Source organism: Xiphophorus hellerii, chromosome 10 (assembly GCF_003331165.1).
Source record: "Xiphophorus hellerii strain 12219 chromosome 10, Xiphophorus_hellerii-4.1, whole genome shotgun sequence".
NCBI classification, from domain to species: Eukaryota; Metazoa; Chordata; class Actinopteri; order Cyprinodontiformes; family Poeciliidae; genus Xiphophorus; species Xiphophorus hellerii.
In genome coordinates this window covers 23,968,139-24,038,937 of record NC_045681.1, presented here as the reverse complement: position 1 = coordinate 24,038,937, position 70,799 = coordinate 23,968,139, and the positions used below count along the sequence as shown (strand labels likewise).

The 70,799-nt window shown below is 40.4% G+C and overlaps 4 protein-coding genes across 9 annotated transcripts; 2 read left to right on the top strand and 2 right to left on the bottom strand.

Moving 5' to 3' along the window:
- Positions 1 to 10,167: 10,167 nt before the first annotated feature.
- kat7b (K(lysine) acetyltransferase 7b) lies at positions 10,168 to 19,261 on the bottom strand. The gene is made up of 14 exons (XM_032574848.1): positions 19,078 to 19,261; positions 17,355 to 17,505; positions 17,020 to 17,268; positions 16,141 to 16,223; positions 15,939 to 16,022; positions 15,745 to 15,843; positions 15,523 to 15,633; positions 14,594 to 14,785; positions 14,344 to 14,433; positions 13,396 to 13,536; positions 13,200 to 13,293; positions 12,910 to 13,056; positions 11,257 to 11,363; positions 10,168 to 11,143 (listed from the first exon to the last, which is right to left on the bottom strand). Exons 1-14 carry the CDS (start codon positions 19,093 to 19,095, stop codon positions 11,042 to 11,044), a joined length of 1,668 nt encoding a protein of 555 aa, XP_032430739.1. The 5' UTR covers positions 19,096 to 19,261; the 3' UTR covers positions 10,168 to 11,041.
- Positions 19,262 to 21,098: 1,837 nt separating this feature from the next.
- ptges3l (prostaglandin E synthase 3 like) lies at positions 21,099 to 23,371 on the top strand. Its single transcript, XM_032573384.1, has 7 exons — positions 21,099 to 21,284; positions 21,413 to 21,526; positions 21,601 to 21,667; positions 21,764 to 21,862; positions 21,966 to 22,055; positions 23,063 to 23,125; positions 23,228 to 23,371. Exons 1-7 carry the CDS (start codon positions 21,250 to 21,252, stop codon positions 23,234 to 23,236), a joined length of 477 nt encoding a protein of 158 aa, XP_032429275.1. The 5' UTR covers positions 21,099 to 21,249; the 3' UTR covers positions 23,237 to 23,371.
- Positions 23,372 to 24,795: 1,424 nt separating this feature from the next.
- aarsd1 (alanyl-tRNA synthetase domain containing 1) lies at positions 24,796 to 30,645 on the top strand. The gene is made up of 12 exons (XM_032573383.1): positions 24,796 to 24,939; positions 25,222 to 25,350; positions 25,435 to 25,594; positions 26,318 to 26,375; positions 26,459 to 26,615; positions 27,312 to 27,428; positions 27,511 to 27,641; positions 27,726 to 27,792; positions 27,866 to 27,957; positions 28,876 to 28,930; positions 29,000 to 29,094; positions 29,174 to 30,645. The coding sequence occupies exons 1-12, from the start codon at positions 24,901 to 24,903 to the stop codon at positions 29,310 to 29,312; spliced, it is 1,239 nt and encodes a 412-aa protein (XP_032429274.1). The 5' UTR covers positions 24,796 to 24,900; the 3' UTR covers positions 29,313 to 30,645.
- A 299-nt stretch (positions 30,646 to 30,944) lies between these two features.
- Positions 30,945 to 70,315, bottom strand: LOC116726603 (myoferlin). Of its 6 annotated transcripts, none has more exons than XM_032573376.1 (54): positions 70,091 to 70,315; positions 69,483 to 69,538; positions 69,244 to 69,335; positions 61,954 to 62,062; positions 61,775 to 61,868; positions 61,509 to 61,675; positions 58,858 to 58,986; positions 58,689 to 58,751; positions 58,567 to 58,617; positions 58,444 to 58,474; positions 56,051 to 56,166; positions 55,830 to 55,956; positions 55,649 to 55,752; positions 55,000 to 55,068; positions 54,877 to 54,920; positions 54,263 to 54,345; positions 54,109 to 54,147; positions 52,577 to 52,728; positions 52,382 to 52,495; positions 50,610 to 50,787; positions 50,171 to 50,295; positions 49,381 to 49,490; positions 48,075 to 48,267; positions 47,796 to 47,951; positions 47,547 to 47,678; positions 46,955 to 47,118; positions 45,557 to 45,671; positions 45,246 to 45,348; positions 44,360 to 44,502; positions 44,069 to 44,239; positions 43,750 to 43,843; positions 43,585 to 43,662; positions 42,638 to 42,819; positions 42,060 to 42,218; positions 40,797 to 40,898; positions 40,558 to 40,719; positions 39,682 to 39,847; positions 39,531 to 39,607; positions 37,960 to 37,971; positions 37,777 to 37,875; positions 37,530 to 37,658; positions 35,532 to 35,687; positions 35,357 to 35,448; positions 35,110 to 35,280; positions 34,857 to 35,005; positions 34,642 to 34,781; positions 34,371 to 34,459; positions 34,191 to 34,286; positions 32,993 to 33,134; positions 32,812 to 32,911; positions 32,531 to 32,724; positions 32,202 to 32,311; positions 31,972 to 32,119; positions 30,945 to 31,423 (listed from the first exon to the last, which is right to left on the bottom strand). In XM_032573376.1, exons 1-54 carry the CDS (start codon positions 70,176 to 70,178, stop codon positions 31,385 to 31,387), a joined length of 6,204 nt encoding a protein of 2,067 aa, XP_032429267.1. In that variant the 5' UTR covers positions 70,179 to 70,315; the 3' UTR covers positions 30,945 to 31,384. The 6 variants fall into 6 exon arrangements, with proteins under 6 accessions (XP_032429267.1, XP_032429269.1, XP_032429268.1 ...); XM_032573378.1 differs by having other exon boundaries at positions 52,577 to 52,701; XM_032573377.1 differs by having other exon boundaries at positions 61,509 to 61,672.
- Between the last annotated feature and the right edge of the window lie 484 nt (positions 70,316 to 70,799).

Sequence of the window (70,799 nt, the reverse complement as noted above, 5' to 3'; positions counted from 1 at the left end):
TTGTATATATTTTTTTTGTCTGCAGGGATGACCTCACCGCTGTCAGCCAAGGTATGGAACCAATTTAAAGGAGCTCCCAAGAATCACTGGTGTGTTCAGATTTGTCAAACCCAACTACATCTGGGCCAACTTCCACTTCAGCTGCACACATACTGTACTGTTACGGAGACTGGGGGGCAGAGGGGTTGTGACAAAAAGCGTATTCCGCCAACGGAAACTGCTCTTATAGGTCTGTCTTACTCACACCCAAGCGCTATGTGGGAGAGCCCATAAATGAGTCAACCCTAGCTGTTTCTATACAGTCTTGGAAGCTGCAAGGGGAGTTGGGAAGGTGGTGGTGGTTGGGGGTGGTGAACGGGGGGGCCGGAGGGGTTATATATGTTCACACAAATCCACACACACATATACGTTTGCTGTGGCTAACTCAACCTCTCTGGTCAGGAGAGGAAGCCAAGAGCAAGCAGAGCAGTGGAACACAGGGAGTCTTGTGCCTGATTTTGGAGCCTCTGGCTCTCTCCCGACCTCGCTTCAAAATACACTGCGGCTTCGAGGAACAGCACTCTCAGCAGTGGGGAGGCCAGGCATGGAAAATTCAAACACAACAAGAAAGAAGGGAAAGATGGGGGTGGGGGCGGATGGGGAGGGAGGCGAAATTTATGTGCTCATTCAGTTTCGTGGCGGTGAGCATTTTCCTAATGCTTTTAACACACTTTCTGTTCAAAGTGGGGCTTGCAGAGACAGTTTCCAAATCTGAAAGTGAAAGAGTTTAGAAAATGCAGTGTAATTGCAGTTTGTGACTATGGGAGTGATCCAGAAGTTAAAGCTGCAGGACGTAATTTTTGTAATATTTGTTCAAACTGTGAAACCTGTGAAAAACCAAACTCCTCTGCGTCATCTATGTGTTCCTGCAGAAACAGCCAATCAGGAGCCAGGGGGCGGGTCTTAGCGCTGTCAATCAATGTCAATCATCTTACTGTTTATTCACCGTCATTGGTCGCCATGCTAACTAGCCTTAGCATTCACTCCAGACTCTGCTGTGAGGAAGGATCTGTAGTGTAGCAGAGAGCAAAGGGCAGCGCATACCCTAGCATGACTGACAGCGCTAAGACTGTCCTCCTGGCTCTGATTTCCTGGGAATTTCTAACAAATATGTAAAAAACGTTTTTTTTAAAATACTGTACATGCTACCTTGTGCGATTTTAAAAGATTGGGATGTCTAACAATGGTTTTTAATAAATGACAATTAATATCAAAGAATAAACAAAGAAATCCTCCAAACTGTCCATTCAGAAAAGTTTATCCTGCTCTGCTCTGTGAATGTATTTGAGCTCATGACTTGTTGCTGCTTATCCAGTAATTAGAAGCATGACAGGTTGGTTTCTCTGACATCTCACCTGACTCCAGTAGCATAATGACACCTTGTCTGGCTAATAGTGTGTGTTGCTGCTGCTGCTCCCTGTAATCGCTCCCCGCTCTGACGCTGCTGGCTATGACTTCAAATATGAAACTGGCCAATGGTGACACAATCCACACAGGGACAAATATTGTGTTGTCCAGTGACAGAAACACACGCACACACACGCACACATGAGCACACGCCGTTGTGTTTTCATCACTTGTGGGAACATCACATTGACTTCCATTAATTTCTACAGCCTAACCCTTGACATAATCCTACCCCTATCCCTAACCATCACATACCTAACCCTTACCTTAACCTTTACCCTAAACCTAACCATCACAGACCTAACCACTAACCCAAAAACAACAATTTCCCTCATGGGGACCAAGAAAATGTCCCCACAAGGAGCAATGGTCCCCACAGCCCCACATTGTAAATAGAAATAGGTTCTCATAAAGATATGAAAACCTGGTACACCCACACACACGCACACCCCCCCACACACACACACACACAGATTGTGCATTAGATGAGCTCAGCTGGAACTTTCGTCAGTCAACAAGTGACCAATTTTTTGTTGTTGACTTGTATTATCGTGTTATTTTCAGTCAGTGTGTGTACATACACTCCAGTTAAGCCCAGAATGATTCACACAGCTGAAAGATTTAGATTAAAATTTTTTTTTTTTTTTTAATCGAACCAAGAAGTTTGTTAATGAAATGAGAGTATGAAATGAGACGGAAATCTGTCAAAGAATAATGGATTATCATCTCTGGAAAAAATGTTTTTACATTTTATTAAAAAACAGCTTCAATAAAGCTGAAAAAGTGTTAATTTCAATTAAACTGTTTTATACTTATTACCAGAGGAGCCAAGCTTTGCTTGTTTCCGCTGGTATTTTGATCATTTTCGGCCTCATTGCCATCACCCTAATCTTTAACCGCTTACACAGATTCTCGATCAGATTCCAGTCAGCTCTCTCCAGGATTACTATAAAACAAAATTAGAAGATTACTTTAAAGTTAAACTTGCCAGAGATATAAATACTTCTGGGCTTATCTTGTCACATCAGGTTAGACGTGTCCTCAGCCTAGAAGTATATAGCCCCTGTGCATTTTTAATTTTTTGTTTTTCTGTTTGTGCTCAAAGGACAGAATTTCCAAGTTTGCACGTGGAAATGCGACAAGAAAGCCAAGTAGATGTATATTAATTTTATTTGAGATTTCAGTGTCACACATTATATCAATTAGTATTAATAAGCTTTTTAAACTATCTTAATGTAAATCCATTCACTCAGTGACATTAATCAAACATTTAAAGGAGGATGAAGATGTTTTACTCTTTTTCATAGTAAGATTTATTTATCCTTGATCAAAATTAATTAAAGAAAAAAAGCTTTAGGAAAAAACTAAGCACTATAAAGTTATGCAATAAAAATGTATTTTATTTGTTAATAACTCTTTGCTAAAGATTTGGAAACAAACAAAGTCAAACAAACGTAATTGCACAAGCTACAGAGATTGTGAGACATTCGTGAGCAATTGAATATTCAAAATATTATCTAATATCTAAAGTTGATCAAACAGAAACGTGTGTGAGGAAAAGAATGAGGAAAAATAAAACGACACGAAACCAACTGGGGTGTGTGACACCAGGAGCTCATTTCATATTCACTGGAGATTTCTTATTCATGTGGATAAAAACCACAGCGAAGGTTTCTGCTGTCCTCTCATGGTTTTATTAGCGTGGCAGTGCGTATCTTGGGTTTCAGGCATAAAGCCAAGAAAGGCCGACTCCTGAGAGTCATCCAGCAGAGCATCTCTGGCCGGATGTTTGATCGTTTCTGTGTGGCCCCATCCTGTCTACCTCGCTGCTAATCCCACTGCTTTGATACTCAATTAGAGAGCACAAACTCTGCATTCCTCCAGCGGGAATAAAAACACATAAAGGAACGGGTTTGAGTAGGCTGCATGGATGTCTTAGCTAACAAACTAACTCTAATGAGTTTATTTGTTTGTTTTTTTTTGTTGTGTTTTTACAGTTTCACAAGCCAAACTCAGACCTGATTACTGCCTTGAATGAATAGAATTAATAAAATTAGTAGAATTAATAAATCATTTAAACAGAACCTGTTTGACAGCTTGAAGTAGGCTTGAAGCTCTCATCATGTCCGTATGAGGACATGTTCTACAGGAGGTCAGATATTTCTCTGTTTGGAAAAAAAAAACCCGACCCCATTACTGACATCACTTCCTCTTCGGCTAAACACCCCCATAATCCTTCACTGCATCACACTGTCACATGACCAAACAAAGACCATGTGACCAACAACCTATGGTACTGAAGACTTTGGACAAAATATTTAGTAGATTGAAAAGACAAAAGCGTAAAAGAAAAACTAACACAGTGTTTCAGGAAGAAATCATACTTACAGTAAAACTGTGAGGGAGGGAGGGAGGAAAGAAGGAAGGAAAGAAAGAAGGAAGGAAGGAAGGAAGGAAGCAGCAGTATATAACTTGTCTAAATGTTTGTTTTAAGCATATATCCTAACACTTTCACCATTTATTTACACTATAACATGAGACAGATAATCTGTGAAAAATCAAGCTCCTCTGCTTTCTCCTGTGGTTCTACTGCCAGCTACAGAAATTCACTAAAACAATGAATCAGAGCCAGGAGGAGGGCCTTAGTGCTGCCAATCATGCTCTGTTGCTCAAAGTGCCAATAGGAGCAACTCACTGTTACAGGAAAACTGTTTACCCACTGCTATCTGTGGCTACGCTAACTATCCTTAGCTTTCACAGCAGGCTCCACTGTGGGGAGTTAGCTGTAGTGTAGCCGGGGGGGGGGGTGAAGTGAAATGAATGATTTTTTTTTTTCCACTTTAGTCACATGAATTGTTTGGACGTTATTGAACATGAATGCAAAGACAAAACAGGAAGTCAACAGGGTGGGGCCACGTGTGGGTTGAGTGATTGGTGGGAATTTAAAAAGAGCTACTGATGTTGTTAATTGGACATTTTAGATAATATTAAAAAGCCAAGACATCAGTACTCATGTTCATCCATTGTAAGATTTTTATTTCTAATTCTAAACAGAAAATAAGACAACCACATTTATTAATTAAAGGGAGATTTAGAAAAAGAAAATGTAAACAAAGTGGAACAAAAAGAACCTTTTAGAAGTTTAAACCTATACAAATTGGGAAAATTTAGAAAACTATTTATCTTTCTGGGAAAGATATATCTATATCTAAATATATCTATCTATCTAGAACCTAGATAGATAGATATATTTAGATCTATCTATCTATCTATCTATCTATCTATCTATCTATCTATCTATCTATCTATCTATCTATCTATCTATCTATAGATATATATATATAGATATATATCTATATAAAGATATACTGTATATATTTATATATATATATCTGTGATATATATCTATCTCTCTCTATATATACACTAATATATATATATATATATATATATATATATATATATATATATATATATATATATATATATATATATATATATATATATATATATATATATATATATATATAAATATATATATACATATCAATCTATATATCTATCTCTATAGATAGATATATAAATCTATACATATATAGATATATATAGATATATAAATCTCTATAGAGATATATATAGATATATATATATATATATATATACATATATATACATATATAAATCTATATATACATATCTATATATATCTACATATTGATATCTATCTATATATATATATAAAAAGAGAGAGTTTGATATATAGATGTATACATGTCATAGATATCTATCTAGAGAAATCCATCTCATATATAGATAGATAAAGAAATGCAGATATCTCTATAAGTATACATATATGTCTATATAGATCTATATATGTATATATGTATATCTATCTATCTATCTATCTAAATCTATATATAGATATCCATATATATCTACATAACGATATCAATCTATCTATATATAATGAGATATAATGAGAGATACTGATATATAGATGTAGACATGTACACAGATATCTATCAATCTCATATATATATATATATATATCTACATATCAATCTATATATCTATATATCTATCTCTATAGATAGATATATAAATCTATAGATATATAGATATATAAATCTCTATAGAGATATAAATAGATATATAGATATATAGATATATAGATATCTATAGATATATAGATATAGATATATATAGATAAATAAATCTCCATAGATATATAAATCTATATACAGTATATATATATATATGTATACATTTTGATATCTATCTATATATACAGTATATATATAAAGAGAGATATTGATATATAGATGTAGATATGTCATAGATATCTATCTATAGAAATCTATCTCATAGATAGATAGATAGATAGAGAAATGCAGATATATCTATAAGTATACATATACAGTATGTCTATATAGATCTATCTATACATATATACAGTACATATATATATATATATATACAGTATATATATATATATATATATATATATATAAACACAATATGAATAATTTTGTAATTGACAGGGACCCATTTTATTTAATTTCTATGAAAAAAAAATTGTGGAGGGCCCCTTGTTGGTCAGGGGCCCTTGGAATTGTCCTAATTTTTCCCCCTTAAATGGTGCCCCGACCATGGCAACAGGCTATTGTTTATACAACTGGGAGCAGTTGATTAGCATCTGAAAAGCTCAAATTATACCTGAACAACAATCTCAAGTCCCAGAGAGATTTAAAAGGAGGCTTCATGGATGCAGAGCAGGAACCAAAGAGCAGAGAGTGAAGGAGGCTCCAAACTCCAACGTATTCTCGGCTTTTTAACCATATGGCCAGACAGAGGATTAAAGAAGAGAAGCTAAAGCAAATGAGGCAGATTAGCAGAGCTTGCTAACAGCTGGTGGTGACATCCAAGACAGGCTGCTGTGGAATCTCATGTCTGCTGCCACTTGAGCTTTTAGGATGTCCTCAAAGTCATGAGACTATAATACAGAAACAGTCTTCAGTCAGAGGGTTTTCTGATTTGTTACAAGACTGACTGCTATTGGAGATTCTTCCTGCCCACAGCATCACCTTCTACTACTAGTCTTTAAAGATTCCTGGATGATAGGAGTTACAACATTTAATTTTCCTTTGGGATAAACTGAACTGAGTAAAATTGATTTGAATTCACCTGAATTGTAGTTCTGCTGGAACTACACTTCCAACAGAATATTTTTTTGTAATGTGATTCATATAATTGATTTGGGCAAGTTTAGAAACATCCTGTCAGAGACACTGAAGAGTGGCTAGAACCACAAGGATTTCAAACAATGAAATGGGTCCGAACTGTCCAGAGATTACAGCCATTCAGGAAGACTGAACTTTATCAAAACAGGTGAATATATCACATTAGCTCCAACATTGGCTTTGTCCAACTTCACTGTCTGAGAACCGGGCCGGTCGGTTTCAGAGAAGCCCTGGTAAGCAGAGAACCTGGTGGCCTTTTGATGTCACACGAACTCGCTGATGTAAAGCTGTAAACGACAGAAAAGACACTGGTTCCTATTAGTTCCAGCCTGAGAAAAACCATGCACAGATGTTTCATATTTTCATCTGTCATGTACAATTTCCTTTACTAGTGATGATCAGCAAAACACAGTAGACTATGGGCTGTGTTGTAGCTGCAATATGACAAAAGCCTACAGAGCTGACTCACTGTCTGCATGTCAGAGGAAAAGGAGAGAAGAGATATATAGAAGTGGAACGGCATTTCAAATTGAAAGGAGAAACAGATGACTGCAGGGTTCAAAGCTAACCATTAAATCAACAGGGATTTATTTCAAAAAGGACAAGCAGTCATGGTAGAGACTGACGTAAATTCAATAAGGATATGAACATGACTTACACTCATTTTCAACAACCTAACCCTAACCATCACATACCTAACCCGTAACCCTTAAAAAGCGTTTCACCTCATGGGGATCAAGAAATGTCCCCTCAAAAAGCAGTGGTCCCCACAACTCCACAATGTAGACAGATCCCCATGAGGATATAAAAACCAGGTTTAAACTGAATCTCAACCTGCCAGGAATGTCCAACATGAAGGACAGACATCTATTCCCTTTACTTCCTTTGCCTCCATGAATTGATCTGGAAGGATATGAAACCTCAGGTTAAGTTGAGCCTCAGCTCTCTGAGGAGAATCAGAATTGGGGGACATGGCCCCCCGCTACCCCCGCTCACTGCGTCACATTGAATTGCGGCGTCCTGCCATTATAGGGCCTCTTTTGTGACTCAGCCATTTCATATGCAGATCCTGCGGATGGGATTTCTATTGATTCACCTCTCCACATCAAGACCACACACATGCACGCAACGCACACACACAAGGGCTGTTCAGGTGTAATTGCCTTTCAGGCGTAATTGCTGCAGGCTTTTCTTATATGTGGAAGCACCTGTGTGGGGATCAAAGCATTTGATGTTTGTTGTCAGCTTTGTTTCAAGTGGGTGTCCTCACAGCACACACATCGTCACGTAATTACCTCTCTAGAAATTTCTGTGGCTGCAGTAATAGAAGAAGACTTCCTTAAAGCAACAGTATTATGTATCTTCTAGACACATAGTGCCATTTTACAGCATAATCAAGTTACTATGTTACCTTCAGTTGTTATAAAAATTGTATATATACCAAAAATGACCTAAAAGGAATTTGACTTGGTAATTCAACACCTTGAAATTGGGCCTCCGTAACTTTAAAAACTCCTGCTCTTTCTGACACTCCACCTTCAGAAGTTTATCACTACATGGTTCCTCTATTAACCATTTAACAACATTTTTACCAGCGTTGCTCTGAGAAGCAGCTCTTATAATGAGCTTGGTTAAACCAGGTGTTTGCTAATTTCTACTGGCTAGTTTGGGGGAGTTGGGAAGTTGTAGAGGGCTGTCAATCATGCCAGTGTGCATGCTGTTCACTCACCCCCTAGTTCTTTGTTATGCTACAGCTTCTCCCTGTCAGCAGAGCCTGTTGTGAATGTTAATTCACAACAGGCTCTGATAAACAGTTTTCCTGTAAAGATAAGTTGTTCGTTTAACATTAGCATATTTAACAGTGTCTGCATAAGGTTGATTGACTGCGCTAAAACCTTGCCCCTGGCTCTGATTGGTTGTTTTTTGTTGGAGAGGTGCATTTCTTCAGCTCGATTTTTTTTTTTCCAGATCATCCGTCTCAAGAAATTTTCTTAATTAAAAGTTACACACTGCAGCTTTAATTTTCATGTTTTCTATGTTGGATTTGTTGTTGCCTCTTGGCCAGGACTACCTTGAAAAAGAAAGATTTAAACTTAATGGGGTTTGATCCTGGTAAAACAAAGTCAGATAAAAATTATTTATTAAAATCACATGGTGTAATAAAAAACTTTGAGCTGCCTCGTTGCTGAAATGTGCCGTTCAAATAAACTGACTTGTGTTCGATCACGACAGCAGAAAAACACTTCAGATCAGATGACATCAGTTGACCATGTCAGTCGATAGAACAATAAAATCTGTAAAGATAAATTGTATAAACAGTAAAGCCGGGCGTCTGCCTGTCTCCATGAGATTAAAGGAACGGTGAACACAAGGAACCACTGGATATTTAACGTCAGGCAGTTCCAGATGTCTAATAAAACTGGAAATGAGCTTAAAAAGTAAATATTTGAGTTTGGAGATTATTTTTTCCCTGCTGTTTATAAAGCTTTAAATGACAATGTCTAAAGCAGAATAAAATAACCTTTAATATAACATGTTAAAGTTTTTCACCTTTACTAACTGTAAGGACTGAATGAAGAAAATCCAGACCTCATACAACTGAATCAATGTGACATTTATGAAACGTTACCCGTCTAAAACGTGATGCGTGGATAATTATGATTAAAGGGGAGGGGTTGCAGAGCGAGGGGCGTTTAAGGACATAAATACAGCCTGGAGCAGAAGACTGGTTCATCAGACATCGCTGCGTTTTATTTAAAACATCACTGAGAACCTGAGCAGAATCATTTCCTCCCCGACCAAAACATGGAGAGCTGGAAGATCCAGCTTGTCGTCGTGACTTTTTGCGTGCTGGTGCAAACTTCCAAAGGATCGACAAGTGGCGGCGAAGATGAGAGAAGGCTGTCCAGACATTGGCAGGTGAGAACGACAGGTTTATTTCAGTTATTTTAAAGATTCTTGCGTCATTAAGTTTAAGCCAATGCCTGATTTTCCTGACAGTATGAGCCTGTGGACAGCAGCCCTGTAGACAGCCTGATGAAAAGATCCAAAGCCCTTCGCTTCTATGGCCTGATGGGGAAAAGAGCAGGTAGCATCTGAACACTTCCAACAAATCACATTCTGCAGCATCATTCAGATGATCTGGTTTGATTTCTTCACAGTGACAAAGAAACAGTTTCAAGTGAAGAGGTGTGAGTAATTTGAGCTCTCCTTTTTTATATGACTTTTTTTTTTATGATCTTTTCCCCTCAATTTAAATTAAAAAAAAATAATTGGGGGGGCTGGGGAGGAGTTGTGTAATGTTAAGTGACTATTATTTTCAAAATGATTTTTAAATGACTTCTTTAAAAAAAATAGTTAAAAAAAAAGATTTTTCTTTTTCTATTTGTAGCAAACAAGAGGGTTGCATTCGTGGATCTGATGGGGCGAAGTGTTTCCAGTGAAGGTGAGCAACTGTTAAAAACACAAGTGAAGCGAAAGGTGAAAATATCAAGGCAGCTTTATTGGTGGAGACGGTTTTAAAAAGCGGACGAACACGTAGAAGCGATGCGGCTCACCAAGCGCATGTGGTCCCGTTCAGTTGCGTTCTGTTTGTTTCAGAGTCTGTGAGCGGCGTGAATCCTTCTGCAGCAACCAGAGAGATCCAGCATCCAGAAGAACCGTCCCAGCAGGGTATGACCGGAGCAATACAAAAAACCTGAGCTTGGCTTACTTTCAATATATTTTTTTTTTTCCCTCTCTAAGCAAATTAAAAATCTGATTTTTTTTTTTTCCCCATTTATTTTGCAGGTTCCCTAAAGGAATGGATACACTTCTTGTACTAATCAGACACATGGGGGAAAAAGAAAAACATCTATACAACGTTTACAACAACCAAAGACTATAAAAAATATTTTTTAGTAAAAAAAAAATTCACCCTGCTTTTTTTTGTTTCTCCAATCATGCCAAACAGGAATAACTATCATCTTCATGATGCACATTATTTGAAAAAAATAGTAATAATAATAAAAATTAAAAAAAATCTGGAAATGCTGCCAAATGTCTTTATGTATTCAATTCATCTGTGAGCAGAGTGGAACATTCATGTCTCTCCACCAGACCAGGTCAACTCATCTAACATTCACAACAAAGTGAGATGAAGGCCCTTTAAAAACACAAAAGTCTTCCTCTAGCTGTAAATGCTTCAGCTCATGATTCTGTGACTAGAAACGGACATAAAAAGATGCAGAGAAATGATCTGGATACACGAGTAAAAGAAAAGTAACACTGATCTTCACCGACGAGTCAAAGGTCTTAGGCTACTTGTGGTTTTGGAGGCTGGTAGTGAAGGTTCAGTAGCCTGAGGGTGTTGTGCTTTATGTCCCTTTGGGAGGCGTCCATTTTAGCGAGCTCGGGTCGATGGTTTTGTTGCTGTTACCTCGTTTGATCTCCTTCGCTTTCCACTCGTCGATCAGGTCCTGGGAGGAAACGGAGGCGGCGCTCAAACAGGTGGAAACACATTTATGAAACAGAATCTGATCGTAACTGAACAGGAGATTGGTGTCACTCGGTGGAAACGAGTTGATCTCACCTGTCGTTTCAGTACTAAGTGCTTCCCCTTCCAATACTTGAGCATCTGGAGGGACTGCAGGGTGCTCACAATATCCACCGGATTCACTGCCGTTTCCTGACTGATCTCTGAACACACAATACAAGCTTACATCAATGATTTAATTTAGAGACTTCTTGTATACATCCAGGGTTTCCCCCAGCGTATTATAAGCCTGGCGGGCCACCAGACTTTACTTGTGCCCCACCAGGCTAAGCAGTGCTTATTTATTTAAGTCTTTTTAAAATGTTTGGATTTCTTATGACTTTATACTTGATGTTCAGGCATTTAATAACACATAATTATCAAGTGATATTTTCAAATTTCAACATTAAAACATGTTCTAACTCAAAAACCTGACGGGCTGGATGAAAGTCTGCTCTAGCGCCCCACCCACCAGACTTAGCAACTTTTCTGGGGGAAACCTTTTACCTCCATTCATACACAAATAGCTTTTATTTCTATTTCTATATCATGATGATTATGGCTTGCAGCTGAGAAAACCCCAAAGCTCAGCTGTTTAAGAAAAAAAAAGATTAGATTAGGGCTGAACCAATTAATCGGATTAAAATAATATACTAATTAAATAATTGCCAACTAATTTATTAATTGATCACCAACTGGAGTACACAGACTTAAAATAATGCTGCTGAGAGAACAACAAACTCAGAACAGTAAGTAGACCAAAAACTATAAACATTTTGCACTTAAGAATTAGTTTCACTTGGTCGGGCCTGTCATGTTAAATTTATTTACAATAAATGATCCCAGACATTATTGTGATAAACTATACTTCCTTCACTTCACACACTCCTGACCCAAAGATGGCAGAACCTCAGAGTGTTTTACCTGCTCAGAGGCCCAAAATGATGTTGTTAAAATGACACTGTGAAACAGGAAGTTAAATTAGAAGGGGGGCTAAGAGGATTGGTTAAAATTCAACCAGGGAAAAAAGGAAATATAGAAACCGCTGAGGTGATTGGGCAGATTTGTGAAATCCTGTCATAATAATGAATAAATGGATTCATCACAGGACAAAGAAAAATGAGCTCAATAATTTCCTATTCTGATGATTAATATTAATAACACAAGGGCAATTTTGTTTACATCATCTATTTTATTTATGGTTTCAGTTGTGTGTGACATTCATCTCAGCTTTATTTATCTTTTTTGGTTGTTGGGTCATATTTTGGTTATTTAAAATGTCTTCCAGTTCCACTGTTAAATGTTTGTTAGAAATGAAAGATCATTGATCTTTGAGAGAGCGAACTTGCATTATTATCACCATATTAGTTGAAAATGGTCTCAAAGCAACAATATTATCGTTTATCCCAGTAATTACTGCTGAAAACTGAAAGTCTATGCAAAACGTGTGAACAATGAGAGAATTTGCATTAATAGTTGCAAATTAGAATACATTACGTCATATACGTCTCAGCATGCGAGTTCTGAGTTCTGAATTAAGAATCGTTTTTTGGTATAAGATCTCTGTGTGGAATCAATCTGTATTTCATGTCTGGACCTGAATGACTGGAATGAACTCAGTTTTTAATGCTATTCTAATTCATTCAGATGTGCCTGTATAAACTGTTAGGACTTTATGGAGAAAGAATGAAAAACTGCCCAACACGTCACCTTTGATGGAAATCTCCTTGCCCTGAAAGTTGTGCATGTATCTGAGTAGCACTTCCTTCCAGTAGCTACGGTAGCTGATGAGGCCCAGGTCGGACAGAGGCCTCTCCGGTGAGCCCACCTTCTCCTCCACTTTGGACAGCAGGTAACCTGGACAGCACAGAGGCCCAGTCAGCGACACAGCAACAAGCAAAACAAAACCGCTTCACAGGTTATTCCCACTGTCTCCTATTGGAGCAATTGGTTCATGAATAATAAAGACCTAAAAGAAAAGCTCAGGTGCAGCTACGTACTGAAATCGATGAGCATCTTGCCAAATCCCTGCCTCATGTATTGCGGCATGGTGAGGATACAGGAAACGTTGTAGTTCAGGAAGGAATTCTTCTCCTGGGAATTAAAAAAAGTCATCAAAGCCACAGCCCAGAATTCAGTTTATGTGACCATACATCTTATATTTAAAGAATATTACAGGAAGTGGTTTTGTTTTACTTTAGAGAAGTAGCCCACGAGGTGGCAGCCCGTGTTGTCGGCCTCTGTCATCACGTAGAAGAGGAAAGGTTCCACGTCGTAGTAAAGGGTTTTGTGGTCCAAGAAGAGCTTGGCCAGTAAACACAGGTTCTGGCAGTAAATCTGGGCAAAACAGAACCAACTGATTGTTAATTCCCTCAGGGTTCCTATACAGTCCTCATGTCATACGCTGAATTTTACCAGAATGGAATGTTGGGAGGCAGGAAGACAGGGGCAGATGAATGTTTTCATTTTATTCTTTTTACAGTTGTGAGCAGTGGTGGAAGACTAAAGCAATATACAGAACAAACACAAGCTGATTTTAGTCAAACTTTATAAGTAAGCCTGCTTTCTATGGGGATTATTAGCTCTTGTTTTTCCAGTCTGACGTTCATAGAGAACACCAGGAGTCTAGCAAACTAACAGAGCTTCATTAACAGGCTGTGTGTTCGGTCAGCTGTCACAGCAGACATGATGGACGCCACAGACACTTTTCAAATCTGCTGTTAGTGTGTTGCAGGACGGAAGAGGATTAGAGAAAAACCTGCTTCCTCTAAGCTGATACTTTAGCATCTTAGTCTTTGTACATTAAAATAACTTTATATTAATGACAACAATGGCAGTGTTTATTTAAGGTTTAGTCGCTAAGTTTCCTCACTATGTAAACAACAGCCATGTGTAGAACGGTGAGAGCAGGGAGGCTCTCCTCTCAGTCAGACCTGACTAGAATTACCTTATTCAGCATCTTTTCAAAGGCATATACTGTATAACATAACGTAAAATAAATTTGGCTTTGTAATTTAACACTTTGAAATTGGGTCTCTGTCTCTTTAAAAACTCGCTATAGTGAATGAATAAATAGACAGACAAATGGATGGAAGACAGCAGGACAGACAGAAAGATGTTAAATTAAAATTTGACGTTATTCACCTTGTTTTTTTTGCCATCCACTTCAAACACAGATATAGAGCCCTTTCTGTAGACCTCGTCTCCTGGAGGATGCTTCCACACACATTTGGCCTGATAACACAGAAGATAGAGGAAGCCAGAGCATTATTACAAAAAGCTCTACATATACAGAAAGTGTTCAGCATATTCAGCTAAGCTTTAGAGGCAAACTCAAGAATATTATGGCACCCTGTGTGAGAAACACTCTGTTCTGTGTTGGTGGAAATCTCACCATGTGTCGCCTGAGAATGGTCTGGCTCTTCATGTACTTCAGGCAGAACTCACAGACGTAGAGGCGGCCCAGGCGCGCGTACTCCTCAGGGTAGGGCGAGTGGTACCAGGTGTCTAACTCGTAGCGGCCAAACACGATGGTTTTGATCATGTTGCTGCCCTCGGTGATCTGACCCTGGATACGCAGCTTCTCCTGCAGAATGAAAAACACCAGAACAAACACATCTGTTAAAGGCCGTGTGTGTGTGTTAGATAATCTGGGGCTGTACTGTGAATGTTGGGGGTTGAATGTAGTGGTGAGTTAAAGGGGCAGTATTATGTATTTTTCACCACATAGTATTATTTCATACCACAATCTTTTAACTATGTTACCTTTATTATAAAAATGCTGAATATATCAAATATGACTTAAGACAAATTTGACTTCATAATTTAACGACTTAAAATTGAACCTCTGTCTCTTTAAGAAGCTTGTGCTCGTTCTAAAAACACCACCTTCAGGACGTCATCACAACATGGCTCCTCTATTGAACCTTTAACAACGTTTTTAGCAGCGTTGCTCTGAGAAGTAGCTCTTATAAAGAGCTCAGCAAACAGTTATACCAGATGTTTGCTAATTGCTGCTGGTTAGTCTGAAGGAACTGAGTGGGGCAGGGCTGATCTGGGAAGCGAAAGCTCAGAAGCTTGGAAACTGCAGCTCTGAGGAGGAGCTGCGTCTGGAAGGCAGAGTTAATGCGGGGCTAAATAAAACGCCTGGGTTTTACACTGCTGAATAGTTGCCATGGAAGATTAAAGGTTTTCTCAAACATGCATAAAAGCATCAAAGTAACACTCCAGGTATGTTTTTATAAAGGAATAACATTATAAATGATATAAAGCTCAAAAATGTGGATTTGACATGATACCGGCCCTTTAAGCAGACAGCATTACCAGGTCTTCAGATGCGCGGGCCTGAGCTTTCCTGAACAGCTCCAGGTCGTAGTCGCTGGTGATGTTCTCCAGCAGAGGCTCTCTGGTGTTGCCGTACGTCTGCCGATGTTCCTGACGACGGAACAGGAAAGTGAGGCGGCGGTTCCACAACAAAGCTTTATAACAAAGCAGTGATCCCAGCTTTAGACACACAGGAGGTCGGACCGCATGTGGCCAACATACCATGTGCTTCTCCTTCTGTTCCTTCTGCAGCCCAGAGTTTCTACCCTTCCTCATCTCAGCGACCTGCTCCTTGTATCTGCTCTGTTTGGGCGTTGGCGTCTAGAAACCAGGAACAAATACAATCATCCCTTTTTCTGCGTGCATGGCAACCGCCTTGTGACAAACACTAAGCGACGCTGAATAATCCAGACTACCTGGTGGCGAGTTGCGTGCCGTGAATTGCCTTCGTCCTGCGTCTTCATCTCCTCTTCCTGTTTCTCACGGCTGACGGCTTTCACCTGGCAAGAGAAGATGAAGATTTAAAGCTCACTGGGATCCCATGTGCTGCTTTACTCATTTAAACTATCAATTCTAATCAAGCTGCACGCAAGACACCGTGTTGGTCATTAACCTCACCTTGCACTCGTCAGCAGAGAGGTTGTGGTAGAGAGGACACCCTGATATTGCAAAATGGCGCTCGTGTTTCCCAGTGAGGTGGCCTATTCAAAGAAACAGAGGCCGATGATTAGAATCACACCAGGATGTGATGGTACAGAAACGAACGGAACACAAAACATCTGAATCAGCAGCAGAGTACACACACCAAACGGTTCTACGGTTTCTGTCTAATATGAGAAATAAGTCGATCATCAGAATCTTAAGAGAATAACAACATGTTGAGAAACAGAAGAAAAATTAAATACATTTGTTAAATTTTAAATGACAGATTAAACCTGTATTTGTGAACTGCAAGCAATGTAAGTTCCTGGATGTGAATGGAATATATTACACTATAGTTAATTATGTGTTTAACCTAAGATGACATGGATTCTGCCAGGTTGATTTTGTTGTTTTATTTAATTTCTATAAATGGTTTTAGTGATGAATGTAACTGTAACTACTGCAATTATTACACTATTTGTTCGCTTGTCTTTAGTTGTAGCTAAAAATAAAACAGCACAGCAGAGGGTCCAGGATTCTTCCTGGTCTGGAAATGATCCAAACCAGACCGGTCATAGATCTGTCTCTGAATGCTCCAAACTGGTCAAATGTAAGAGAAAACTCTGTGCTGTCCTATAAGCAAAATAGGTTTGTGCATAGAAATTGTTTTGTTTTTTTTGGCCACGAATATTAAAAGGCTTTATTCCAGTTTTATTCCAGTCTGAGATTATGCAACCGCTAAAAAAGATTTAGTTATTTTAAGGTTTTGCCTGTTTATGAAGGATTCCAATACTGACGCAGAGCGCTGTAAAAGATCCCTAAGTAGAAAAATGTGCATCAAGGCTGAACTCATACCAAGGGAATTACAGCCGGGCGTCGGACACTTCATGTTGAAGTTGTATGTCTCATGGCAGCGCCGGCGCTTGGGTCGATGGGACAGGTCCTTATCCGAGTCCCTGTTGGCCTGATCTTTGGATTGGCTCTCGTCATGAGACGCGTTGGGGCTGGAAATGTCCAGCTCGGACTCAGAGGACGGGGCGTTTCCTGTGGGTGTGAGCGGTGGCGATTCATCATGGTCTGCAGCACGCTTCAGATCCGGAGTGTCTGATGAGAGAGGGACGGAAACTAAGTCAAGCATCAGTTATGACGGTCCAGTTTAAGACTTCTGTCTTCTAGAGATAATAGCCCACCCTGAGAGCTCTGGCTGAGGCGGGTAGAAGCTCTGGTGAGGCGCTGTCTCTTGGGCATGTTTCCATCGCTCTCTGAGCTGTTGGTCTGCTCCCGTTCAGCCGAGGAGTCGGAGTCTTCCGTTCCATCAGACACACTCCCAGTCAACGGCCTCTGCCAAGAGAAAGCCGCTCAAATGAGGCTAAAACGAGATGACGCAAACTATTTTTATATCAATTATAGAGAAAATTAACCTCCAAAGATACCCTGTTGCGTACTTTATTTCCTGCTCTATTCCTACATTTGTTAATGCTACTGCTATTTGTGCTCTGAATGCTTGATTGGTGTTTATGCTACTGGCTTGGTTTACCTACATATGAGGGATACCTACATATGAGGGATATTACAGGATGAAGTGCCTTAAGCTCAACAGCATAAAAACCCACACTGTGAATGAAATATTGTATAATCTGAACAGCAGGAGTCATCAATATGAACGTTTTCCCTTTTTGATGACGGAGCTCCTCATTCATTTGAAAGCCAGGGTTCCAAACTTTCCAGACTGGCCATTCTTTACATCCATTTTAAAAGACACAGCGAATTCACAAAGAAATGAGGACAGACATTACAACGATATAGAGGCTGCAAAAACAGGAAGGATGGAGGAGAGAAAAACACAAGAAAGGGATGAAGGGCAGAAGGGAGAAAGGACACAAAAACAAAAAAAGGAAGTACACTAGGGAGGTAGGACACATGTAGGTAGGACAGAAAGAAAGAGGGGAATTATTAAGTCCACATGAGGGAGGAAGGAAAAAAGTGACCACAATGACATCATAACTGTTTCCGCATTATAGTTTATCATGTAGTATTCTAATCTAAACAATGTCAGATGGGACAGGACTGAAGAAATACAACCCATACCTACAATAGAGTTCAGACCGATCAGAATAAGCATTTAAAGAGCTTGGTTTATGACACCAACATAGAAAACCTTTATGTTCTAATTTGGTTAGCCAACTGCTGAGATCCTTTCATCACACTCACACAAACTTGATCTTTGTCACGCATTGTGTTGCCATGGAGCTGGTCAGGAACCATCAGCTGCTTGTTTGTTTGTTTAGGGATTCAAGCTGCAACTAATTGGCGATTTCCATAAAACTAAACAGTTGTTTCATTCATTCAAATTTCCCTGAAATGTGTCTCAGTGATTTACCAGACCCAGCAGTTTACCAGGTTAGCTCCGCAACCCATTATTATGGTAGTTAGCAGTTAGCCCTACTGTGACGGACTGCTCTGACTAATACTGTATTTTAAGTTTTACTCTTCAAAAACACAATATTAACGGCTTACAGTTAGTAAGACTGTACAAGTTCACTTCGTATGTAGTCCAAAGATAAAATCGGCATTAATCTAATCTAGATGCTTGTCTATATGTTGGTAGTACCAAACCCCAAATGTTACATATGGGTTTTCTGTTTATACCGCCCACAGAGGCTACACCATAGCACTATTGGTTGAAAACGTTGACAAAAGCTAAACATAACTACGTGAAAGCGAATAAAATTGTTGTTTAGACGTTGTCTGGTTGAATGAGTAGCTAAAGTTTGTTTCATGCTGGCAAATTACCGACTTACTACACGAAACACCGTGGAACCTTCTAGCTCTCCGCTTGGAGAATGGAGCACTCTGATGCTAACTCTGCTAATGCTAACCGTGTTTAGCAACCCGCTGTATCTGTTTTCTTACCTGTCGTGTGCGCGGCATGTCTCCTTTGATTGACGCTTTTTCAACTCAGATTGGAGCAACAAACAGAAATTCCCTATTGATTTACGATAAAACAAAGGACGGGAGACGCTATTTAATGATTACTGTCATGAATTTGTTTGTGTTCGCCCGGGTAGTCTGGCGCCACATCCCTACCCAGACTGAGCAGGGAATTACATTTCCGGTGACGACAGCAACAGGCCTCCACACCAGCAGCCAGGGTCTGTCAAGTTGCTCTCTCATAATATACATTTTTCTTATGGAATACACAAACTGCACATAGTTATGACCATATATATGTTTTGTTTATGGTTATGAGACATACAAAAAGTCACACATATAGTTTTATCATCTCCACACTTGTACAAAAAACAACAGAGTGTTCACATGCTTATGAAAACCTTCTTAATTTTTGAAGTCTTTTACTTTATCTGTGCTATTCTAGCACACAAATATGCTTTTATCTAAGACATTTCCCTGCAGCTCTGTAGGGTTGGTGTCAGGCAACACCAACCCTTAAGAGTGCTGGGACCCTCCACGGCGCCAGTGTCAAGTCTCTCACAACCTCCAATAGATTTCTTCCAGTTTTGTTTAGCCCAACCAATCATCCCATCAGTTCGAACCATCTTTGATTTCTCTACTTTAGCAAGTCATCCCAACAGTATGAGATCACCACCCTGGAGTCAGGATGATGTGCAGGGTTAGTTTTCTACCATCTTTACATAGGACCAAAGAATTCATGTTTGGTCTCATCTCACTGGGACAATGGAGTCCAGACCAAAGTGGACATTTACAGTCCTCAAACAGTTTCTGATCTCAAAAAATATTATAGCACTTCATCCAAAAGCATTTGTATGAAGAGGTTACTGAAAATAGAAACATGTGGAAAACAAAACATGTAACGTGTTTTCAGTCATGCCAAATGACTTCTACAAAAGCTAAACAGTGTAAAAGGCAAAACACTTCAGCTGTAACTCCAAGTAAGTTGACACACAAGATGATTTTTTGTTGCACTGACATTACTCATTGAGCATAAACAATAATCTCAGCAAGTATGCAGTAATTATGCTTCTACATTCTGCTGACTCACTGGCAATAATTTTCAATGACACAATACTGACAAACTCCACAGTTGCACCTTTAGCTTCATACTTCAGCACAGACCTGGACAAACCATGCTGCCCTCTAAAAGTGTGTCATGTGTCACTGGGATAACTGAGAGGAGGAAAACAAAACTGGAACGTTGCTTACACTGTGGAAACTTTATGCAGGCATTTCATATATGTATTTTGAAACAATAGCGCATAATTTTCAGTCAGTTTCCAGCAAGCACAAATTCTTCTTTTGAGGTTAAAGACTCTAAAACTTGGGTTTTTGTGTGACTGGAAATGTTTTTCCTGTGTGCTCTTCTCAATACGTGTTTCACACTGTGATGGCGCTTCATTTCCCATGTGAATAATCATTGGCCTCTTTGCAAATAACCACCAAATGCGAATCAGACGATGGTTTGAAGGTTCATAAAAGATCATTCATATGAACTGCTATGGCGTTTTTGGACTTGGAGTTAAAGATTTTAGCAGACCGCTTTTTGGGCTTGATTTTTTTCTGAAAAGCCACTTTCTTCATCCTCCAGAATCAAATCATCTGGATTTTTATCCAAATTAAGATGGCAAGATAGTTTCCTTTGTAGATTTTAACTAGTACAATCATATGTCAAATGACTATCAAGTGTACAATATCTTAACAAAAAATCACATTAGATGTTCTGAACAATCCTTTTAGCAACAAAAGTAAAGTAAAATGTAAGAGTTTAACTGTTTTTGTTATTTTTGGCCTAAATCTCCCAACCCCTCTGCCCAGTTGGGTGTTTCAGGGAGTAGTGGGGGATTAGATGGGGGTTGAGTGGAGTGTTGTAGAACCCAGAAACTGCTTTTGCCTTCCGGAGTGTTCCACAGGCAGCCTATAAAGGGCAGAGAGGGGGCTGTGGGCGGTCTCACTCCCAGCAGCTGATATTGCTCTATTTATAGCTTCTTGGGCCTGGTCATTGTATTAGAGCGTACAGCGTGACACTAGAGAAAAGTAAAGCCTTTTACTTTTCTGCGATTTAAAGAAATAAAAGAAGTAGCTGCTCTTTAAATTTTTCCAGGAATCAGAATGAACAAACCAAAGATTGTAAGACCAGAAGTAAGGTAGGTGTTGGTTTTCTGTTAGTGTGCAGTAGGAAGAAGCTGCTCACGCGTGAACCTTTGCTTTGAGCTTTCAGGTTTGAATCTTCACACCAATCAAACAAATCACCACTGACTCTGTGTCTCAACAGTCAGCCGGCACATGCGCTGTGGTTCGACAGAAAGAAATACGTCACCATCAACTTTGCTGTTCAAAAGCCGACAGGTGTCCAAGTGGACATCCAGCCAGACAAAATGATTTTGTGGTGGGTTTGTGTAATTTACTCTGCTGATAACTGCACACGGTTTTCGTCTGACTAAACTTCTATCTGTTAAACAGCTGCAAAAATGACACAGATGACGTCTTCTACAATGAACTACACTTTTATGACAAAGTCCAAATCCATGTAAGGATTCACTTTTTGAAACTTCTTGTGTTTATTAACTTATGTGTGAAATACGACATTAAATGTAGACCTGGAAATGGTTTCAACACTTACAAGGACTCCAGAGAGACAGTGCATGAACGCACCATCCACGTCTTGCTCAGAAAGATGAAACCAGATGTTGCATGGCCTCGCGTCCAGAAGGACCCTGCAAAGGTAGCAGCAGTAAAAAGCTCTCATCTCGCACAAATTTAATTGGTGTGACTTCTTTGTATTGTTGAGTTGTGTGTTTAACAATATGTTGTTGCTCCTCCTGCAGCCCAGCTGGATTTCTGTAGACTTTGATAACTGGAGAGACTGGGAGCATGAGGAAGATGAGGGAAAGGCAGAGTACGACCAATACATGGATGTGAGTGGGCCCCACACTCTGCACTGCTTAAGCTGTTTTCACATGTTGCTGCGTTGCAACACAGAATCCTGTTGAATTTCATTAGGTTTTTATGCAGCTGACCAGGCCTCTGCACCCTGCAGCTCTATTTAATTAATTTAACTGTAAAACATAAGCTATTTATATAGTAGGTGTCCATAAAACTGAAAACGTCTCACATATGACTACAGATCATTTTGTTTATTAAGAACAAAATGATCATGCAGTTTATTAAAAGCTCCAAACTTGCTCTGTGGGTTATAAAGGTTGCTGAAACCTGCAATAAACCAGCAAAGACTGGTGCAGGTTTCTAAAATGGAAGGAAATGACACATCATTTTCATTTACTTATTTATTTTTACTTATCAAAATTTTGCATGTAGCGTGTATTTTGATTCAGCCCAAGCATTTTTCAGAACCATATTTTTACTGCAATTAGAACTGCAACTTCTTAGCGGGTTAGTTCAAGCTCAGTTCGTTTGGAAAATCTGACATCTGAACATGACATTTCAAATCTTCTGTAATGGATTTGCGTCTGAACTTGGAAAAAGCCACACTAGTATGAGAATATGTTTAAACCTAAACCCTTCCGTCTAGCTGTAGCTGCATGTCGGGTTGTTTTTCCTGCTGGAAGGTGAATATCCGCCCCAGTCTCAACATACAGTAAGCAACAGATTTTCGCCGTGTCTTTAGCTCCGTCTTCCCTCCACTCTGACCAGCTTCTCTGTCTCTGCAAAGGAAAAACATAACCAAAGCATAAAGCCATCCCCACATTTTATTGAATAATGATTGTGTGCTCAGAGGGCACACCATCAGAGAGGGATGTGAAGCGTTTCCTGCTCACAGACTTTTCAATATATTTTTTAAATTATTTGAAATAATTTTTTTTTACAGTGCATGATGAAATGTGAAAAGATTCAAAGGTATATTACAATTATGCAACATATGCATGATTAAATTTCTGGGCATGTTTTTTTTTTTCTTTGTCAGATGATTCAAGAAATGGCCAGTGAAAACAAAGGAGCCGTACCGGACATGGGGGACCTCAGTGATGTAAGCAGAGGAATCTGGCAGCTTTCATTATGTAATATGGAAAAATGATCATTATTCTAATGAATATGTATTCAGACATATATCTATTTTCTTCTCTTGCAGTCTGACTAACTCTTCAGGAAGGTTTTTGGAGACAGATTTTCCTATACAGCCCTGGATTTTTAAATACTGTGCTAAAGCTTGTGAGAATTGTGAGATAAAATTGTTACATGCTTTTTTTAATAAATATTAATCTATTCCACATGTGCTTATTTGTGTATTATGGTGTATGACGTTAATGTTCTGTCTGTATTTTCGGTTATATTTTAAAAATGAACAGTCAACAGGTAAAGTTGACACGTTGAAAAAGGTGATGGAGACAGATGGAAAGTCTGGCATTTTTGTTAACTCCAGCAAGTGGCAGCATTGAAAGTATTCAGCATTAAAGGTATTCAAGAGGAATAGTTTAGCTTTATATAGGATACCTGAAGAAAAAAAAAACATTCATAGTCAGATTTAATAATAGAAACAATTTGCAATCAGTAGATATGGAAAGAAAAAAACTATCACAAAACATGCAAAGATGGTAATGCTGTATTTATTTATGAATCTTGACATACTGATAATGTGTTATGCTATATTGCATTTGGTTTAGTAGCTCTTAATATACATTTTTGATGACAATGAGACCAAAATCTGATACTGAAAAACTGTCTCAGCAGCAGGTCAGCAGCACAGGAGCACCACAGGGCTCTGTACTTCCACTGTTCCTTTTCACTCTGGACAGATGTCCAATACAAGTCAGACTACTATCATCTACTGTAGATTTCAATAGAAACAGAGTTAGAGCAAATACTATTATCAATCGTGGTTGTAGTTGGGAAGTATAAACACCTTGGTGTTCACCTGGACAACAGACTGAACTTGACACCAGAGAGACAGAGCAGAGTTTGAGGAATCCTTCAGTGTTTTTTTTTTTTTAACCAGTTGCAGGGGTGTCAAACTCCAGTCCTCAAGGGCCGCTGTCCTCAAGGGCCGCTGTCCTGCAACTTTTAGATGTGCCTCTGCTGCACCACCTGAATAGAATAATTAGGTCATTAAGGCTCTGGAGAACTGATCTACACTAGGAGGAGGTAATTAAGTCATTTCATTCCAGTGTTTTGTACCTGTGGCACATCTAAAAACTGCAGGACAGTGAACCTTGAGGACTGGAGTTTGACACCTGTGAGTTAAAGTGATTGAGGTCAAAGTTCTCATTTTCAACAGTGACCTGTTAACAAAATGCTGCTTATCTTCCCTAAATCTGTTGTAATCTTTTCTAACATTCTGTTGGGGCCGCAGTATCAGATCCAGGAACTCACAGCTCAAAAAGCTACTAAAGAAGGTTGGTTCTGTTCTGGGAACTACTGTGAAACATCTGGAGATGATGGTACAGAGAAATACTTTTTTATAAAATGAAGAACATTGAGGATAAAGAACATTAAATTATGTGATATGAGTTACTTTTTAATTTACCTCTGGGGTTCTACAATACAAGTATTCTTGAGTGTAACTGAACAGACAGACACTGATGTATTGTTTCGAACTAAGCAAATAGATAAAGGAAGAGTTCAACTGGGTGCCAGCCAATGATGCGTATGGCCCCTTTAAGGGATGCCCGACGAAAGAGGAAAACCCGAAGTTGTTAAGTTTGGACTACATTGCTACCCGTGCTTCACTGACAGCTTTGCGTTGGATAAGTTTAAACGAGTCTACACCACTTTCAGACTCGGGTTTCGCCTCTTAAACAGCCCAGAATGGCTTTCCAGTGTCAGAGAGACTGTTATATGAAAGAGGTACGAGTCTCTAAAGCGGAAACTAAACTAAGCATCCCGGAAACGTAACCTTTAAATCCTGCTGGATCTACTAGCATGGCTGCTAAACTACTATAGCTAAAGCTAACTTCACTTTTATTTTCAAGAATTAAAGTTTTTGTCTATTTTGAGCTTTGAATTGTGTGTTTATATTCATTGTGCATAGCATTTACTCACTGTGTTGCTCTTAAATCAATCGCAACATTGCCATACAACAATAGAAAAGCGTTGCTGGCTGACCCATTTCCATTCATTCGCTTTCAGTTTGTCACCTCTGTAGTATCCTGCTGTCCTGCGGAACTAAAACAAGAAGTGAATGGAAAGAAAGAAACCCTTAAAGGTTTTAATGTCCTGCTCCAAGATACAATCTTATTCCCTGAGGGAGGAGGCCAAGTAAGCGCGTTCATCATTAAGCTTGTTCCACCACTGAAAGTGTGTGTGCGTGTATGTGACGCTATTTTCTTGATGCTCTCACAGCCAGACGACCATGGTCTGATTGGAGAGGTTCCAGTTTTAAGAGTGACCAGGCAGGGACCGGATGCAGTCCACTTCGTGACCTCACCTGTGGAGGTGCGTCAGGAGGTGCGCGTGACTGTAGACTGGGAGAGGAGGTTTGATCACATGCAGCAACACTCAGGTGAGGAAGAGGAGGATCAAACGGCAGTGTTTTAACTGCCCTGAAATACAAATGCTTTCCAAGAATGTGTGCATTCTTCTCCGTTTGTCACAATCACAAACATCCAGGTATGTTATTAGGGTGCTATGTAATAGGTCAACACCAAAATAGTGCGTAGATGTTAAATGGAAGGAAAATGACACGTGGTTTTTCAATTTCACTACAAATGAAAATCTGAAAAGATTGGCGCAAATTTGGATTTAACCGATTTTATTCTGATACCTATGAATAACATCCAGGGCTACCGGTTGTGTTCAGAAGTCCTTTAATTGGAGAACAAAGTCCACTTGTGTCCAAATTATTCTCAGCATAAATCCAGCTGTTCTGTTTGTGGCCTCAGAGGTTTGTTAGAGAACAATGCAGCATCATGGAGACCGGGCAGCACAGCAGACAAGTCAGGGAGGAAGTCCAGTCCTGACAGAGAGAGCCATTTAGCAAAAGACAAAAATAGGAGCACACTTAAAGATAACCCAGAGCCCATGTGTAAGAGGCATGAGTTACTGTAGATTCATCATGTGAATGTAGCGTTGTCACTGGGCTGATGAAAAGAATGGATGAGGAAGCTGGGCGTGATTGGATGTCAGATTTTCATATTTGTTTATTTGTCCCTGAAGACATACAGTGAGTCGAGAGTGTAACGTGAAAAAATAAAATGTTCTAAGATATAGTTTTCTTCTTCCTTAGGCCAGCATTTAATCACAGCCCTGGCAGATGCAATGTTTGGATACAAGACCACTTCCTGGTACATCATCGGATCAGTTTCACTGTCGATAGAGACCTGAGCATTTCCCTGGTCTGATGTCATTTCCCCCTCCCTCTCTTCAGGGACTTGGGCCGTCACAGAAGCACAATTGAACTGGACACTCCATCAGTTAAAGCCGCGCAGCTTCAGGAACTGGAAGAAGCCGTGAATGAGAAGATTCGAGCTGGGATTCCCGTCAATGTTCTACTCCTTGATTTAAGCGACCCTGCTGTGGAGAAAGTGCGCACACACACACTTACACACACATGTTTACAAAAATGAATTTGCTTAATGGAAACACGCCAACACACATTTTTGTTAAGTTTTTGCACAAGGCTTAAGTGGTAAAGTGGTCATATCAAAATAGATGGATTTTACAAACTGCAATAGAAACACTTTTCACAACAATAGCCGGATGTTACTACTGGCAAAAACGATGAAGACAACAGGAAGTAGTAGTAGGATGATAGTTTTTGTTTTTTCAATGTTCAGCTGGCTCCACCAGAGCTCTCACAGCATCACAGCTCATCAAAAGTTGTTGCGTATTTGAACATGTTGAATCCAAAACTCTTCTGTAAAATTGCTGACTATAATTTCTCCAAAACACCGCATACATAACCGCTCCCAAGTAGGCGGGGCTTGTCGCTCCATCACCTGAGTAAGACGCCAACGCCTCATCTTATGCCTGAAATATGAATGTGTTACTGTTTAAAAACCACAGCGGGAACGGACGTAATGACGTATCGCATGAACAAGCTCATTCACGTGATTTTAATTTCATTTCTCATTTAATAAAAACACTGCAGTTGTGAAATAGTTTTTTTACATTAGCAGAATATAGACAGATTTGTGCGCAGTAGTAATGGAAACACAGCAGCAGATACTGAGCTCCTCAATCAGTGATTGAAACATGACCATGGTGTTTGTGCGAGGCAGGTGAGGAGTCGGGGGCTGCCAGATGACCATGCAGGGCCTATTCGAATCATCGACATGGAGGGCATTGATGCCAACATGTGCTGTGGAACCCATGTGACCAACCTCAGCCACTTACAGGTGACTCCCATCACTAAGAACACAGACATCAGCTGAGGTGGTTACGATAAAAACAACTTCTCTCCTGATTTTTTCCTCTCAGGTCATAAAGCTGCTGGGAACAGAGAAGGGAAAGAAAAACAAAACCAACCTCATCTTCCTTACAGGGAACAGAGTCCTGAAGTACGCGGAGAAGAGCTACAGCACAGAGCGATCGCTGGTCTCTCTCCTGAAGTAGGTTCAAACTGACATGTGTGAGGAACACAATGCAATGCAAAGCTCAGAGATGAAAACATCGTCTTGGTCATGACTCCACAGGACGGGTCCAGACGAGCACGTCGAGGCCGTGGAGAAGATCCAGAAGTCTGTCAAGATGCTACAGAAGGTAGAAGGAGTTCAGCTTCTATCTGAAGCTGCAGCCCTGAGTTTTTATCCAACCTATCGAAATGTGTTTCCAGAGCAACCTGAGTCTGCTGCGGGACATGGCCGTGCTTATTGCTCGGGACTTTAAGAACAACCCTCACAGAGGAAACTTCTTCAGCTTTCACAAGTAAGATAAGCGGTCAACATAGAAAACTATTCATTACAATCAGAAAATAAGGATTAATGGGGGGATTTTATGTGATGGACTCACTTAATATTGCATCACTGTGTAAAGTTGAAAAGAATAAAGAGAACTGAAAAAAGAAAAGTTGAGGTTTGAAGTCGGGATTCACGATATATCAGCATCCACATCCACATCGGCCTGATGAGTAGAACTGTGTTGATAACAACCTATGTTTATTACCATCTTGTTGCTGTTTGTTTCAGGAGGGGGCGGGGCTTGTCCCTGTGTGTAGCTCCAGCTCAGATGGAGGCCTGTCATAAGTTTTGCTGGATGATAAATTGCAATAAATGATAATATGGCATTTTGAGACCATTTTCAATTAATCTAATGCTAATGGCAAAATGCAAGTACAGCCTCTCAAAGGTCAACAAATTGTAATTTCAAAAGTACCTTTAACACAGGAACCCGACATTTTAGATATACCAAAACAATAAATAAAATGGATTATTTCATCCCTAAACAAAATTGACAAACTACTTTGCACCAAACATTGCAGCATTTTCCAAAATGGCAGCTTTACAAAAATATTAAAGGGCAACATCACATTATTGCACTAATTTCAATTTATCATGCAATCAGATTACTGCTCATTGCGACAGGCTTACTCAGAAGGCTTCACAGTGGATTAATATTTCAATGTTAAAAAGGCATAGAAATATCTCAGTAAATATCGGTTATCAGCCCATAATAGCAATGTTATTGACCCAATTTATCGTTTTGGGGATTTTTGTTTGTTTTTTTAATCAGTGCATCCCTAGTTTGCAGTTGTAACATGGGGAAATGTGCAAACTTTGGGGGATGAATAAAAACCTTTGCAATGCATTAGAAATTTCAATAATTGGAATCTTCCTCTAACTACAGAAAAGAAGGTGACAATGAGTTCATGAACATCATCGCCAATGAAATAAACACAGAGGTAAGACCTCCACCTGTCTGCTTCAGCCCTGCCTGATAATCCTGGAGTAATCGTTTTATTTGCCTGAAGGAAACTCTGGTTTTCCTCACTGTTGGAGAGGAAAAGGGAGCCGGTTTGTTTCTCCTCGCTGGACCCAGTGGACAAGTTACCGAATTAGGTCCACGGTAGGAGGAGATTCTGACATGTTACCATTGTATTTTTTTTTTTTAAAAGAGCTGTTGAAGACGCCTTTGTTCTCTTCAGGATTTTGGAGATGCTTCAGGGAAAAGGGGCGGGGAAGAGCGGGCGTTTCCAAGGCAAAGCCAACAGTCTGGCACGCAGAGAGGAGGTGGAGGCTTTCCTGAGGCAGCACTGCAAACATCACAGCTCAGAGGAAGAGTAAAGCCTGCAGCAGAGAGCGCCCCCTGGAGGGAACCGCAACTCCGCAACGACTTTAAACCCCAGAAAAAGATGTGTACAGAACGTTAAAATAAAGTCACATTATTGCAGTGGCATGCTTAGTAGAACATTTAGAAAAGTCTGATCTTTATTTAGGAGCAAATTTATACATAAACAGTTTACAAAATAACTGGCACAACTGCTGGCACCTGTTCTGTTGAAACATGTTTAGAGCCTACAGGGTGTTCACACTGTTTCTCTAGATTCTCACAGCTGTTCTATCAGATTTCATTCTGAGGCTTGGCCTGACCCAGAGAGAAGGTTCAACCTGTTTAGTCACTCATTCACCCCTGATGGCCCATTTGCAGTTTTCTGGTAGAGTTGACCATGATTCTATTTAAAATGTGAAAGTTGTATTTCTAAGCGTTCATGATGGCAGGCAAAGGATGCTTTGCCCTCAGCATCACAGGTCTCTCACCGTACTGAGGTGGTAACAGCCTGGACATGGATACAGCTAAAGCTACACGTTAGCTTGGCATGCAGACATTTGTATTGTTAGGGGTTGCTACGGTGACCACAAGATGCCACAGCATACTGCAGCTCTGTGACAGTTTGGGATTTTTGTCACCATTTACACCCATAAAAACTAGAAGTCATGAATTAGACATTTCTTGAAAAGTCAGAGAAATGAAATGTGTTGCGTTTTTTGTATTAGTTATTTTGTTATTGTGGACATTCTTCCATGCTGAATAAAGTTTGTCCAGTATTAGATTAATTTTAGTGATATTCTGCAATATATGATGAGTTTATATTAGAGGTTTGTACACATCTTTACCAGAGATGCCAGTTTGTCTATTTCTGTATGTAGATGTTAATTTTTTTTTTTAAATACTGGAGCACTTTTCTAATGATGTACATATTTGTATGTGGAATACTGACAGGTGGCTCCTATAGCCATGTGAAATACAGGATGATGATTCAGAATAGAAATGCAGCCTCCGTTTAAATTAAACTGTTTTCACGGTGCACCGTCTGAGCTGCTTTTGCATATTTTACCTCCATGTGAAACATAACATTAAAAACCAAGATTGTTTTAATGTTATGCAATGAGATATGAGAGAACCACAATATGAAAAAGAAAAAAAAAACTTAATACATCAGCCACATTTCATAAACCTCTATGCTGAATGAGTATTTTAATAGATTAAGTTGAATTTTAATGAACATGCATCTTTGGGACTTAAAATTTGAAACTGTATTAACCAGTTTGTCATTGAACTCCTTTATTAGTTTCCCATATCTGTTTGCAGACATAATAAATCATAGAGTTAAACAAGCTGCTTAATTTTACTGTCATTGTTAACATGTCCATAACTGTTAGTGGTTGAAATCCTCTCCAGTGTTCAGCCTCAAATATTTCATCATAATATAATGAAAGAAATCCTGAAGAACAAACCTCATACAGATGGAATTTTCTCTTCTGCTGTCATATTTGCACAATAAATCTAGATTTTATTTGAAACTTTTGAGTCTTTATTGTATTTTTCCTCCAACATTGTTTTCCATTCATATGAAAGTGATGTGCTACAGCAGCAAACGCCACTGGTGACTCATTCAAACAAATCCTCTGGAAATATTTAACTTCAATGTAAAACATGTTTAATATTCCACTTAAAAACAGGACAGACATGACAGAACGGTTTGGCACAATAACATTAAGGAGACAAATCAGGAAAGGATGACTTGCGATGAACGTCTTAAATCCGTCTCAGTGACCGTGTGGATAAAATTGTCCCCATACCAACGTAGAACCAGAACCCGTGTTCAGACTGCATGACCTTACAACGGACATTAAAACGGTTCAACCACCTGTGCTTTTAGGCTGCATGGCAGCGTGAAATGTCAACAGTGTCCCATGGTTGTCGCCTTGAAGCTGTCTACATAAAATACACATTTATTATGGCAACAGTGCAAATATGCAAAAACACCCGCCTCAATAATAAAACACCGTCAGCTGTGAAAATAAAGGCAAATCCTGTTTAGTTTGGCTGAGTGTCCAGTCGGTGCGATCCGTTGTCACTGGAGCGGCTTCACGATCTTCATGGAGATGTAGTTCTGCAACAGAGGAGTTGAGACGAGTCAGCGCTGCTCCGGTACCTGGACTATATTATTTGGAGCATTTTTCATAAAGACATGTAGAAAGACATTCAGGTCGAATTAGATATCACTGTAACCTCACTGCAAACCCTGCTGTAGTGCTGATGCTGAACTTGGATCAAATGTCCAAACTTTGTCATGTGGGTCAAAATTGCCAAGTCAAAAGTAAAAGGCAACCAGATTAAAGGAAAAACAGAAATATCTGCGGTGATTAATAAACTAATCATGCTGTATTTTAATTGAAAAACTTTGCATATTTTTTTGCAGGTTATGAATATGCATGTTTGCCATATTCTACGCTTATAATTTGATGTCGAAACTCAGTCATACATCTATGTGAAAGCCTTTGCTGTATTTAGTTTAACAAATTATTAAAAACAGATTTGGTTGAACTAGTTTGGGTAAAACTCACTGAATATATACACATTAAGAATAAAATTACCAAAAAAGCAAATGGTGTGATTATTAAAGGACATATACTTTCATGTTATGTAATTTGCTCTTACTGGTAAAGAGTACAGCAGGATGGCGATGAAGAGCACGACGATGATGAGGATGATGAGTCCAAGGAACACCCACTTGAACCTTCTCCATACAATGAACTTCATGGTCTTGCAGGGGTTAGTGAACCAGAAGAAAGAGGTTTCTGGACGGCTGGTGAGGGGATAAAGCAGCGTTTGTTCAGCTGAACTGAAACCCATCCCGTTCTGTACAGTTTGGTTCGGCGCCATCTTACTTAGGAAAGTCTAGCTTTGGGTTCATGTTGGGTTCGTCCCGTCCTTTTCCTGCAGGTCTCTCGTCTGCTTCTGCTTCACTCACAATCTCCAGCGTCATCTCCACTTTACCCTGCCGAGACGAAAAAGTGAACAAGGACTCGGTTTGAACCAGTCTGTCCACAGATTCTCATCAAAACTGCTCTACAAACCTTACTGGTCCTCTTTTTACCCGTACGGTTAGAGTTACACCTCAAGGATTTATCTTTATTCTTCAATCAAACTCCTCAGAAATTTGTCTTACAATGCAATAAGGAAGGGTTTTGTTAAAAAAGGAACACTGTATGCTTACACCCAGTACTCTCTTCCCGTCCTGTTCGATGGAGCAAGGCCACCAGCCTCTGACTGACTGCTGAGCAAACAGAGACTTGGCAGTCGTCGGTTTGTCTGGCGTTACAATTTCCAGATTGTCCATCATGTTCAGGGAGCATTTCTCTGGAGTTTTGGCAGGAGGGACCAGCTTGCGTAAATCCAGCTCCAGCGTGCCTGAAAACAAGGGTCAACAAGTTTTGTAGTTTCCACAGTTATGAATGTAAAAACTGTGTGACACAAGGTGCAGTTTTGGGCCTTTACCCAAGTAATCGTCCAATGAGAACTTGTCGTTATCCCATATCTGAAGCAGCATCTTGGGAGGAATCCTGAACTCTGTATTGTCAAGACTCCAAAAGTGTTCCTGATGCAGAACGAATACACACATGGTTACATTCATTCAACAAAGCCAGTCCACTTTACGAAAACCTTAAACACACCTTACCTTCTTGGAAACGAGGCAGAGCTGTTCAGCTGGCAGGTAGTCAAAGCCAAAGACAAACCGCCAGTTAAAGTTTCCGTCTCCATCCAGAGACCTGTAGTGGACGTCAGTCTTCTGTTTGTCCTCCTCCATGCCCGGCATCCAGCTGCCACAGAGAATGACAGAATTTGTACACTCATGAATGTCCTTTGATGCCTTGATTGGACAACAACCAACCCTTACAGAAATACCACACAACCAGGCCAACAGGTTTGAATTTACCAAGGAAGTTTTTCTCAATCACAATTGAAGAATTGTGGATGAGAATTCTACATTCAGTCTCAAAAGTACATAGTAGTTGATTAAATGCCACTGTGTGAGCAACACCTTGACAACAAGCTTTCTGTTGCCATCAACAAGAGTCAATAGGGTTGGGGTCGGAGTTAAACTGAACTGAGGTTATTTTTAAAGCTGTTCCAGAAACTCCATAAGATGTTTTGTTCTTTCTGTTGGAACACCCAACTGCTTTTACTTTTTAACTTGTGATCTGAGGTGAAGTTCAACAATTATGAGGTCATCTTCCCCATTCATTATTCAATCCATTTCATGGATTGAATAATGAAGCTAAGCAAACCCTCTGCATGATTCTACATTTAAAAAGCCTAATCTTAACTTCCTCTCATCGCTGTGGCCAAACAGGTCAATCTTCATCTGATCTGACCATAAAGGTAGTTTGTAATAGTTGAATATTTCAGCAGAACTTAAAGGTTTAGATTTTTGAGCAGCTCAGCATTCTCCCAGTCCAGATGTGAAGCAGGCAGTGGGTGGTGACACTGGTATTCCATCAGTTTCCAGTTCAATACAGGCTGGATGCTCAGTGGTTCCTGAACATCCTAACCACTTTTCTTTCATCAGAGGGTGACCATTTGGTTGTTCAAGATTACGACAACGTAATCTTACTACAAGTCTTGTCCCTTTATCTTTAAGGTTCATCGACATTCCCCTTTGTCAGACTCAATGTCAACCAAATGATTTTTGATGTACCAGGAAGAAGCTTTGGTCAGCTATGGTCACCAACAGGTACTCGACCTCAACAAGTTCAAATTAATTCTGAAACCTTCAACATCCATTATTGGAAGGCTTCAGTACATACTTTAGCCTCTGTGACTTTGTTCCATTTGTAAAGTCGCTTCTTGTTGTTGAAGAACTGACTGTAGCCTACCCTTTCACGTAGATATCGCTCATGTTCTCTCCCGTGATGCTGGTTTCATCCAGAGTGACGTCGGTGGTGTTCCAGATGACCGCTCGCAGGAAGAACCTGAACATCGGCACAGGTCGTAAGGTCAGGTCAGCTCGGCGGCATCGTTGCACGTTCAACGGGACAGAAACATTGCCGACTTACTTTTTGGGTTTGCGGGGTGTGATGTCAAAGGGAGGACCAGGGAGCCCGATGCTTTTGGGGAAGACATCTACCCACATCTGAAGCTTTCCCTTTAACCAACACATAATGTAATCAGTATAACATAAACACTAATTTGACCATATATTCAGATTTTATTTTGTCAAGGTAGTCATACCTGAAAATAAATGGAGTAAAAACGTTTCAGATTTTTACTAATCAAACAACTTTAAAAGCCATGCATGATTGGACTGCTGGGTAACTGATGTCTAACCTGAGACAGATTTGGCTGGAAGGAGCTGTAGAGGGTCCTGGTCTCCACGTGTTCAGGAACCAGTCCCTGTGTTCTGAGGACATGCAGACAGAGGCGTTCTAGCGGCGGGCCCAGGTGCTGGTGAATTTCCGTGTTGCTTTCTTTAAGACAAAACAGAGTTTCATATAACTTGGTTGAAACAAGCGACCCGTTCTTACATCGTTTTAATCTCTTACCAAACTGAGCCAACGTGTAATCTTTTCCGTTGAATGTAAGCGACGTGCCATTGTCCTCCGTCCTGGGCTTGGACAGGCCTTTCAGTCGGGCCAGGTTCTCCAGGATCTGAGACGGCTTCAGCTGATCCCGCCACTGGTTGATGCCAGAGCTTCGATGACACAGAATCATATTTCATCCCTGTCCATAAAACCTCTTCAGACGTTTCACTGCATGTGGAGATGATAGAATCGAGCGGGCCGCCGGTTTGCTCACATGCAGTAGGTCTGAGGAAGGCCGCAGTAGGAGTTGTATCGAGACATGAAGCGGTTCTCGAGGTCGATGACCGTCTCGCCGACCTTTTCGTCACGAGTCAGGAGATCGTAGTCGTACACGGCAATTTTCAGGTCCTTGTCTTGAGGCAGGAAACATGTCATCTCAAACATCCTGAACAAGAGGAAGGGTGGAAAATGCTCAGCGTGACACTGGGGGAACGATGAACAACAAGGCCGAGTAGATTCACCTTCCAAACACAGGGTTTAGGATGTTGGGCAGGTAGTTATCTCTGTCATCCACTGTGTTTCGGCCCACTGATATTTTAATGTACGGGTCACACTGAAAAGACAAACCAAGTTAAAGCAGAGGAAACCATGAGCATAAGGAGGATTTTTTGGTTTTCACTACAGCTCCATTCTCACTCTGCCGTTGTTGTCTTTAGGCTGCAGGTCAATTGCCCGAACCACATAAATCCTGACCAGACACTCCTGGGGTCCGCTTTCCGGCAGCTCACGGAACTGCCGGGGCGGGGCAGCAACGCTGGGGTCATCTGGCAGGGGGTACACTTTGAACGCCCCCTAGTGGTAGGAACAGGGAAACACAGATGAGCTCACACATGTTTGCGCAGCTATCTTTGCAGGAACTTTCCATTGACTTCTTTTCATTTCTACAGCCTAAACCTAAACCTTACCCTAACCCTACCCATTACATACCTAACCCTAACCCTAACCAAAACTCAATTCACACCTTAGTCCTAAATCTGACCCCTGACCCAAAAACAGCGTTTCCCCTGGTGGGGACCAGGCTTTGGCCCCCACAAGGAGCATTGTGTCCCCACAACTTAGTATATGTCAGTAAAATGGTCCCCCGCACATACACACACACACACACACACACACCCCGTCATCAATATTCATTCATTCACCCACAGTATTTTTTTTCTTTTTCACAAATGTACAGTTGCTATGTACAGTATATCATACTGTGTTGTATAAGACATACTTCCACGTTCTGCTGTGTGTGTGTGTGTGTGTGTGTGCATGTAGGCATGTGTAAGCATTGGTGGTGGACTGAATGAATTAACACTGACATTATGAGTGTGTAAAGAAATGAAAACATCAATCAAGTCATAATAATGATAAGAATAAATCAATAAGAGTCAGGTAATCAAACATACAATGGATCAATTAATAGTTAAAAAGTTCCTTTAAGTAGAGTTTGTTAGATTTTATACAGGAATTAGATGAGAAAGGAAGAGAAATACAGAAATAAGAGAAAAAGGAGGGGAAAGACAAAAAACAATAAAGTTAATCCATAAAATAATGATGTTGTTCATAATATAAGTGAAAATGATATGGAATTTATACCAAATGTTATTTGGTATAAATTATACCAAATGTTATTTTCCATTGAAATGTGTTCAATACGTCAGACTGACAGCTGTCCTTGTTTTCCAATTCAGAATTGTCATTTTGGTTATGTTTAACATTGAAAGTAATCGTTTAGGATTGACATTGTTAAAAATGACTGAAGTGTCTCCTAATAAACCAAGACATTGTGATAATGAGATGAAACATCATCACAATGTCTCATCATAACTCCATTTCTTTTCAAGATGGTGGAAAGAGACGGAGTTACTTCTACCTGGAACGCCTGAACTGGTTTGTAGAGCCACAAAGCATGAAAATGTCTATCTGGTGTATTTTGTGCACAATTTCTACACATTCCACACTGAACCAGGTTCATTTTATGCATTTTTTTCAGCTTTGTGTTGAATTTGGTGGAGTATTTCACTGGGTTACAAAAACCATTTTTTGGAAGTTGTTTGTTTTTTTCATCTGAATCAGGACTATTTTGTACCGCTGAATCCAAAGATGACATCTATTTTTCTCAGTCAGGTCAGGTTTTTATTCTAATTTGATTTAGAGAAATCTGGTCTTCTGACTAAATTGATGACATTTTTGTGACATCATCAGTTAATTTCAGTTCATATTTCTCATCCAAAAAAAAGATTTTAGGAGAAAAAAAATTATTTTCTAACAGAGTGTATTAATTAATGTTACAAACTTCGATTTCTGTAAATTGAATAATAAACACTGAGAAGGGTAAGTACATGTGAATTGAACATTTCGTCTTCATTGTGTAAAATTCTCTGTCTCTTTTCTGTCCTGATGGAATCTCTCCTCCTGCTCTTCACTCATTGATCAGATTCTCAGGAAACCGATCCAGATGTGAGAACAAGTCCTGCATTTTGATGCTCATGTTGCTCAATAGTCCAGAAAGTTGACCTGATCGAGCAAAACCAATGTGATTTTTGGATTCAGCTCATAAACATGACCCTAAAACAGTTAAAAACCCTAGACAATGTTTTGGCAGTTAACCAGTGTTTCATTCTGAATATGTTTTGGTACCAAACGGACCTTGAACTCTCCGACCACGGTGGGGTCTTCGTCCCCGTTTTCGTTCTTGCCTCGCTGCAGTTTGAACGTGTTGCAGAAGTCGGTCAACCCTTTGAAATCGTCGATATTCTCCAACTCGCGGTCATACACCTGAAAATTTGCACCAACATGTAAGACTTGTGCAACCAGAAACGTAACTCTGTTTGCCACATAATGAGCTGTGAAGGGTCAGGATCATTTTGTGTGGGAAGAAATCAAGTCTGCGTACTTTAAGGGTGTCGTAGCCTTTCCTGGTGTAAGGGCCGCATTTCTCCTGGTCTCCAACTGAGGCGTAGAATTTACTCCACCAATCAACCGTCTCCTTTTCCTGAAAGTGCGGTTGAGTTGCATGATTATCTTGGCAGAGTTAAATGTGCAATCAGAACTTGAACGCTAGAAATGTTTGTCTCACCTTTTCTGCGTGCTTTGAAGACAGACAGGACGAGAAAAAAGGTCAATAAATGACTCAGTCATGACATCACCATCAGAGAACACACATGGCGAAAGAAATGTGGCGAAGGATTAGTGAGCATTCCTGTTTTTATGATTGATGGTACAAGGGTGTAACAAGGAAGGCAGATGCACCTCTAACAAAAGTCTTCCAGTTTTACTAGCTTCGACCAATCAAAGTTTTAAAAAAGGTTCAAATTAGAGTTTAGATTTATAGCTGGAGCTGAACCAAAATTCAGACCAGGATGCGGCAAAATTATCTGGTTGGTGATCGAGTTGGTCTCGCTCTTCTGTGGTGCATTTTTCAAAAAGCGTACAGTACAAACAGCACAGAGAAAACTAAATGAAAACATGTGAAATAAAGACGTGTTAATCTACTTAGAACAGTCTAAAAAGTGAATTACCCTGTTGAGGAAAGAAAGAACGGTGCATTAGATAGGACTAACAAGCACAGCACATTAAACTACTAATGTAGACATGATCCACTCCCATCAAATGTCCCAGAGGATTTATGCTCCACTATATAAAAAAGTTAATTTCAACCAAAAAAAAAAACAAAAACCCAGAACTGTTGAGATCTCAGAATTGTTTTTTTTTAGAAAAACAAATGTACATTTTGAAATTAATCTAATCTCAGAAGATTAATTTCTGAGAAAAAGAAATTTGTGTTTGAAAAGTTGAACATTTGCTAGAAAAAACACAAATTTTTTTAGATTAATCTCAACTATATCAACTATCTCAACTAGAAAAACTATACAAGACATGAAAACAAACAATGAAATTTGAGTTTGAAAAGTGAAAAATTAACCCTGTGTTTACAAGTGACAAAATAGAGGCGGGAGATATTACACTATTTACTCAAATGGTGGTCTAAAGGCAAAACCAAAAAAAGCTTAATTAAAGTATGTCATGTTTACTTCAGGCTCTCATTAGAGTTAATTAGTTGTTGTTGTTTTTTTAGGTCCAACCTAAAAAAACAACAACAACAAAAAAAATCAAATGTTCTCAATAATAAAATCTTAAATGCATTGCAACTCATTTACTTAGTAAAAGGCGTCTGGTTGTGTAAATACAGCAGTTTTATGAAGACCTCAGTGGTTTGGGCAACCTGAGCCACAGCTCAGGGCGAAAGTGTCAACTGGATGATTTCTGGCCGTTTTCACCATAAATCTGGACGAACTGGAAGAGGCCAGCAGCCAGTCATCCCATCAGGGAGCCTTTGCTCCATGTTACACCCTCACTGTGATCAAAATGATTCAGTGTGTCGATTAAAGCACTTCTAGATATGTTTGGTAAAATCAGCCGCGGTGTGGATTACAGCCATGTCACTGGTTTAGTGAAAGCTACAGGAAGTAATCATACATACAAACGGGACAGTTGGGGAAGCCAGTTTGTTGAAAGCTGCAGACATACTGTATAAACACTGCAAGCCAAAGCATTGAAATCTGTCAAAATTTGACACTTTAGGAGCCAAATTTTGTTTGTGTTTAAACTCGGTGCTGGGGGGGTCAGATACAAGAAGCTAGCATTAACCTGCGCCTCCAGCAGCGGTCGGCCCTCGTCCATCGTGATGGCAACGTCCTTACGAGGCGCAGTCATCATCAGAGCCACTGTTGGACAGAAATGAGGAAAGATTTTCTCCCACGTCTGGAACAACTTGTCGACTTGAGGAACTGGAACTCACTCTTGGAGGCCCTGGCTCCCTCGGAAGTGACGACGTACGGGTCGCACCTGAACTCCTCCAGAGAGGTGATGGTGCACTGACCAACCACAGGCTTCCTGCCAAACGGCCGGTGGTCGATCACCTTCACCACGATGGGAGGAGTGTACATCTCATCCTTTGGAAGGAGCTGAGAGGGAAAGAATAGGAAACAACCTGAAGCTTTAGGAAGAAGTTTAGGATTTTATATTTAACAACAAAACACACTGAGATGTCGAATGCTCATCCATGTCCTCTTACCACTTGTGTTTTATCCAAAAACTGATGTATTTTGATACAAAGTAGTGCATAACTGAAGTGGGAGCAAAATGATGAATATCTATGAAGCTTTTTTAGACAGTGAGGTAGTGATAAGCTTCTTAAAGAGGTTTTATCTAAAAAACACTGGACATAAAGACTAATTACGGGTGAAGTCATGTGACTTTGTTGTGCGCTAAATGCTGCAGACATTTCCTGGTTGCAGTGTTTGGAAGAACACATCAACATATTTGAAATGTTTTTATGTCCAGTGCTTTATAGATTAAACCTCCTCTTGAAAAACGATTTGTTCTCTCTCTTTATGGTCACAACTATTAAAATAAAAACATCAGTTCATCTGTTTCTTTTTGAGTTTAATGCACAGTTTGATAAAAAGTGTTAATTGGGATATATGTGACTTTTTCTGCAAAGTGCCTCAAGACAACATTTGTTGTGCATTGATGCTATAAATATATATATATATATATATATATATATATATATATATATATATAAATATATAAAAGTTGAATTTCTTATTCAATTTCAGACTGAAGGACCAAAATGCTACATTTCAAATATCCCTGTTGACGTCATCATTACCACTTTGATGAAGAGGACGGAGCCGGGGAAGTTGGGGCTCTTCTTCATGTTCTTGATCACAGCAGTCTCCACCCGCTGGCCTCCGCACTCCACCACCAGGCTGGGGGAAGACACCGCCGCCAGCTGGTACGTCTTCATGTTCCTCAGACCCCACGCCAGAATCTGGTGGCCGAGAGGAGAGTTGGTCACACAGAGAGAAAGAGAGCATCGATGGACCGGCATCTGCCGATGAGCCTCACCTCCACGGCTGTGAGCTGCACCACCGGCCGGATCCCCTGAGGGACCATGTAGAGGTTCTCAGCTCTTTTTGGGGGAACCAGGGGGAGATCCCCCTCACCCGACTGCAAAAAGACAAACTCTCAACGTTTTGTTTCCAAGACTGACCGTAGAGAGACAAAAGGGAAGAGGATGAAATACCAGTTTGAAAAATAGAAAACTTCTTACTTGAGCACTGAATTCAGGGTTTGTACAGGTTTCACATTTTAAAAAGTATGATTGCTAAAAATGTATGGAAATAATCAACCAAGTAATTGATTAACCGTTAACTGGAGTATTCAGACTCAAAAAAAAGGCTGTTTCCTGAAAGAACATATTCGGAGCAGCAACTGAGCAAAAACTGCCCAAAAATATATACATTTCACATTTAAGATATAAAAAAAAATGTTGATCTGTTCTACGCAGCTCTCCTCTAGTTTTAGCTTCACCTGGTTCAAATTCTGTAAAAACAAGCAAACTTAAAGATTAAGTATCTTTTACTATCCAGTTTTTAATTAGTCAATTTAAAAATTAACCAGCAGACCAGCCTGACTCTGTTCTGACGAGTCAAACAGAAGGAATGAGTTTCACACATGATGATTCTTTTAGCTGCAGCTGAATCGTTTGCTACACATGATGAACAGCATCATTGTTCATCACTGTTTTTGCATTCAAGGCAATAAAATAAACTTCTTATTTAAGAAGAATTTGCATTTTTATGTTGCACAATATACTTTTTAAGTGCAAGTTAAAAAGTTAAAATGAAAAAGTCGCAGTTATCTGGTTAAAAAGTTTTATTATCGGATTAATCCTCAGAATAATTGATAGAATAATCGATTGCTACAGTAATAGCTGCAGCCTTGATGCAGAACTTGATCAAAGATCAACATTACTCCACTAGATTATCCCAACATTATGAGCTAATCTCATCATCATCATCATCAAATTCTGTTGTTCACAGAATGAAACAAAAATCATTTTCCTGTTGTACTTTCTGTCTTTTCCCAGCATTCCCCACCCCAGTCGCTCAGACTGCCAGCTGTAAGAACACGTTACCTCCAACCCTCTCAATTTAAAAACATCAAGAGATGTTTGGTGTCAAGAAACCAAACTGTATAGGAACATTTGGTGTAGCAGGTAATTCAGTCCAAATGCAAAGCAGGAAGCAATGCTCCACAATTTCTAAGAATGTAAAGCCACCCGTTTCCCAGAGATGTACAGATAATTTTTTTTTTGATAAATCAGACCTTGTCTTTAAGAATGAGTTCAGCAGCCACGAGTGCCTCCCCAGACCTCTGGCCCTTCTGGATGACGGGGTGCCACAGCAGCCTGGGCGTCTGATCCATCCCGGAGTTCAGCTTCACCAGTGGGACGCAAACGCTGCGGCCCAGCTGCTCGTCCTTCCCCTGCACACACCATCGCATGTTTCACTTCCACAGAGTTCAGCTGGAATCCCCAACGGCAGAGAACCAACGAGGACCTGAGAAAACTCCCAGAGGGTAACGGATTTATTCAGCCACAGTCACGCCCGTTAGGAGGGGAAGAGATGGACGTTGTTTTGCAAGGAAATACAATTCTGCAGAGAAGTTCTCCGGCATGAAAAAGAATGTTACATTTAATAAAAGGCATGCTGAATCTTTCCTGAGGAAAATTAGTCCTTGAAAAGTCAATTTTCTGCCCTATGAAAGTTCAACTTTTGAACGATGCATTTACAGTCTGAAGCCATTTCATCTGTAAATGGGATCTTTCAATCGTTGTAACACAACACCACCATGCAGCCTACCAACACCACCATGCAGCCTACCAACACCACCATGCAGCCTACCACTTGGTCACTGTCGTAGAACTCCAGCACCACGTCTGGAGGATTGGCGACGACGTTCTTGGGGTCTCCGTAAATCTCCACGTCGCTGAAAATCAGAGTTTGGTCCCAGGTCGGGTTCAGCGTGGCCCGGAGCTTCTCGGTCGTCTTGCTAACGTGAAGGAAGGAAACGTGCGCGTACGGATCTGTAACATGGGAAGACATGATTTTACCTCATCTTCATTTGAATGGGTCAGTCTTATTAAAAACACAAAGACTCGTCATGGTCAAGAGGGAGATCTGTAGCGGACATGATGCTGAACTGCTTTTGTCCAGGTCACTTTAAAAACGTGGTCTGAGATATAGTCACATCAACCGACTTGCTTGTGATTTAAATATTTAGGTTTTTTTGTAGCTAAATATTTAGTTTACAAATATTGTGTTTGCCAACTAGATATTTAGTTCCAATTGAGATATTTTCTTTAAAGATTTAGCTCAGACCTAAAAATTTAGCCATCAAGCTAAATATTTAACTCATGACTAAATATTTATGTCAGAGATAAATATTTAGCTTGAGAATTAAATATTTAGTTTGTAAACTACATATTTAGTCTACAGACTAAATATTTAGCTTCAAATTTAATACTTAATTTAACTAAACATTTGGCTTGTGAATTATATCTGGTTAGGAACTGCACACATTTATGAATGTATGAACATGATTAAAATATAACTTTGAAAATGAACACTCAGTTTATTTCCCAGGCTAAATAAACCAAATATTGCTGTTAATATTTTACTGTGTAACTTTTCAAACGCGGCCCAGTAGCAGAGCGCCGTTTGACCTGCTGCAGAAGCGATCCTTTAAAAGGATTTCACTTTTTCGACTGAAATAAAATAAACTTTTTCATAACATTCTAATTTCCTGACATGGATCCATATATTTTTTTCCCCCACAGATAAAATCTTACCAGAGAAACTGTCTTTGTCCATAGAGATCAGGTTCCTGGCCTGGTAGAGATAGACTCGGAGGTGGTACATGTATGACCCTGCAGAGGAGTTACGGAAAATACAATAAATTCACATCTGACCCTTCTGGCCTGTGGTATGTTATGTTCTGATTGTCTGTGGCTCACTGTCAAAGGTACAGGACACGGTGGGGGTGTTGGCACCAAACAGCTTGGTGGCGTCGCCTTTGGAGCCTTTCTCCTTGTCCTCTGTATCGACGCCCTGCAGACCAAAGCAGAAACATCCTTAAGCGGCGTGTTCATGTGTCACACGGCAAATACAAGCCAAACTGCGCCTGAGGAGCCGGCCTTCATTAATCGTGGGTAAATATTTGGTGACTCATTAAGCTCACAGTCAGTTCCTGCTTCCTCTGAATTACCAACAGAACTGTTTGCTGCTCCGAACGAGAATCTGTCCGTCTGTGACGGTGGATCCAGTTTCACTCACTAATGCGCCCTCCAGCTGAAAGATGGCGCAGGCTCCGAGGCGATCTTCGGGCGCCATCTTTCTCCTCCAGCGCCGTCGACGGAACGAGTCCGAGGAGCGCTCGTTTCGATGGAACTTCCAGCCGATCAGGGAGGAGAATTCCCATCCCGCGGGGTCACCTTGATCTCTCCTCTGTGCGTTTGAGAACAAACATCTCAAGGTGACAATTTTTTCTTAAATGGATAAATGCAGAAATGCATGTGGCATCATTTCTGACAGTTCCTGCACTAAGCCGCGGCATCAGATACCGACCTCTGGTGCCGCTCCGGCGGGACGCGGCGCTCTCTTTCGGGGCCGGACCAACCTCCTCCGCCGATGGACGTGGTACATCTTCTCAGCAGGGACCCAGGATAGGGGCTTATCATCTGGAGGAATGGTCACCCCGTACTCCCAGCCTGTACAGAACACACACACACACAGAGTTGTATACTTTTATCATTCATTTTATTCTTGCAGTATTTTGTCATTTTTATGTTTCTTCTAATGATATTTCAGTTCTTTTACCCCTGAATTAATGGAGAGCACTTTGGTGCAGAGCTCACTGCTTTACAGCTCTACAGAAATAAATGTATGTGATTGGTTCATTCACCTGCCTTCACACATTAATTTGTGTTGCATGCGATTCTTAATTCATGGGATCTAAATCGCCAGTGGTCTACACTTATAGTATGTAACTTTTATACTTAGAAATGTTTTTTTGGTGTGTTTTTTTTTACATATTTCTTAAAGCTGTTAGGGTTAGGTGGGGTTGTGACAGAATGACAATAATAATCTCAGAGAAAAAAAAAAGAAATCGAGCTCTTTTGCTCCATTCAGAAACAACCAATCAGAGTCAGGAGGAGGGCCTTAGAGCTGTCAATTACCCTGGAATATGTGCTGCTCACAGCCTCTCTCTGCCCTCTGCTTGACTACTACAATGATGGTAGATGAACAGTTTTCCTGTATCTGTAAGCTGTTCCTCTGTCACTACATGAGGTGATTGTCAGCACTAAGCCCCTCCTCCTGGCTCTGATTGGTTGTTTCTAACTGACCAGCAGTGTATTTCTGCAGCTGGCAGTGGGAGCATTGATTAGATCAAAGAACAACCATGAAAAGCTCAGTTTATGGAAGTAAAATAACACATTATGAGTTTCTGCACCTTGATCATCCACAGCTCTGTTGATGTCCACCGTCCAGCTGTCCTCCCACGTCCAGCCCGGAGGACAGTCGAACTCTTTAGGGTTTCGGCTTTTCTCTCCGTTCTGCCCAACACACGAATCAGGTCAGCTGCATTTTCATAATCAGGAGCGTGCATCTCTTTTTTTATTTTTAAGCAACCGAGTAACAGAGAGATGATCCGCAGGTTTAATTAATATTAAAACATCCAAATTTGTGTATTTTTGTCGTAGAGATCCTGATGGGGTGTGTGTGTGGGTGTGTATGCTCTGCGCCGCGGCTCGCTGCTCTCACCACGTCTGTGTACGGCTCCGAGGCGGCCTTCCACTCTCCGCCAGGGAAACGGCTCTCGTTCTGGAACACCTCGTCCATGAACTCTGTGTGTCCGGCGTCTGCCTCGGTTAGCAGGCTGAAACAAAGCCAAACCATCTTTTAATAAAAAAAATAATGCAAATATTCAGTGTAATTGGGTTAAAATTAAGTAAAGCCCTAAGGCAGAGGGGTCAAACTCATTTTGGGCCACATGTAAATCATGACTGTTCTCACGGGTATTGATAAAACCCATTAGCAAATAAGTAAAATATAAATAAATAGCTGTGTCTACATTCCATAATTACTTCAACATTGAAAGTTTTTTCACATTGGATCAGTACCTCCAGGATTTCATGTTTGTTTTTGTGATTTTTCTTTGCAATCATAATCATAGTAGGAAATCATCAAAGTAGAAAATGTTCCAACTGCAGGTGGGAGTTAGGGGTTTTTTTGCGGAAAATTTGCAATAAACTCACAATTCTGCATTAGCATGAAAAAATGCGGGGTTCTGTTGATTTTGGCGCGAATTTCTACGATCATGGGATTGCGAAAAACAATGACTGATGTAATTTGGTGCCTAGAGACACACGTGCTTTGGGGGAAGCTTTAAAATCAGAAGCAGTTTCTACGGAAACGACCATGAGGGAGGCAGAAATGTTTGCCGTTTAGTTCGATTCCAGTTAGAATGAACTTAACAGGTTTTCAAAACGACGCTTCCCCACAGCGCTGCCTCTTTCTGTTTACTGCGACTAATTAAAGGGGCGGGGCACAGGTTGCTAATCCTCTCTGTTCTCTTTTTAATGAGAAGTAATTATCTGACATGGAAGCCCATTTCCACCTCTTTGATAGAAAAAAACAACAACTTGTATCTCATAACATCTTGCGATCATAAGATATATTTTTTTCTTTGACAAACGTGGTTCTTTGAAATTTATTTGACATTATGGGATTGTTCAAAACTCCCAATATTACAAACATTACAACAGATCCTGAAGTATTGCTCAGTGATGCTGGCAACATTCATTTCTTTCTATCAAGACTAACTTGTCTCATTCATCTCCTTACAATGCAAGAGAGACAATTCAAGCTAGCTCTGTTAGCCTAGTCATAATAATGAGCTCATTTCGTTTTGGGGGGATTTCATCAAACATCAAGACTGACTGTTGTGGAAACCAGAACTTCCAGCTCACTGGTACGTTCTGCTACAGACATCAAGTCATTTTCTGTGGAATGAGAGAAATGTGAATAAAGCAGAGGAAGTGTGACCCATTCAATTTAGTCCTGGTGAATAAAATAAGTTTTTCTGTGTTGAATTTACTAAATAAGCAAAGACTAGTTTAGACAAACTTGTCTCCCTTCATTAAACCTGTGTGTTCTCACGCTTTCTCCGGGTCGATGAACCAGTCGGACTCCCACTCCCATCCTCTGGGTGGCATGAAGTATTCCTGCTTCAGCTTCAGTTTTCCCGTCACATCGGAGAACTTGTGGCGGCCCACCAGTCCGGTGGTCCCCCAGTTCCCAAACACTTTGGCCTGGTTTTCATACTGCAACACAGCAGACGACACGGCGACTGAAAGCGACTGGACAGGCATGTATATCCTTAAACTTTTATCCAGTTTCTCTCTTATTACTATATACTTCTATTTATTTTGTTGACATTTATGCGATTATGTTTGGATGACTGAACAGAGCTCAGCTTTATATACCAACTTATATACCAACAGATCGTACTCTGACTAGGAAGTGAAACAAACTGAAGGAAGTTGGCTACATATTTAGGAGCATCATAGTAAAGGGGGCTGAATACAATCATATGCTTCTCAGAATTTACTTATGAAACAATCTTGAACTGTTCAAGCGTTGTTGATTAAGTAACAACTTCCAAGCTGGATGAAACTTTATATTGAAACATTTATTTGACAAAAAAAATAAAATAATTCTCCATTAAAGCTCAGTTGTTGAAGTCTCATACCAGTTCAGCAAACACACTGAAGGTTCCCTCTGAGAAGGCGTTGAACCTTTTCTCTTGTGCAGAGAGGCCCAGCCACATGTTGACCCTGACCTGAACCGGAACCTTCAGGCCTTTGGTCTTGTCCATGGGGTACTGAGGGCATGAACACCACAAAGCTTCAACAAGATGATGAAGAAAGTAGCAGTTCAGAAAATCTAACAGCAGAATCTGGTCCAGCGTCTCTTACCCCCCCACACACACACTGTGTACCTTCAGGAAGATGGTCCGAGTCTGGCCACAGTGCTGCCCACAGGCCTGCTCGCTGTAGGTGGAGTAGAGGATCTGATGAGCCGGGATGCGGCTGTAGGCCACACGCTTCTCGCCGCGCAGCATCCAGATGATCACGTCAGGCATGCTGTTCTGGGGCTGCAGACGAGGAGAATGTTGGCAGAGAAAACTTTGGCCATATTAGGAGTTTTTGAAACAATTCCTGAACGCCAGCCGGAACCCAGCCTCAAACCTTTGGGCTTCCTGTGTGTGTGTGTGTACCTCGTCGGCCAGCTGGTTGAGCTTGTCCGCCCAGCTCTCTATGTCCGGCAGTGTGTCTGGGATTTCCCTGGCCTCCTCTCTCATGCGTCTCGCGGCCACCTTGATGGACGTCAGAGCGCTGTCTCGTAGTTTCTTGATCTGGATGTCCAGAGATGTCAGGTTGGAGCGGCCCTCCAGGTCAGGGGTGGGGAAACTCCACGAGAACACACACAGTCAGTCACAATCATTATCCACATGTCAATACATTTTCTGGTCTTGTTAATTTGTGGTTATTCTGATCCTTTAACCTGACCTCCCTTTCACTGAAGCAGAGATGCACCAACAAAGACTCGAAGCTAACCATTTCTAGCATTTTGTAAAAGGTGTTTAGGCCCCATTTAAGAGTGAAATAAATAGGGCTCTGCAATATGTCTTTGAAATTATATAAATTTTTGATTTGAAACATTTCCACAGTCAATCATTTTCATAGCTAATAATTTATTCAGTCCAAATTCTGGAATATTCCCCACCAATTCACTACTTGGGTTTCCATAGTTAGGAGTGATGTCAGCGCACCCAAGACTCATCATCTTTCTAATTATTTTGAATTTGATTTCAGGTCAACTCAGCATCCAAGAAGGAAGAGATTATTGAAATAAAAGTCAAAATTTTTTTGAAAATAATTTCTATCATTTGAAAAAAAAAAAGTAAAAATAAAAACAATAAGTAAAGAAAGTGAAGGGGGAAAAATAAATGATTAAAATCAGGAATCAAATTGGATTTGAAAAAAATTTAATGTATGTTTGAGCCCTGCAACACACACGTTTCTTCAATCTGGAAGAGAGCAAGGCTAATTGGATAACAGGAAGGCTGAACAGAAGAACCGCTGTTTAACTTTTTGCACTTTCAACATTTCAGAAAACATGCCAGAAATGGAAATGTAGGCAGCCGTTCAGCAACACAAAGATGATTTGGTTTAACCTCAAGAGATTCTCACATCCAATGTGAGACTCACTCTCCTAATACAAAATGGAAATAGAGTCACCTTTGTAAAATAGTGGCCCAAGTCATTTCATGGCAAAAGTGATATTTTTTTTGTTGTTGTTGCCAAAATTACTTTGCAAAAAACAACAAAAGCCATTATTTTAGAAAGGTGCCTTTATTTTGAATCCGGTTCTATTATGGTTCTGAAAGTGAAACTGGAATAAACCAAAATTGAAGCTGAATGTGAAAATGTTTTACAAAAAGTCAAGATAATCACTCTACAAAATGCTGTAGGGTGCATCTCCTGTTAGACAGGCAGGAAATAGACCCTTTCTCTGTTTACCTGTCCAAGTCTTCAATCAACTGATTGAGTAACTTCATCCACACCTCTGCCAGCTGGCTGTCGGGAACTTTAGCCAATATGGCCGTTTTAAATGCATCCAGGTTGGATTGCTAAAACATGAAACACAGAACACTGAACAAGCAGCTCCCTCTCACATATTCTCAGATCAACTTTAAAGCTGCAGTGTGCAACTTTTATTTAAAAAAAGTTTTATTTTTACATATTTGTTAAAACTGTCACCATGTTGTGACGGCATGGGACAGATAATCTGTGAAAAAGATTGTTTCTCCTCCCTGTGCTTCTATAGCTGTCTGAAGAAATGCACCGCCTCCAGGTCAGAAACAACCAATCAGAGCCAGGAGGAGGGCCTTAGAGCTGTCAATCAACTTTGTGTTCTCACTGCTAAATGTGCTAATGGTGGAGAAACAAATTATAGTTTCAGGAAAACCATTCATCAGTCAACATTGGTGGCTATGCTAACTAGGATTAGCATTCAGGACAGGCTCTGTTGACGCAGAGAAACTCTAGTGGTAGCAGAAAGCAAGGGAAGGGGTGGGGGGCATGATTGACAGTGCTAAGCCCCGCCCCCTGGCTCTGATTGTTGTTTCTCATTGGATTTTTTTCATCTGTCTGATCTTATGTTGCTACGACATAGTGACAATTACATAATTATGCAAAATACATTTTTTTATAAAAGTTACATACAGCAGCTTTAACACATCAAGAAGTCCCAATAAAATAAATATGTTGCATCAGGACTTTAGTTAGCAAAGAAAACACTGATGTTTACCAGGCGGTGTGTGATGTAGAGGATGATGTTGACAGAATCGAGGCGGTGACCAATGTCCTCCCAGAAGGACGTGAGAACAACCACTGGCTTAGTGTTTGCCCAGGGCAGGTAGTAGTAATGGTTACCTGGGAAACAGAACCACAGGTGAGGTCCAGTGAAGCCTTGAAACGTTTCGTTTAAAGCAGGGCTGCTCAAGTCCAGTCCTCGAGAGCTACCATCCTGCAACTTTTAGAAGCATCCTTACTCCAACAGCCGGGGATCAGCTCTAAACAGGCCTGGTAACGAGCCACTCATCTGATTCAGGTGTGTTGGCGCAGGGATGCATCTGAAAGTTGCAGGATGGTAGCTCCCGAGGACTGGACTTGAGCAGCCCTGATTTAAAGAGCTTTAGACTGTTGGTTGCATCAGTGACTATAAAACAAACAGCTTAATCACATACCATCAAATACAGCACAGCTGTACTGGGTGGTGGAGGCCAGGGGTTTACAGGTGGTGTCCAGTTTGTTGCCGTAGTTACCAATGCTGACCTCAAACTGGATGGGTTCGCCAGGCTCCTGGATCATGGAGGCGCTGTGGAAGACTGCGCACAGACAGTATTTTCTTCTTCGCTGGTACTTCTTAAGAATGGGGAAGAAAAAACAGTATGTTAACTTTTATATGATAAAATGCTAGCTATGTTGTCGAAATGATGAATAAGTTTTAACAGTGATTAGAATGGGATGGTTTTCAGCTTGCAACTCAAATCTAATAAATTTTCCAGTCAATAAATGGATTAAACCTCAGTGCTAATATGCTATGCTAGGTATGCTAACAACCCTCTTCATTGTGGAAGTTATTATTGTGGGAATACGTCTCCTGTTTCAGCAGTTGTCAGGTTGTCAGCTCCAGATCCAGTCCTCGAGGGCCGGGGTCCTGCTGGGTTAAGCCTGATCCAGGAGAGCAAAGCGATGTGCCGCTCTGTTCATGTGCAGCTCCACCCAGCTGAAGACAGAGTGGTGGAGCATGAGGGGCCTCCTGAGGGGCCACCTGAGGGGCCACAAGGCTGCAGCTGTGATCTGGTAATCTCTGGCTTCAGGTCCCTGTTGTTCATCATGTTGGGGCCCAGGGGAGAGGTCATGGCTGTAAAGTTGATGTTTTATTGCTTTTCAGTTTTTAACCTCCATCAGAGTTAACGAGTTGGACACATTCCTAACGTTCTGTAAGGAATGTGTTCACAGTTTACATTCTGTCCTTAATCCTCTTATCTCTGTTAAAGACAAAGCGACTGTTGTAACTGTAAGATACCCATTTTTCACACAGTGTGACATAACCTTTGATCCCAACTGATTTGTAACAATACATAATTTTTGTATGGCACTCAAATTATAATACCTAGAACATAAATATTTCTGTTATTCATAGCTCTTAAAGAGAAGTCACAATTATCTAAAATCAGTTTTCCTTCACAAAACAAGATATTGAAATAATGTCTGATTTCTTCCCACCAGAATAACCATTAGGAACTCCAAAAGAATGCTACAAGGTTATCAGACAAGAGGAAGGAACAGCTAAAAACATAACTGTACTATGAAAACTCTAATTGGCAAATATAATTTCCTCCACAAACTCACTTCAGGCAACAAACTTGAAATTTAAAAGGAACAATATGTATTTTCCAGGCACATATTACTATCTCACAACACTATCAAGTAACTATGTCACCTTCAGTTGTCAGAAAATCAGCAGTTGCCAAAAGTTGTCAAATATGACTTTAAAGAAATTTGACGCCTTGAAATTGGGCCTCTGTCTTTTTAAAAACTCCTGCTCTTTCTGAAACTCCGCCTTCAGCAAATCGTCACAACATGGCTACTCCATCACTTTAATAACGTTTTCAACAGCGTTGCACAGAGAAGTAGCTCCTATAATGAGCTCAGCTGACGTTCAGTTCCAGCAGGTGTTTGCTAATTGAAGCTGGCTAGTCTGAAGGAGCTGAGTGAGGAAGGGGTCGTCTGTGAGGTGAAAGATCGAGAGCTGGGCGGGGCTAGGTCCACCCAAGCATTTTGCACAAGCATTTTGCCATGGAGATTAAAGAATTTCTCAAACATACATGAAAAAATCGAGGCAACACTCCAGGTATGTTTTTGAGGAGAGAATAACGTTATAACATGATGTAAAGCTCAAAAAAGTCAATTTTACATGATACTGTCCCTCTGAGATGAACAGCTGCAGTACCTGAACCACAAGGATGTCGTCACTGTGGATACTTTCAACTGCTTTGTCTGCTTTCCCCTCCAGCTTCGTGGAGAGCTCCACTAGTACCCTGCCCCTGTACGCCACTCCTTCTCCCTGTAGTGAATTCAAATTATTAGGAACTCAAGATTATCGTACAAAAGAAAGGAAAGGCTAAAAGCAAAATGGTGCTGGTACCTCGCCAAGGTTCAGAGCCTCGTAGGGGTCCGGGAGGCCTGTGAACTCTCTGGGACTGCCGTACAGGTTGATGTAACAGGGTCCAAACACGGGCAGGAAACCCACCTGAGACTCTCCTGAGTCAGCTGGGGAGACGGCAGCAGAGGTCATCTCTGGACAAATTTACATGAGCAAAGTTCTGCTTGTTAGTAGGTCATGCTGGGAAAGCAGGCGGGAACAAACTGAAGTGACAGGGAGGTGTGAGGTCAACACGGAAAACTTATCGGGTCAGAACAGAGCAGAGAGCAGCGGTACCAACACTATGCACAAACAGGACTTGACCACAATTAGACATGGGCCGGTTAGCCAGCATCGAAATGTGCCGAGGTTTCAAAACGTTTAGGTTTCACCAACAGCTTCAAACAATGAAGTCTGACATTTTACGTCCCCCACTGGGTCTGGTAATTATGAATAGTTTATGCTATTATACACAACCTTCATTCAATATTTCATGAGCCCTTATTTTGGGGGTTTTGGTTTAAATATAGTCACCATTGTTTAGCATTTCTATATACAGTATGTCAGGGCCAAGGATTTTTAGTAATTATGAGAATAGTCAAAATATTACAAGAATATAAGATAAAAACACCAGAAGAAAGTCATAAAATTACAAGAAAGTCATTTTAATGAGAGTTAATTTTCAAAAGAGGTTTTAAGATCTGACCCGAGCAGCTCATTTAGCCCGAGGTTCTTTCTTCGAATTAGACTCAGTCGTTTGCACAAACGTTCCAAACTCCTGCCAGTGACAATTTGGTCCTCATCCGCTAAAAGATGATGTTCTATTTGTAAAACTGATAACCATAACTTCACTAGATGCTCAAAATTCATCATTTAGATTTAAGATTTTTTGTGTTGGAGTTGTAAAATTACTAATTCATTTTAAAAATACTACCATTTCAATCTGGTAATACGAGTTTATTCTTGTGCTACTTTAACTTTATTCTTATGCAACTTTTCTCATTATTAAGACTTTATTCTCAATTGGGGGTTTTTCTAAGCCTGGCTCAAATTCTATTTCAGTCAAGCTTTGTTAAAAAATATAAATAAAAAGAACTGAATTGCCCAGGTTTGTCACAAACTCTGACTGACCCTCATTATACTAATTTTGCATTCAGCACTGTATTATCCTGTACAATAAGCATTTAAACCATTAAAAAATGCCTAAGTATTTTTGCTGTAGTCTACTAAATGACTTATTCACAACTGACAATAAAATCTATTGTCTTAAATAAAAACAGGTTTTGTTTTATTCTATGTGCAAAAGGGTGGGAAAGTAGAAGCCTAAACTATTGATTTGTTAAACAGTGTTTCATTTTGCCTCCTTTTTTAGGAATGTTGTAAATTTAACAAAATAAATCTCATCCGAGTCTGAATCAGTTACTGGGAAAGCGTAGCTTAGAGAGAACTTCATACCGGCCCATGGCTAATCACAAGCGCTAGCATGCTCAATGCATAACATCACATGCAACACAGAACAAAAAGCGCAGGTGAACCTTTAAACGATGCCATTTCCCCATTATCTGCATGTTCCTCTATTCCAAAAGAAAAAAAAGAACAACAATTTAAAAGTTCTGCTACTTGGATTAGAAAACTTCTCCTCCAGTTTTTGCACTTTTCAGACACTGAACTCAAACAGAAGTCCCGTACCTTCTATCTCTCCACCAGAGGAGGATATCTCGGTCAGGTTCAGGTATGTGGTGCCAACAGCATCATTTCCTGTCAGCCGATCCCTGCAGCCAAACATCAGGTAAAGACATTTCATTCTTCCCTGCATTTTTTAAAATAACACAGTAAGTGAGTTATTATGGTTTCATTACTAAGAAGGCAAAATTAAAATCTTTATTTTTTTGTTACTTTGAGTCTGGAAGTTTTCTGCATGGAATCAAATTACACCAAGATTTAAATATGTTATCAGCTCCTAAAGAGGCATGTCGTTTCTCTAACCTTTTCCTCTTGAGCTTATTTCCCTCTGGCCTTCCTGAACCTGAGCTATGTGAACACTTTTTTTTTTTTTCCCAGATACTGTGATGAAAATTAGCTCAGCGCAGCCAACAGAACATGTTATTGAGGGAAAAGGGAAGGGCCACCGCAGTCTGAGTCACTGCCCTGCATTATTCTTAAGTGGTTGTTGCACCCCCCACACACACACACACACACACACACACCGAATGTCACTGACCACATTGCAGAAACATGGAGGCACATTTTCCCAGCTGCGATACACAGCTGCAGCCTGGATGCTTTGAAACAGAAGAACTCACCAGTCATACACAGTCAGCTTGATGCGCTCACACATGGACGGGAACTGCAGCGAAGACAAAAAAAATCATTTCCACTAAACTTTTCTAAACTTGATCGTCTTTAACAGGATCAGGACTTCTTACTTTGACTTGAAGGTTCAAAACTTGGTTCCACTCCGGGTTCGCGTTCTTCTCAATGATCTGAGTGCACAACTGGAAACAGAAAAACACCGTTATTAGATTTTTGTCTCAGCAGTTAACATCTATGCTTTCTTATTAAAGGACTTTGACTAGGACTGGACAAGAAATAAATAATAATACATTGTGATAGACATGGGATTAATATCAATAGATAACAAGTCTAATCTAATATTCATTATAAAAATATTCACTGAAATCTGAGCCAGAACCGCACAGCATTCTGGGAGATGTAGGCAAAGGAAAGGCTTTAGCTGCTCAACCTTTCACGGCTAGCTAAGCTAGCTGGATGGCATCAAGTAACTCACTCTTTGGTTACTTAGCAACAACATGTTGAGTAACTTGCGCAGCAGCAATTTCAGGTTTTGCCACCGTTCCTCATAACTACTTAAAAATAAAAAACGATTTGGAGGGAAAACTGGATAAAACAGGAAAAGCTTGCTTGTACTTCAAATATTTAAAACTAAAATCTAATCAATTATTAATATCGACTGATAAGAAACACTTATCAGTCGTACTTATCAGTCGATGGATGAATGATTTCAGCTATATCGTTCATCCCTAACTGGCTAACAAGACTGGATTGAGTTGAAACCTTTTTGCCAGCAAACCGCGCCTCTAGGAAAGGATCCACCAGGTTCTTCTTGTTTTCCTCTCCTCCAAAGATTCCTTTCAACGTCTGGGCAAATGCATTGTCCACTGAAAACGAGAAAACAACACATCATTTGTTTTATCAGACAGAGATTCGTGATCTGATTGATTTGGTCTCGTCTTACTCTGGGGAACGTCCTCAGCCCTGAACACCTTTAAGGACAGTGTGGCCCTCCGCAGGGTGACTCCTGCTGGCAGCAGCAGGTTGCTCTCTATGTCATCCTGGTCATCATTAGACTCCCTCTTCTCCAACTGCAGTCAGAACAGATTCCAAAAATAATAAAATAAATGGAAAACGGGAGCAAATTCTGTATTTGAGGCACGCGTAGTATCAGTGACTACAAACCGGAGGCTCATCTCCCGTCCCCACAACAAACAGGCTGACTTTGAGGTAGCCTTTAGCACCAGAGCTGGAGTCGTCTGGGTCATTCAACAGGAGCCACTTCCTCATCACACAATGGGCTGCAGAATGAAAACAAATATAATCAGGACACGAGAATCACAGATTCCCCGGCCCCTTTCACGTGCAGGCAGAGAAAGATTCAAGCATTCCTCGGCGGTTTCCAGTCCGTACTGATGCGATTTCACAGTCGCTGGAGTTTTATGATGGAACGCTTCCATTTCGGCGCAAATGTGCTGTGTTGGAATGAAATCTGGTGACTGCTGAGGCCGTTGGGGGACAGTAGATTCATTGTCAAGTTCAGAAAACCAGTGGACTCATTTGAGATTTGTGACACAGCGTGTTATCCTGCTGGATGATGGGATGGACATCAGCAGCAGAAACATGTTTAAATGTTGCTTAAAGGACCCAAAATGTGCCAAAAAAAAAACCATCCTCCATAACACCAGGCTGAACTGTTGATACAAGGCAGGATGGATCCATGCTTTTATGCTTATGGTAATGTTGTGTCTGAAGCTAAAGGCAGCATTTTTCCAACCAATCACTATCCAGTTTTGGTCAGTCTGTGTGAGCTGCTGCCTGTTTCCTGTACCTCTCTGTCAGGAGTGGCCCCTAGTGTCAACGTCTGCTTGTTCAGAGATAATATTCTGCAGTCATTCCTTGACTGTTTTCCATGTATTATGTTAAAATCAGTCACTCTCCTCTGATAAGGATTTTTCATCTTCACCATTTTTTTCCCACTGGATATTTTCTCCTTTTTGGACCAATCTGTAAAGCCAACAGAGTTTTGATTTGAAATTTCTGAAACTCCTAGCCTTCTTCTCTGTGTCCACCATGTTGACAAATGAACAGATATAGTGTGTATCTGATCAAGCGCCGGTGAGCGTTTATTGTACCGATGGACAGTTTTGGCTGTTTCAGTAATCCACAGCTTGTACTTTATTAGAGATTTGATTAGTTGTCTAAGTTTACAAGGTCAGATTAACAAATATGTATTGACAGCGTTAACACAATGATTGCCACTTTGCTCCAAGTCAAATGTATTATCAGAAACATACAGGAAGAGACGCCTGAACACAGCAGCAAACTGTTGTCACTAGAACCTTGTAGTTTCGGAGCTAATGTTGTTTGCCTGTCGTCTTTTTCAACCGTTGCTCATCCTGACTATAGAAGGCAAACACTGTGGAGTCTTTATGCTGTTTGTAGGTTTAGCCTCGTTTTGGCTTTATAAGTATGCCGTCGCATGTGTTAGCCATTCGATTACATGTGCTTCTGGATGCCTTAGCCTGGGATTTATAGGTTGCTTTAAGTTGAAACTGCTTGCTGTAGTCAGTACACACTGCTTGTTTAAATCTGAACCAAAACAGGAGCTGTTCTGTGCAGTGTGTAGTGAACTCACCCATGTTTATTATTGTGAAGAGTTCGGAGATCATGTCTGAAGAATTTTTTGAACCAAGATCCGGTGTACTTTCTTTGAGTATTTCACATTTGCACTTTCAGTTTTGCAGAAAACAACTTCAAAATAGCTGTCAAATTCAGACTGAAGAGGTTCAGACTTAAAACATTTGGGGTTCTATTGGAATTTCAACTGAAAATCTGGAATTTCTACAGCTGTTACAGCTAAATGCCTACAAAATGCTAAAAATTAACATGTGATTATGAGGGCTTCGGACTGCGCTGACCCGACTTTTACCAGGCAACAATTAGTTTCTCTCTCTGAGAACTACTTCAGCATTTTCATAAGAAAAGAAACAACTAGATTAAGAAAAGCACCGAAAGCTACATATTGTCTGATAGATAGAAAGTTGGGTAACAATTTATTTGATGGGGTGTGCATTAGACTGACATGACGCTGTCATAAACGAGACATAACGCCTGTCATGAGCATGGAGTCTTTATGAATGTTGTCATGAAGTGTTACTCGGTAAATAATGACACTTTTAAGGCAAAGTGTCTTTAAAAGTTGCATTGAAAGCCCATTAAAAGCCCCAACTTTGAGTTAAAGTGTCATTATTTACAAAATAATGCAAAGTTGAGACTTTTAATGGACTTTCAATGCATCTTTTAAAGCCACTTTGCCTTAAAAGTGTCATTATTTACCGAATGACACTTCATGACAACCATCATAGACATTCATAAAGACTCCTTCATGTTCATGACGGGTGTTCTGTCATGTTTATGACAGTGTCATGTCAGTCTTATGCATAAGATTGACAAATAAAGTGTTACCAAAAGCTGTTTTAAAAAAATCTTCTGAAATTCCCTCCAGAAGTGACAGAAAAGAACAAAACTTTCAAAACATGGACTTGAAAAACACCTAATGGCCTGTGTGAACGTACCTGGTTCATCATAAACATAACCAACGTCCAGCTGTGTGAAAAAAACAAGGAGAGGTCTGCTTGAGACACAAACACTTATTATAAAAAATTACTAAGTATGAGTGGTCGCCACTTAATACTTACCATGAATTCACCCATAAGGCTGTCTGCCCTCAGTGAATATGAATTATACACCTATAAAAAAAAAAACAATCAGGATTTATGCTGGAGCAGAAAACCACAACATTTCCATGAGCTGCACCAACCCTGAAGCTGATGTTCTGTTCAAACAAATCCGATGGCAGCGTGTGAACGTTGTAGAAGAAGATCTGCAAGAAACCAACAACCAATCACACGAGGATCCATGAGAGTCGGAGCAGAACAACGAGCCGGAACAGTTAAGCTTGTGTCGTCTACGGGAAAAAAAGACGAAACCTCGTCAAAGAATGGGTTGTTTCCCTTCTTGATCCTCGTCCGGTGGGTTTGTCCACACACGTGGACCTTCACCACAGGCTTGATGTTGTTTCCGGACAGCTGACGGGCTTCCACGACCCGAACACGGATCTGGAAGACAAGAGTGGATCAGCTCATGAGTGGACTGCATGTAAAGGAACAACTGGATTAGAGGGAAAACAGGTAACACACCATAGTCATGTCACCATGTAAGTTCATCACCTAACTATTCAAGAGTACTTAAAATCACAAAACATTTTCATCTTGTTTGAACAGAACTTGTTTAGTCATGGCTGGAAAAAACCCCAACACAAAAACAAGCTGCCTTTCTGGAGCAGAATTCTTCAGATGTTTCCCCCTTATAGGGTGAAAGTCGAGACTCTGGGAGAAAGAATTCAGACTTTTTTCAAACTGAAAAAAGTCGCTTCTGCTGCTTTTTCTGTTTGATTAAATCAGTGATCTGTTGACCCAGGCCGGGGCAACAGGAAACGAGAAAATGTTTTCAGGATTTAAAATATGTGTTTTATCTGAAGAATTTTAGGGTTACATTATTCATACAGATGATAAATGTGTGGACACACACCAGCTGAAAATGTGTTAAAAAAAAAAAAAATTTAAAACACCTTTGAATTGAATTCTTCTGTTAATGTAGGAGGAAAACAAATCAACGTTAAATTGAAGGAGATTTACACAGTTGTTGTGAAAAAAGGCTCCAACAAAATCACAGATGCTAATCTTTACTTTCTGTTTTTCTAGCTTATCAGAGCCACTAATTGGTTATTCATAACTTTCTGTTTTCATGGAGCATAAACACACCGTTTCTCTTGGCTCCTGACCGCTGAGCTGGACAACAACCCAGATTTGTTTTTCCACCACACAGAGAGAGGAGTCCAGTCAGGACAGCTCATTTCCCTGGACGATAAATCGTCCCAGAAGTTATTGCGAAAGACGATATTATTGTTGTTCCAAGATCATTTTCACGTAGCATAATGTTAGTGGCATAATAATGCAAGAATACATGATCAAAGATTAATAAAGTTTAAATCTAACAAACATTTAACACTGGAAGTAGGCCTGTCACGATAGCAAATTTTGCTGAGCGATTAATTGTCTCAAAAAATTATTGCGATAAACGATAATATTGTTTGAAGACCTTTTTACACTGATTTAATGGAAATGACGTAATAATGCATGCGATTTCCTGTCAAAGATAGATACACTTTATTTTCAAAAGAACACTAAACACTGGAGCTGATAAACGAAATAAACAAAACAACCAAAAACAAAATGGATTCTCAGTCTCCATTAACAAAAAATGTACTTGATAAAAACTAAACAACATAAAGCCAAAGTGGAAATAAATACTGCATTCAACCAAAAGAGTGCAGATTATGAAGTCTGTATATTATGTTAGGTGGAATTATATTAGGTTTTAAAATTAGTTCACTGAACTTGTAGCCATTATTTTGTGCCCATTGTTGGACACCACACGGCAGGAACGAACCCGATCGAACCGTTATACCTAGGATTCCTGTCGGCTAATGTGTAGTCTGTCAGGTTTTTAAAAATGGGCCGACAATCGTCGTGTGCGCTGGGCTTTACACTAAGGAAATGAGGAAGGGAGGGTCAGTGGAGAGCACCGGAGTTGAGCCTTTTTTCATTCGGTGTCATCAACAGAAAGAGAAAAAGGCCGGAAGAGACGATAATGCCGATAATTGAAATGACGTCGATAGTTTTAATTTATTGTACGATTAATCGATTAATCGATTTATCGTTTATCGCGACAGGCCTAACTGGAAGTGAAAGACGTTTTAAATATCCAGGATAAAAAAAAAGAAAACAACAGAAACAACAAATAACTTGAATCATGAAATCTCTAAATAAAACTGAACAGTTGAGACCAATGAACCATAATGGAGACTTTTGTTGGCAGAATGACAAGAAAAACAATCCTGTAAATGGTAGTTGTTGAGCTGGTTTTAATTTATCATGTGATTAATTGATTCATTACTTACTGTAACAGGCTTAATGATGAGTAGGATGGCAATGAAGCTAAACCTCCAAACTCACCTCGACAGATTCCTGAAAATCTTCACATCTTGGTTTCACCAAGTTTCCAGAACTACCGCTGGACGCACCAACAATATGCTTTAGTGTGATATGCTTAAAATTACTTGGCTACAAATATTCAAGGTGGTGTTTTTGGGTGAAGCAAGTCTCACACCCACTGTTAAGTACAGTGGAGGATCTGTGATGCTGTGGGCCTTCTCCTTTCCCACAGTCAGAGTAATGGCCTCATGAGTTGTTTGAAACACCAGATGAACCCACTGGGCTGGAATACAACCTGCTCTTCATCTGACCGTTCAGCAGGATCATCATCCACAACATGCAGATAAATAAGTGACGCAAAAATGATCCACCAATGACTTTGTTAAAAACAGTTATTTCTAAACAGAGGATTTGCTCCACTCTTAATGAATTTAAGTTAAAATGTTTGATTTTTGTACATTTTTCAGTAAGGAATTATTCTACTGCAATACAATTAGACGATTTGAAGAAGCATATGCATTTCAATTCTGAAGTCATCAAAAATTATAAACAAAATGCCCATAAATAAAAACTACTGAACTGACCTGGAAGTCCTGGGGTTTATTGGCGAGTCGTTGGCGACTCTGCACCCGGTTCAGCCTCTGGCGAAGAGCCCCAGGCTGGCCGGAGGATGAAGGGGCTCCAGCTGGGCCACTCTGGGCCCCATCAGGAACAGCCTCATTCCCCTCCTCATCCCCACCTCCTCCTCCTGCTGCCAGGCACCAAAGACAGAAAAGAGCCGAGATTCAGCAAACTAAATCCAGTCGGCCAAAGTTTTGCGCAGCAATGCTTCACTATGAAACAAACAGACCAGCGTCCACTGCAGCATTTCCATCTTGGGGGTCGTTGGGGTTCGGCACGGCACTGGCTGGAGGGTCGTAGGCGACCACCAGGTCTATCGTAGCCTGGAGGGAAACGAGAACCTGCTCAGCTCTGTTTTATTCGACTTGCTTATCATGCTTAACGTTACTTTTACAATACGACACTCACTCCGATCCCCTGCCCGTTGTCATTGACCAGAGGAACATTTTTGCACGGCAAAGATCTCGATTTTCCAGAGGTAAGGTCTCGCAGAGAAACCTTAGTGGACCCAAGGAATCTACAAATCAAAAACAACAAACAGGATTGTTTCCACGTTGCAAGGTAAAAGTCAGCACGCCAGTTTAGCTGATTTTATTCCGTAACGTCCGTTCTGCTGACCGGCTTGGCTGCAGTCGGCCAGGATATCTTCGGTGACAGGGACAGTGGATGCGGTGATGTGTGCTCAGCTGATGTCACATTCACAGAAAGAGCCCAAAGAGGGAAACCACCCAGAGCTAACAAGCCCTGCCTTCACAGGCAAACAAAACTCACCAGGAGGAATATCATTTTACTCTTCAATCTGTCTGCTCGGGTTTCTGCACACTGCTAGTGTCCAAACAGCTGAGAACTACCAGAGTTAGTCACTTCACCACCTGCTGTACATGGAGGTGAGGCTGCAGCGTTGGGAGCTTATCGTACGCAGAGCTGTGTGAAGAGCAAGACTGGTGGAGTGGTTCCAGTCATTCATGGATTCTCACATTTTGTTGGATCATGTGCAGCCGCCCTGCTGATTACCAAGATGATTATCAGTAATGCTCTACATTGAGATTGAGAAGCTCTTCATCAATCTTTTACAGCTGCAGTATCCAACCTTTTTTTTAAAAAAAGGGAAAAAAACGATGTTTTTTACATGTTTGTTGAAACTACTGTATGTTGTGACAACTTGGCATGAGAGATAATCTGAAAAAAACTGAACTCCTATGTCTTCCCCCAGTGCTAACTAGAAGCAACCAATCAGAGCCAGGGGACAGTTCTTAGCGCATGTTCTCTGCTACCGCTACAGCTTTTCCCTATCGGCAGAGCCTGTTGTGAACGCTAATGCTAGTTAGCAGAGCCACTTATGATGGCAGTTTTCCTCTTAAAGTGAGTTGTTTCTCCGCCATTAGCACAATTAGTAGAGAACATGACGTTGATTGACAGCGCTAAGCCCCTCCTCCTGGCTCTGATTGGTTGTTTTTGGTGCATTTCTTCAGGGTGGAGGTGATCCATCTTTTCACAGATTGTCTAAAACTATTACAACATGGTGAGAGTTTAAAAAAAAACATTTTTATAAAAGTTACACACTACACCTTTAATGGTTTAAAATCTTTCATGTGGGGTTTGTATTTAGCCACCTTTAGCATTTAGCAATTAAAATACAATGCAGTCAATTGATTTTATAAGTCAGCCAGTTAGGAAATTGAGCTTACAAAATGTCTAGAACTTAATCTCAGTATAAATCCAGCAGTTCAGTGAAGACATGAATGAACACGCAGCGTCTGCATTTTGTAGCGTCTCAACAAGATACAGAATTTGTAGTTTTAGGATTAATAAATGCATATACAGTAGATACTTTAACAATGTACTGTAAGCCACTTTCCAGGAATGACCTCACACAATTTGTCCCTTGTGATGAATTTCTGTTTCCACCCCGTCACTCAGCCATTACCTGCATAGCTTAGTTTGCTCCGTTTATGCTTTAATAAAAAAAATATAATTTTGCTTTGTACAAAGCAGAAAAGTCAAAACACAGTACTGACAAAGAGCTAAAAGTCGACCTCGAGAGAAAAACCATCTCAACCAGTTTGCTAGAGGGTGGAATGAAATCTACTGAGCCATGCCCAGAATAAACTATCAAAGTGTGTGTATAAATCATATTGTATCTTGTTTGGTCAGGCTGAGTAACTTTAAACTTTGGCTGGACTCCTAGTAGGAGGAACGTTTGGAGTCCACAGTCTCACACAGCTGAGTAGAAATTACAACAGCAGGCTCCTATGGTACCATCCTCAGAAACACACACCAACAACAACAATCTACTGAAGGAAACATTCTAGTTTGGGTTAGGTTTTATATAAAATAAAAGACTAAGGAGGACAAGAAGAAAATAATGACGTGCTTTATTGGGTAGGACATATTGCAACGTGACATCACAGATGCAAGATCCTGCCCTCTGGTGGAGGGAAAAAAGCTGCTCGCCGACCACGACTAGCTGTCAACCCGCTAAATCTTAAATGTACGCCTGATATATAAAAGGAAAGGGGATGAAGTGTTTTGCTACTAACTGTCAACACTAATTACTACTACTAATTGACAACTACATAAGGTCAGGAAATTTTTTTAATTAAAAGCAAATAACAGTGGAGAGGGAAGTAGGTCAGTTATGCTAGGATGACCTTCGATCTCTGTAGACCCACCAAAAAGGTCTATAGCAGGGGTCTCAAATTCCAGTCCTCAAGGGCCGCTGTCCTGCAGTTTTTATAAGTGCCACAGGTACAAAACACTGGAATGAAATGGCTTAATTACCTCCTCCTTGTGCAGATCAGTTCTCCCAGCCTTGCTAATGACCTAATTATTCTATTCAGGTGTGGTGCAGCAGAGGCACATCTAAAAGTTGCAGGACAGCGGCCCTCGAGGACTGGAGTTTGAGTCCCCTGGTCTATAGTGACGGCTGCAAAGAGAGACAGATCTGTCATGTGGAGAATATAGCAAAGGCACTAGGGCCCCAATTGTGAACGTATATTGGGGCCTGAATTTACTGGGCGCAGTCACAACTGGTCACTACACCGACACATAGGACACAGTTTCAGACAAAAATAAAGTTAAAATCTTTGAAGCAAAGAGTAACGGTTGTTCTGCATGATTATTCCAAAGTGAGCGCAACTGTTTTGTTTAAAAAACAAAAAAGAAGAAAAAAAAAAAAAGTTTCACTTTTGTAAACTTTGAAGGGGGGGGGCCTCAAACCGGGAAGAAAAAAATACCCAGAGATCCTTTAAAATTGAATTGTGTCAAGAGGATTCTATAAAGGAGGAGCTTCGGGGAGATAAAGCTCTTGCATTGCTCCGTCACCAGTTTCCCCCTCAGGGAAAAAACCTGAATCATCTGCCGAACGGAGCGCCAGTTCTGGATTCTAACTTGTTTAGTTCAGTGAGTTCCTGCTGCACTGCTGTCAGCTAAAAGAGTTCACTTGTTAAGAGAACAAGTTGTACATTAAACCTGTATCCACCCATGATTAACAAACACCAGCATTAAGATGAGGGCACATTATTACAATTTCCTTCTAAACAGAGAGTGAACAGCTTCTAGAGGACATGCTGGGACTATGAACTTCCTTTGTAAATATCCAGAGGCTAAATCAGGCTGAGTCCTTAGGTAAGCTGTGGTGAGTCAGAGAGAAATATGAGCAGGATATAATCCTTTGTATCACTTAATGGCTGAAGGTAAATAGTTCTTTATCAACAAGCTGACTTATTCGTATTCAGTTGACAACAGTGCCACTTATCCTTGTGGTCATAACAAAACATTCATTTGGCTTCTTGTTTTCAGCAGAAATGAGAATCGCTTTAAAAACACTTGACACAAAAAGGCCCCCAGTGTGTTTAGCTTTGGTTTAATTGAGAACAGACCAGATTCTAATTAACTCATGTTCGTTTCTCTCTAAAACCTCTTATCATATAGTTAGAATGAGCGAGATATTAGATTCCCAAGTCCAAGATGAAGGATCACTTCCTCAGTGAGGAAAGCTGCAGCAGCAGTCTGAACACATGCAGTCTTTTGAACAGTTTTCTCTGTCTTCTCTGTCAGAAGACCTTCACACATCCTTCAAACGCCGCCTCCCGCCCCTCTACACACACCCCACTGCAACATTAGTCTGCTGCTGGTGTGACATCCCTATGTGGGACATATAACAGCCCACTAATACATCTACTACACTAGCCCCCTTTTTCCAAGAAGCAGAGTCTCTTTGGCGTAGCCAAAGCACCAAGCAGTCACAACACATTTAGTAAAAGAAGAAGAATACTGGGTTTTCTATTGAGCACAGAATATAGTTATGTAGAGTCATAGTTCTTTTGATTCATCTTTTCCTCAGCTCTTAAATGAGTGGACCTCTCTCCCCAGCATTAGCATGTTTGGTCAGAAACCATTGCTAAAGCTCTGGGTCATTGTCCTGGAGAGGATATGAAGTCTAAACTGAACAGAATTCATTTTTGTCCAGATCTTCATCTTCATGGTGGATCGTTCCAGGTTCTGATGCTAGGTAACAAATTACAACATGTACTTGTGAAGGTCACTTCCAGAGGTAACTTTGCCCTGAGGTGCTTTGAACTGCTTGTTTCATCTAGATGCCAAGACTGTAGGGGGTTATGACAAAAGTGCATGACTTCTGTTAGCATAAAATCAGCTTCTATGGACAAGTTACAACTTGCAACATTCTCCCAGTGAGGTCACTGTGGGTGTAGAGTGGTTGTTTTGCAATCCAAAAAACTGAAGATCTGACTCCAGCTTAGAGCCTGAGGGGTTACCTCAAATAATCTGTGCATATACTGTATGTGTGAGTTAATGAGTCCAATTGGTTGAATATTGCTTTAGTGTAAAGGGCTCTGATTGGTTGATGTGACTGGAAAAGTTCAATACAAATTCGGGGGTCTTTTAACCATTCAGTAGGTGACCTCTGACCTAAAGTTCAACTTCAGTTTTCCTCAGTGCCAGGCTTTCAGTCACAAACCATTTCGCTGCTTCTTTCCAGCGATGAACTATAGAAATCATAGTATCTTCTTTCTGTTCTGCTGCATGCAGTTCAGTGGTTACTGTAAACATCAGCCTCCACTTGTTTCCGTTTCTCTGTTCTCTTTCCAACTTGTTGCATGGAAATGTGTCTGATCGTCAGTGGAACCACACCGTCAACAATCCAATCAGACCCTCTGTGCTGTGTGTGACAGTGAAAGCATCCATTACATGGAGGCTCTGTCACTTTGCCTAGTTTTTACAAGTGATAAGTTTCTTGACCCTTCAGTTGCTCACCTTGATCTGCACTTGCACATTAACAGTCAGAGTGATCTTCAATGTAAAATTCATACTGGCATGGTTCTTTAAATCAAGGAGCCAGTTGTGTTCAGGATTTTTGAAATAAAAGAGTCAGGTTGGACTTCTGCGGCCTACCCAACGGAGAAACGTTCCGCCCAGAAGGAAGTGAAGGTATTCTTGTGCATTTGACAATGACCAGCAGCCCTGTTTTGCTTCTGCTATTAGCTTTTTAGTCACACATGCTTAACAAGGAAAGACCACAGCTCTCAGCTGCTTCCTTCACCTCAAGGCCAGAAAAAGGAGGAAAAGCTGGGCAGACTAAAGGACTGAGGGGACAACCCTGAAATAATTTAATGTCCTGTTATGGATTCTGTCTTTTTCTCCATCTCTTTTAGCCTCGTTCATCTGCTTACACGCACACACAGCAGCTTACATAACCATGTTTGTGTGTGACTGCCGCCAGTCACACATAAACAGACTGAAACTGATTAGGTTACCCTTTAGGGAGGTTACAGATTACAGAGAAGAATAAAAAGCTAAACTTGCTACAATCTTAGCCTCACTTGGTTTCATCCATAAGTTGAGCTGAGTGTGGCCCAGCGCTGGACAGTGAATGTAACTCTGCATCTGTTCCATTTGTATGACATGTATGGCTTGTAACATTTGATCGTCTTTCGGCATTAAAGCCTTTTTGTATATATAACCAAATCTCATTATTTCTCAAGGGAATTTACACTGAGGGGTTCTGGTCGGGTCCTGAAACGGGTTAACAGACCTGGTGGAGCATAGAGACAAAGTGAATGAACTCCAGCAGTTCCTTAAATTAAACTTTGAAGTTCAGCTACTTCATACTACTGAATTAGACTGATGTTCAGATCAGCCTGCCCAGCTCAAAATAACTTGTCTTAAAAAGAAAGGATTGAGAAAATGAGGGCTTTGACCTTGAACAAAAGGAGAAGTTAGAGAAATATCAGTGAAAATGACTGGATTAATGTCACAAAGAAGCTAGGCTTTAGAAAACAGTCCATCCATGTGGAAAGAGACAATTTCCTGATGACTTCCTATACAGGTCAGCGTGTCAGAGCTTTATTTATTCAGTTTCCCCATCTTACAGACACTTCCACAATTATTCCTGAGGTGGATCCTAACCATGGTCGGGTGTGTAAACCATCTGAAAAAAGGAAACCCGCTGCAGACCCCTGACTTACAGGATAAGAAGGGTGTTGGTTTCAGCTTTACAGGAACGGTTTTGGCAAGACATCTGCTTTAAAACATAATATTCATAATATTCTGATCTGTTAATGCGAGTACAGTTGCTACGCAGCAACTGTACTTTAAGCCCCCACAGAAACAATCCAAGTTGTCCATGCGTGAATGCATTGGTATTCATGCTAATGCTCAGATCCCAAAGAGGTAATTAAAGGAATTCCATTCTCATGTTTAATACGCTCTGGATTCACAACTCTGATCTTTCCTACAAAGACATGCTAACAATTACACGTACAAGACTCTCCACCACAATGCTTCTTTAAAAAAAAAAAAAAAGGCTATCAAGACCAACCTGTTGCCATGACAACAGGAAATAACCCATTAGCAGCTGGAAAACTATTCTCAGAGAGAGCACAGCTCACCACTGCCAGCACTGTTTAAATCTTCTGGGAGTGTGGCAGGCAGGACAGCGGAGTGGAAAACTGATCTCATGCTCTGGAAACGCACCTCCCTCCGTATGACTGCCCAGACACAAGGGAAACTTTTACTCAGCAAAGCACATGCACAGAAACTTTGGATACAGCTTTACATATTCTATATTTATAAAAATGATTCTCTAACTCTGCGAGGTTCTTTCGATATCAGACGAGAAGGCTCTGTCGCCATCACTAGCGACGGTCAACAAGGATGGAAACATTATTTTGTGGTTGGCACAGATTGGGCCCACATGTTTCTTTAATTAAAAGGCAACATCCAGTTTACGGTCGTAGTAGTTCACAGTGATCGAGTTTCTTCCTGTTTGCAGCAGGAATTTGCAGCGTTCTGTAGACAAATCCTACTCTGAGACAGAAAACTAACAGAGAGGCATTGTTACTCAATCAAATTCTGTCATCCCACACTGTCCAGCAAGTCTCAGCATGGCGAGGTGGGTGTGATCGGGTGGAGCCAATAACTCCAGCCAATAACTCCATTTCTCTGAAATTTTCAAACTTTCCTTGAATACTATACATTAGTCTCATTAATGTGTTTGAAAGACGAATCAGTGCTGCGGAGAGAATGAAAGGTTTCCTAGAAACTCAGATTGAACAACGGCAACTTTAAGGTTTCATCAAAGGAAAGACTTGATGCCGACTACCTCATTACCAAAATCCCTTTGTTGTGTGAAACCAACAGCAAGCCCAAGAAGCCTTCAGGCTGTATTTAACTCACTTATCTTTCCCAATCGTCTCATAGTCTTTCACAACCACGTCTAGCTGGGAGCCGGAGTCCAGCGGAACGCCTTTCAGATCAAACTCCAGCACCTGAAGGAACACGAAGAGCAAATACTGCTGTACTGGGACAATCTCATGATGATAGTAAACTATTGATTGGTGCTGCTACAGTGAGGGGTCACTCTGATGGGGTCACAGTAATGATGTGGAGGAACGATGAGTGTTTTTGCAGATTACCTCATTCCAGACAGGGTTCACTTCATTGTCGATCGATTTGGTTTTCTTCTTCTCATCTGGAAGAGAAACGCTTCATGAATACAGGAAGGTTGTCATCGTTGACGGATGATGATGAATTTGGGAGGAGTGCCTGAACTCAGGAAGCATCCTGCAACACTTGTTGATTGACATCAACTTTAGCTCAACTACAATTATCAGGATTTTTAACTTTGGATCAAACATGTAAACGTTTCTGCTACAGTTACAGTAATTGTGTAGCTTCAGGATCATTTTTCCATAATTTCCAACTCGTCTCTCTTAGTCACCACAATCGTGTGTGTGTGTTCCCGTGGATCCAGGATCTGCCACTCCCCAGCAAGAACTTTTTAAGTTTTTGTTTTCAACAACATAGGATGTTGTTTAGGTCAAATTAGCCACATGTATATCTTCTATTTAGCATTAATGAAATGTATAAATATTGCATCTAAAATTGTACATCAATCATGATTAAGTTTTAAATAAATAGTTGTATTTCCCTTCTTTAAATTTCACCTAACTTTTTAGAAAAACAAAATATTGGCTTGCAAATCAGTCTGAACATGGAACATTTGCCTTGAAATGAGACGTACCTTTGAAAGTCACAGAAACGATTGGGTCAGGACTGCCGAGTTTCTTTTTGGGGAGACCCGTGGCAGACTCTACTATGACCCGCAGCATGGCAGCGAACAGGTAGGACAAAAAACAAAAAAGTTAGAAAGAAAAGAAAAAGGTCGTAGAAAAGGGAAAAGCTCTACAGGAAGTCCAGTTTCGGAATCCTCATTGCTCCATCACAGAGAAGAACACGAATGAACGGATTATTTGCGAGAGTAGTTAGAGGAGGTTGGAGGGTGGAGGGGGGAGTGAGAGGGCGGATCATGAGAGTCTAATTATCCAGACTACATGAGCTGCTGCAGGCGTGGGGGTCCGAGGAGGAGGAGGAGAAACAACGTGTCCGAGGAAACTGCCTCTTTAAATATCTTATTAATTAGTTAAAATGTCATTATTATGGTTGTTAAATCCAAGATTACACAAAGTCTAACCAGTTAACTCGCTCACTTAAATGTGTTATTTGGCTCCATCTAGCGGTCAAATTGGAAAACGTAAGACTTGAAAAATGTTATACAGAATTAAGACCAAAAAAATTGTAACGTTAGAACTACTTATCAATAACAGCAGAGGATCTAGAAGAATAATGACAAATGGTTAATTTAGACCACAGGAATTCAAGACTTTAATTAAATAGATGTTTATTGTTCTAGGTCGCTGAGCTGCTGTTCATGCCTGAGCGAACTGCAACTT

Coding starts and splice junctions, on each gene's coding strand:
- kat7b (XM_032574848.1), bottom strand. Junction 14,434..14,593: donor CCATTCTCAGGCGACACATG/GTGAGATTTCCA, acceptor CTGTGTTATCAG/GCCAAATGTGTGTGGAAGCA. Junction 13,294..13,395: donor TCGTGGGCTACTTCTCTAAA/GTAAAACAAAAC, acceptor TTTAATTCCCAG/GAGAAGAATTCCTTCCTGAA.
- ptges3l (XM_032573384.1), top strand. CDS start 21,250: ATGAACAAACCAAAGATTGTAAGACCAGAAGTAAG. Junction 21,863..21,965: donor TCCAGAAGGACCCTGCAAAG/GTAGCAGCAGTA, acceptor CTCCTCCTGCAG/CCCAGCTGGATTTCTGTAGA. Junction 22,056..23,062: donor AGTACGACCAATACATGGAT/GTGAGTGGGCCC, acceptor TTTCTTTGTCAG/ATGATTCAAGAAATGGCCAG.
- aarsd1 (XM_032573383.1), top strand. CDS start 24,901: ATGGCTTTCCAGTGTCAGAGAGACTGTTATATGAAAGAG. Junction 25,595..26,317: donor TCACATGCAGCAACACTCAG/GTGAGGAAGAGG, acceptor CTTCTTCCTTAG/GCCAGCATTTAATCACAGCC. Junction 29,095..29,173: donor GTTACCGAATTAGGTCCACG/GTAGGAGGAGAT, acceptor TGTTCTCTTCAG/GATTTTGGAGATGCTTCAGG.
- LOC116726603 (XM_032573376.1), bottom strand. CDS start 70,178: ATGCTGCGGGTCATAGTAGAGTCTGCCACGGGTCTCCCCAAAAAGAAA. Junction 55,753..55,829: donor GGCTGAGGACGTTCCCCAGA/GTAAGACGAGAC, acceptor TCTCGTTTTCAG/TGGACAATGCATTTGCCCAG. Junction 54,148..54,262: donor CTCTGGTGGAGAGATAGAAG/GTACGGGACTTC, acceptor CTTTTGGAATAG/AGGAACATGCAGATAATGGG.